This window comes from Castanea sativa, chromosome 11 (assembly GCF_040712315.1).
Source record: "Castanea sativa cultivar Marrone di Chiusa Pesio chromosome 11, ASM4071231v1".
NCBI lineage: Eukaryota > Viridiplantae > Streptophyta > Magnoliopsida > Fagales > Fagaceae > Castanea > Castanea sativa.
The window spans coordinates 51,062,967-51,135,055 of record NC_134023.1 but is presented as its reverse complement, the minus strand read 5'-3'; the positions used below and the strand labels follow the sequence as shown (position 1 = coordinate 51,135,055).

The 72,089-nt window shown below is 34.4% G+C and overlaps 4 protein-coding genes across 5 annotated transcripts; 2 read left to right on the top strand and 2 right to left on the bottom strand.

The window, feature by feature from the left end:
- The first annotated feature begins 14,894 nt into the window (after window positions 1–14,894).
- Window positions 14,895–19,231, top strand: LOC142617105 (cationic amino acid transporter 9, chloroplastic). Its single transcript, XM_075789801.1, has 8 exons — window positions 14,895–15,299; window positions 16,310–16,716; window positions 16,806–16,982; window positions 17,121–17,345; window positions 17,435–17,611; window positions 17,934–18,161; window positions 18,696–18,785; window positions 18,898–19,231. Exons 1-8 carry the CDS (start codon window positions 14,975–14,977, stop codon window positions 19,045–19,047), a joined length of 1,779 nt encoding a protein of 592 aa, XP_075645916.1. The 5' UTR covers window positions 14,895–14,974; the 3' UTR covers window positions 19,048–19,231.
- Window positions 19,232–20,235: 1,004 nt separating this feature from the next.
- LOC142617107 (peptidyl-prolyl cis-trans isomerase FKBP20-2, chloroplastic) lies at window positions 20,236–24,054 on the bottom strand. Of its 2 annotated transcripts, none has more exons than XM_075789802.1 (7): window positions 23,856–24,054; window positions 22,510–22,606; window positions 22,186–22,394; window positions 21,759–21,868; window positions 21,372–21,480; window positions 21,164–21,240; window positions 20,236–20,602 (listed from the first exon to the last, which is right to left on the bottom strand). In XM_075789802.1, exons 1-7 carry the CDS (start codon window positions 23,908–23,910, stop codon window positions 20,483–20,485), a joined length of 777 nt encoding a protein of 258 aa, XP_075645917.1. In that variant the 5' UTR covers window positions 23,911–24,054; the 3' UTR covers window positions 20,236–20,482. The 2 variants fall into 2 exon arrangements, with proteins under 2 accessions (XP_075645917.1, XP_075645918.1); XM_075789803.1 differs by having other exon boundaries at window positions 22,510–22,591; window positions 23,856–24,043.
- Window positions 24,055–39,595: 15,541 nt separating this feature from the next.
- On the top strand, window positions 39,596–42,936 carry LOC142614998 (actin-related protein 2/3 complex subunit 5A). Its single transcript, XM_075787647.1, has 4 exons — window positions 39,596–39,800; window positions 39,934–40,006; window positions 40,273–40,373; window positions 42,561–42,936. The coding sequence occupies exons 1-4, from the start codon at window positions 39,703–39,705 to the stop codon at window positions 42,694–42,696; spliced, it is 408 nt and encodes a 135-aa protein (XP_075643762.1). The 5' UTR covers window positions 39,596–39,702; the 3' UTR covers window positions 42,697–42,936.
- Window positions 42,937–47,838: 4,902 nt separating this feature from the next.
- LOC142615281 (homeobox-leucine zipper protein HAT3) lies at window positions 47,839–50,907 on the bottom strand. Its single transcript, XM_075788016.1, has 4 exons — window positions 50,488–50,907; window positions 49,739–50,061; window positions 49,374–49,453; window positions 47,839–48,491 (listed from the first exon to the last, which is right to left on the bottom strand). The coding sequence occupies exons 1-4, from the start codon at window positions 50,705–50,707 to the stop codon at window positions 48,149–48,151; spliced, it is 966 nt and encodes a 321-aa protein (XP_075644131.1). The 5' UTR covers window positions 50,708–50,907; the 3' UTR covers window positions 47,839–48,148.
- Window positions 50,908–72,089: the final 21,182 nt, after the last annotated feature.

The following is a 72,089-nucleotide window of genomic DNA, read 5'->3' as shown; positions in this document are numbered from 1 at the left end:
AGCTCAAGATCTTGGCCCCTAGTATACTACTGCGAACGATCTTGCGCTGATAAGGGACGCCTCCGCTGAAATTGTATCTCAGAATTGCAAAAGACACGTGCCCGTTGGAGAACCCGAGGCCCCCGCCCTAGTAGCCGAGCCAGAAGCAGTTGAGCCGATTAGTCCCTTGGGTGCCGAGGCCAACCAAGCAGAGAAGATGGTAAAGAAGAAAGTGATGACCCTTGATCGGTTTTTGCCTAACACCAGGCCCATGCTTAACTTCAACTCTCCCGAGGAAAGGGTCAGGTTCCTCCTGTTGGTGAGGCTAAGAAAAGGAAGCACACCACCAAGAAAACCACTCTCGTCCCGGGCAACACTCCCTCGAAGACCCCGCCCTGTGCAACAAGCGGGCCCACGATCCAGGAGCCGATTGGTGTTTCTCAACTAGCAGTCCAGGTCAGGACTAATGTGGCATCCTCTTCTCAGCCCAAGGCGGGTTGGCAGACTGTCTTTAAATTGGGCGATAGGCCTTTGCCGGCTATTGCCAGTGTACGGTTGTGGGCACAAGGCGAAGGGGGGCGAGTCACCCAAAGCCTAGCAAAGGGTCTCCTTTTGCTCGAAGATGCTTATTTCTTCTCGGAGGGTGACAACGAGTCACTAGCTAGGCGGCTGCAGTGGCACACCATTGCGGTAATTTACTATCTTTTCTTCTTTCATGTGTTGCAATATAGAGGTATCTTTCTTGTCTTTACTTATCATTTTATCCTTGTCATGTCATCAGGCCACGCAGCTGACTTGCATCATTGATGAGAGATTGAAAGAGGCTGTCGAGGTCATTAATCGGGAAAGGGTGTTGAAAGACGTTGCTGAGGCCACGACCAAGGAGAAGGGCAAAGATGCTGAGATTTCTGAGAGGAAGGCACAAGCTGCCGAGAAAGCCCGATTGGCAGCAGAGAGCAAGTTGAAGGACATGAGGGCTAAACTGGGGGAGACTGTGCTCAAACTAGCGATGGCAGATAGCCTAAATTTGGCCCAAGCTGATCAGATTGCTGACCTGAATACAGCCCTTGAGGCCTGCGAGGATAAATGGTATAATGCAAGTTTCACGAAAGCTGAAAAATCTGTGGAGCCTATCGTCCACCAAGCCCAGCATCATGGGTTCGGGGAAGGGTGGTTGGCCGCCCTTCAAGCAATGGGAGTGGCCGAGGATTCGCCACTGAGGAATCCCGAGTAGATCCCCTATCCAGCCCCCCCCAGTTCAGAGTCAAGCTAGCGTCGCGGATGAGGAGGATACTCCCATGTGGAGATGGTTGATTTGGAGGTCAGCAACAATCGTACCGAAGCCGAAAACATCCAAGCTCAGACGCCCCCTACAGCTCAGGCAGCCGAGGGTGCATCCAGGCAACCCGCTACCCAGCCACAACCTACCGATCCTGCAGCATGAAGATTAATGCTTTGTTTATGTTATTTTACTTGTTATGTACTTGGTTTGCCTAGGTCGCCGGGTTGTGGCGACGAGATAATTTATTTAACCTTTGAATTATTTTAATTAATCTTGTTAAGATGGAAGCTGGGAGTTTTTCTCCTTTCTCCTCCCCCTCTTTTTTAAACATATCCATACTTGTAGGTAATTACTGAGTTTACACATGATTGTGGTTAATTTGCTCATCATACCTTACTTTCTCACTCATGGTGGCAGGGAACTCATATTGGGGTTTACTCTGTTTTAATTCATAGTTGCCAACCGCTCAGTAATAAAGATCGAACTAGGAGCAGGTTTCAGCCCTTAGATATAGTTTCAAGCTTAGGTTTTCACATGCCCAGCGAGGGAGATCGAACCGAGGAGAGATTTCCGTCCTTAGGATATTTTAGTGTAGGGTTTTCGCCTACTCAATGATGAAGATCGAACCGATGACAGGTTTCTATCCTTAGAATATCTTAGTGTAAGGCTTCCACTCGCTCGGTGATGAAGATCGAACCGAAGACAGGGTTCTGTCCTTAGAATATTTTAGTGTAAGGTTTTCACCTGCTAGGTGATGAAGATCAAACCGAGGACAGGTTTCTGTCCTTAGAATATCTTAAGGCTACCACCCACTCGGTGATGAAGATCGAACCGATGATAGGTTTCTGTCCTTAGAATATTTTAGTGTAAGGTTTTCATCTACTCAGTGATGAAGATCGAACTGAGGACAAGTTTCTGTCCTTAGAATATCTTAGTGTAAGGTTTCCACCTGCTCGATGATGAAGATCGAATCGAGGACAGATTTTTGTCCTTAGAATATTTTAGTGTAAGGTTTCCACCTGCTCAATGATGAAGATCGAACCGAGGATGGGTTTTTGCCTTTAGAATATTTTAGTGTAAGGTTTCCATTCACTCAGTGATGAAAATCGAACCGAGGACGAGTTTCTGCCCTTAGAATATTTTAGTGTAAGGTTTCCACTCGCTCGGTGATGAAGATCGAATCGAGGACAGATTTTTATCCTTAAAATATTTTAGTGTAAGGTTCCACCTGGTAGGTGATGAAGATAGAACCGAGAATGGGTTTCTGCCCTTAGAATATTTTAGTGTAAGGTTTCCACCTGCTCGGTGATGAAGATCTAACCAAGGAAAGGTTTCTATCCTTAGAATATTTTACCTTTCTCTCTACAAATATTAACCGAGGCAAATGAGTTAAAAATGATGGAATCATAAATACAAATACTCCTGCATGGATAAAAATTGCTTTTATATTGATTAACAATATGTACATATAATGCCACACTCAATAGGTATCCCCGCGTACTGATAATTAATAATAAAATTTCTTTAGATTGTGGGCATTCCATGGCCAGGGAAAAGGTCTTTTGGCCAAATCCTCCAAATAATACGCCCTTGCGCCTGCAATGACGATAATTCTATACGGTCCCTCCCAAGTTGGTGCTAATTTTCCTGCGTTGACCTCTCGTGTATTCCCTACTACCTTCCGAAGTACCAGGTCTCCCGCTTCGAACTCCCTTTTCCTCACGTCCCTATCATATCTCCAGGCAAGTTTTTGTTGATACTCTGCTAACCGTACTATCGCAGATTCCCGGCGTTCCTCCAACAAGTTCAACTGTTTTAACATCACCTCTGAATTCTCGGTGGGGTTGAATCCTGAAACCCGGGCATTGCATAAGTTCACTTCTACCGGAATGACCGCTTCCGCTCCATATGTCAGGGAGAACGGGGTTTCTCCCATGGACCTTCTCGAGGTAGTTTGGTATGCCCATAGAACACTGGGCAACTCCTCTACCCACCTGCCTTTAGCTCCTTCTAACCTCCTTTTCAACTCGTTCATAATGGTCTTGCTGGTGGCTTCAGCTTGGCCGCTGCTCTGTGGATATGCCGGGGTGGAATACTGATTTGTGATACCAAGGCTGCCACAAAACTCGCGGAAAGCTTTGCTATCGAATTGCAACCCGTTATCTAACACTAGGGACTCTGGTACCCCGAATTTCATCACTATATTCCTTCATACGAACTTCTTAACATCCACGTCACGGATGTTCGCCAACGCCTCTGCCTCTGCCTCTGCCCATTTGGTAAAGTAATCCACGACTACGAGGACAAACCTTCGGTTTCCCGTTGCCCGAGGGAATGGACCAACGATATCTAACCCCCATTGCACAAAGGGCCAAGGGCTACTGATGGGATTCAAGTTCCCTACCGGTTGGTGAATCATTGGGGAGTGCTTCTGACAGTGTTCACATTTCCGAGCATATTCGCTAGCATCCTTTTGCATTCGTGGCCACAAAATCCCTGACTCATTGCTTGGTGTGCTAATGAACATCCCCCCACATGGCTGCTGCACACCTCTTTATGCAGCTCGACTGGGAGTTCTTCAATCTTACTGGGGTGTAAACACTGCAAGTAGGGCCCATCAAAAGATCTTCGATACAACATTTGATCGGCTAATAACCAATACCGAGTTGTTGTCTGCTGATTTTTTTCTGCTTCTTTCTCATTGGCAGGCACACGATCTCGGCCAAAAAGTTAATGATTGAATCCATCCAGCATGGCTCAGCTGCTGTCACCTGTGAAGCTCCCATTCTCACATTGATACTTGGTTCCTCTACTAATTCCACTTTTATTAACTGAGGAATTCCCTTGGTTGATGATGACGCCAATGTGGCCAATGAGTCAGCATGTTGGTTCTGCCCCTTTGATACCTGAACCACTTTAACGCTTAAAAAGTGGTCCATAGTTTGTTTCACCAACCGTAAGTACTCTATCATCCGGGGATCCTTCACCTCGAAGCTTCCCTGTACCTAACAGACCACTAACCAAGAATCTGAATATACCTCAATCTCCTTGGCACCCAAATCTGATACAACTCTTAGCCCGACCAGCAGGGCCTCATACTCAGCTTTGTTGTTGGAGGCTTTAAAGCCTAACCGAAAGGAATGTTCCAATTTTATTCCTTCTGGGGTGATGACTACGATCCCAGCACCAGCTCCTAATGCATTGGATGCTCCGTCTACGAATACCTTCCATGAGATTACCTCTACAGGGCAAACCATCTCCTTCCCTCCTCTCAGGGAAAACTCCGCAATGAAATCAGCGAGAATCTATCCCTTTACCGAGCTTCTTGGCCTGTATTTGATATCAAAGGAGCCCAGCCAAGTTCCCCACTTAGCTATTTTTCCTATGAAATAAGATCTCTTCAATAACGACTATAGAGGATACTTGGTCAATACGTAAACAGTGTGAGCCCGAAACTAGTGGGGCAAGTTCCGTGTAGCATGTACTAGTGCCAATACTAACTTCTCCAAGGGTAAATACCTTGTCTCAACATCTACCAGGGTCTTACTGATGTAGTATACTGGTTGTTGCACTCCCTGGTCCTTGAGAAGTACGGTTTTCATGGCACGTTCCGACACCGAAAGATACATGAATAAATCTTCCCCGTGTTCAAGGGTTGTCAACATAGGCGCCCGCACCAAATATTCTTTCAACTCCTAGAAAGCCTTTTCACATTCCTCACTCCACTAGAAATCTTTCCACTTCCTCACTCCACTGCAAATTTGGAGATAAGCTGGTTGAGGGTAGCAGACATGCCAGTCAGTACTTGGACTTCCTTTGGATTGCTCGGTGGTCTAAGATGTTGTACTGCCTGAATTTGATCGGGGTTGACTTCTATTCCTTGGTTACTGATCAAATACCCTAAGAACTTGCCAGCCCCCACTCCGAAAGCACACTTCTTGGCATTGAGTCACAGCTTGTGCTGTCGAAGCACTTTGAACACCCCTTTGAGATCGTCAATGTGCTGCACTTCCCATTTGCTTTTCACCTCCATGTCGTCAATGTACATCTCAACTGTTCTCCCTATCTTCTCTCTAAACATTCTTGTCATCATTCGTTGATATGTAGCCCTGGCGTTCTTTAACCTAAATGGCATCACGGTATAATGATAGTTAGCATCAGGGGTTATAAATGCTATCTTATTCTGGTCGTCGATAGCCAAGGCAATCTGGTGATAACCTTGAAAAGCATCCAGAAAGCTCATCCTTGGATGCCCATATGTGGCATCTACCAGCTGATCAATCTTGGGCATCGAGAATAGATCCTTTGGACATACTCGGTTCAGGCCAGTAAAGTCAACACAGACCCTCCATTTACCCTTTTCCTTTTTTACCCCCACGGTATTCGCAAGCCACTCAGGGAAGAAAATCTCCTTTATAGCCCGAGCTCCTTTCAACCTCTTGACCTCTTGTCTGACAACCTCGACGTGTTCCTTAGCTGATCTCCTCGACTTCTACTTCTTGGGAGGGCATAGGGGATCCACATTGAGCTTGTAAACTATAAACTCAAGGTCCACCCCAGGTACCTCATACGGGCTCCAAGCGAATACGTCTACGTTCTGTACAAGAAACATTAACATCTCTACCCTCTCTTTGTCCTTCACGCTTGCTCCAATAAGAAAACTCCTGCCATCATCTGGCAATATCTTCACTCTCACCAGCTCCTCGACACGGCTGGTCCCTGCTTCCTCCCGAGGTTCCTGTAATTGCTATAAGGGGGTCTCCTCGGTTGACTCCTTTTGTTTGGTTCCTTGGTTAGCCGTGGCCACCAAACACTATCTGGCTACTTGTTGATTGCCCCTTACTACGGAAATTCTGTACTTGGTGCAAAACTTGACCTTTACATACAGGGTGGACGGCACAACCCTCATGGCATGAATCCATGGTCTCCCGAGGATCGCAGTGTACGGGAAGAAAGAAGTGACCACTATGAACGTTACGATCACCTCCTTACCTTCCATATTCACATAAAGTGAAATATGTCCTTTTGGAATTACCATATGGCCATCAAACCCCATCAATGGCGAATCATACTTGGATAGGTCGTCCTTCTTCAAACCAAGCCCCCTGTACAGGTCGGGATACATCACTTCTACACCGCTCCCCTGATCTATCACTACCCTATTTACTATGAAGCCATTTATTTGGGCTGTAACCACCAAAGCATCGTCGTGTGGTTGAATTGTGTCTTCCATATTGTCGTCATTAAAAGCAATGGGCGGCTGAGTGCACTTCAACCTCTTCTCGAAGGGTTGCTCACCCGTGCAACTTTCCATCGATACCACGGCCAATAACCCCCTTCTCCTAGTTGCCTGAGCGTCTCTTGGAGCTGTGTGGATGACTTCTATCTCCCCTAATGGAGGTGGGAGAGGATTTTCGCACAGTTGAGCAGCCTGCTCGGCTTCTTGATTTCTTGGGTCCGCCACAAACTGTTTCAGATACCCTGCTTTCACTAATTGCTCTAAATGATCCTTCAACACCCTACACTACTCGGTGGTATGCCCCTTGTCTTTATGGTAAGTACAGTACAAGTTTTGATTTCTCCTAGACGGGTCTCCCCCCATCTTATTCGGCCACCTAAAATACGACTCGTTCTTGATTTGATCAACAATCCTGTGCACCGGTTCCTTGAAGTCTACATTCACCTCTCCCATCTGCGGCCCTTGCTCTTGAATCCTTAAATCCTTCCAGGGTCTGGATTAAAAGCCGATATGTTGAGGATGATTTATGACCGGGGCCTTGCCCTTGCTCTGTAACCGATCATCTTCCAACCGTTTATATTCCTTGATACGCCTCATCAACTGTCTCATGTCCTCGGGAGGTCTCCTCGTTAATGATTCCCGCAATCCGGAATCCTCGGGCAGTCCCATTCGAAAAGTACTCGTCGCGATTTTTTCATTACCTCCACCAATCTTGTTGTACAATTCCCAGTACCGGTTAGCATAATTGAAAAGGGTCTCCCTAGCCCCCATTTTCATTGATAGCAACGCATCCACGGGCTGTGGAACTCGACTGCAGGTCATGAACCGTACACCAAACTCCTGGATTAGTTCGAAAAAACTGTGAATCGAGCCTTTCCTCAACCCATTGAACCATCTTAAAGCGGTGGGGCCGAGGCTCGAGGGAAACACTTTACACATCAGCGCATCGTTTTGAGCGTGCAAGGACATCATTTGAATATAATGGCTTACATGTTCCACCAGGTCTGTCTTTCCATCGTAGGAATTGAACAGTGGCCGTGTGAATCTGCTCAACATTGGTGCACTTTCAATATCTCTCGAGAATGGTGACCGGGCAGCTTAACGTAACGCCCGGCTCATCGCATCCATGGCCACATTCGGAGGTCACCCTCCTCTGGGAAAATCGAATCCCGGTCTACATATTCCTGTGAGTGATCACGGTGCCGATTAGACCCCGATTGATGGGACCTTGCTCCACGGTGGTCCCCGACACTAGCCGACCTTTCCCTTGGCTCCTTGTGGTCCATTCTCCGATGCTTACCTCTCGCTTCCAACTCCAAATCCCTTACTAGTCTACGTAGACGCTCGAGCTCTTGGTCCTTTTGCTCAAGCTCCTGATCCCTTTTGTCGAAGCGGTTGCGCCTCGAGGCACTGGATATTGTCCGGTGTGTTTGAAACGACCCCTCTCCGAGTTCGGACTACCCTTCTTCCTCATGCTCCCTATCCTTGTGCCTTTTTTGCCTTCTTTCTCGCCATGTGGATCCCCGTGAGAACCTCTCAGAGCCACTTTCAACATAACTTCCTAGTTGACCCCTAGACATTTTCCCGTGCGCGTCTTGACAAAACCACAGCTACGTAGGAGATTCCCACAAACGGCGCCAATTGTGCCTACCCAAAATGTGGTTATTGGGCTCAACTGCTATTTGGGTTCACAATCTATTTATATTGTGGGCTTTGGGTTTCCTACTATGGGTGATTCTGTGCTAGATAACCCCTATACACTTATTCTCTCAATTCCTATCTAGACCTCACAGAATTGATTCCTTCCTCTTTCAGAATGACCACTCTCTTTTCCTAGTATTCTCTTTGAAATTGCCAACCCCCTTTCTTCATTCTCATATCTTATTTATAGCTCAAGACTAGTGGAAGAGTTATGATTATTTTTGTGATGAGTGGGAAAGGAGGTCCAATGTTATCACTCTTAAGTAGGTGTTTAGTTGGGGGTGAGAGGCGGTAAGAGTAGCATTGGGACTGGTTCCCACATTAGAAGATCTGCCCGACAACGATACTTCCTAGGCAATGCCGAGCATCTTAGGACTCACCTTCCCAGGAAATTGCATTCCCCGACTAGGCAGGGTCTCAACTTCACCTTCGGTGTCATAATGGCTAAAAAAAATGATATTTGGGCTTTAGATGTGTGACAAGGCTTACATGGACCAAGTTCACAAGCCCAACAGAACACACATGCATGCATGAGGTCCCAAGACCCGAGGCCTAACAAGTCCAGGGCCTTGTGCACGTGGCATTATTATGATGGGTTTTATGAACAACGGGCTTGAGGGGAAGTAGCATCCCGTACAGGTACTATTCATGAGTCTCACTGTACTATTTCAGCTAACTTTTACCTTTATCTATAGTACTTTCAGCAAAAAGTTTTTAGTTTTAATAAAATAAGCGGATTCCAAAACAAACCCTAAGTGTGCGTTTGGCATCGCTTAATTTTGCCAGCTTATTTTACTATTCAGCTTATTTTTGCTACTATTCATGAGTCCCATTGCACTTTTTGGTACTATTCATAGGTCACACCGTACTATTTCAACTAACTTTTACCTTTATCTACAGTAATTTCAGCAAAAAGTTTTCAATTTTAGCAAAATAAGCGGATTCTAAACAAACCAAAGTGATTCTCAATTTTTTTCATAGGCTCTTTAAGTCCAAGAAATCTCCAACTTTATGTTTCCAACTTAGTGCTATTAGAGATGCCTTATCCTTATCCTAGTGTTTTTGACTTTTTGTTTATTTGTTTTCGATTCAGCAAAAAGTGGAAATGTTATCACCAAAAATTAGGTATTGAATACACCAAATTATATAGAGGACAACAATAACAAACTACTCCAAATTCTTAAAAGATTTTATGGACCAAACCCTAACCACAGTTTGGTAACAATGAACAATATTTAGCAATAAATAAATAAATAATTTCACTATCCATGAAAAGATGATAAAAATGATATTTACTAAGAAAACATATGAAAATAATAATAACAAACTGATATTACCCCTTTGTCCTTTATGGGGAAAATAACTTAAAAGCACTAACCAGTTAAATTGAATCCAAACTCGACCCTTGTCCATTTAAAAAGGCTTAACTCTTAATATTAGAATTGAGCGGGGGTGGGGAGAACTTTTTCTACCACAACTTGTGAATAATTTGATGAAGTGGTTGACTGTGTGTAGTGCACAATCATTAGTATATGGACTGATAACTTTTTTTCCACCACTTACAATTATTGATTCAAAATTGTGACAAATTGTTGTATAAAATTTGTCTATAAATTTTCTAAAAAGAAAAAAAAACCCCCACTAATTTTTACCCATTGTCATTGCTATACAAATCATGAAAGATAAATAGAAAATTCTAGTCTTAATGAAGAGTGTTGTCAAATTTTTTTTATTAACTATGACCAAGAAACATCCCAAATCATAAGACCCACACATTTTGCATGTGATGCTATATGGAACGGAAACACCATATACCTTCTTGTTTTTCTCCCCTACTAGAGTACTAGGTGTGTGTTGAGGACAAAATTTTAACGCCACATGGCTTTATTTTATTGACAACCTGCACCATATCAACATATTATGGATTGGGAAAATATCTTTTATAGTTCAAAATAGGCCATATTTACACAAAACGATGCCAAAGCCCATGGTCCAAAATCCATGGTAATATGATCTCATCAAAGCCTATGGTTCAAGCTCATGGCACATCATCTCATTTTCAACTCATGAGTCTTATCGGGGGAATTTTGGGAGCCATGGTTTGGAGGGCCAAGAAATATGTTCAGCAGTTCAAAGTTGATAAAGGAAACATATTGTTTGGCATGTCTTCCCCAATCCCTTGAACTCTAATGGGTCAGTGTGCAATAACTAACATCTACTAAGCCTCTAATATCACATAAATACTTAAAATGATAAAACTCTCCATTACTCTTTACCTAAGACTTAATGGTCATCATATAATCTAATTACATTATTTCATATAAATTATACTATTATTTTCATCTAAATAAAACTCAAACACATGCCTAAATCTTATTGGCTATCTCTAAATATAAAAAATCTATTTAATATCTCATCTAGCATTAAATGCCCTCCTTACTCTTCAAAATTTGGTTATAATATAAAGAGACCGTAAACTAAACCTCAAAAGCTTCATCAAGTATCAACCAACTAGTTTGTTACATACTAAAATTATATTGTAATAAAACCATGAACTAAACATATAATTTCCCAAAAAATAAAACTTAGCCAAAAGGTACCAGCAACAGCTCCATTAAAAGCTCTAGTAAATGACAAATGTCCAAAATGACATCTTCAGCCCATTAATGCTTAATCCTAGCAGCTTGCTGCCATACTTTTTTTTTAAAAAAATTTTTATACAAGATAGAATTTATAATTTAGTCTAATCTAAGTGTATATGTGTGTGAAGCTCTCTCATAGAGACTTGAACCCTGGTCCTTGCTCCCTACACTCCACAAGTAAGCATTTATTCTTGTGGAGTAACCACTACACCAAAGGTGCGCGGTGGTGCTTGCTGCCATACCTAGAGAAGCAAAGATCACATAAAAAATATCATACAATTTTCAGCCAAACCATGAATTAAATGTTATATATTTTCCTCCAGCATAAGATATCATTCAGCTTACATCATCTAGCAATGTCAGGTAGCTACTACAGCAGCTACCGCTGTATAGCTGTGTCAGTTATGACAGATAACTATACATCTTTTTCAGCAACCTTAGCATTTCAGATTTTCCTCTTTTAGCTTAAAACCAAAAACCAACTAAGGAAATCAATTACTTCTCCAAATACTTATCCTTATTTGCTGATTATTCCTTCAACTAAATCTCATTTAGTTACATACTTGGCTCTATATAAAGAGGAACAAGCCATAACTCTTCCAACACACTAGAACACCACTATCCATCTCTCCCACACTGCCTTATTCCGAAACACAACACACCATTTCTCATCTTATGTTCATTCTCTCATTCTCCATATTTAGAAAATACATCTATCTTGCTGCCCATATCTCTAAACATCTACTTCTCCATTTCTCTTGTAAAAATCTCATAGTAAACAAACGCTACAACTATTTACATCTTACAAATCATTTTTCCCACAAAATATCTATACATACTTCCTATACATATTGCAAACGCTATATCTCACAAAACATATATATTTCTTACCATCTCTATACATTTTAAAAGATATCAAACACTCTTTCAAGAACATGTTACTAAAGCCCTTCTCATGGAAGACATATAATTATAATGCTAAAAACCCTTCTTATGAAAGGCACAAACTTATAATACTAAAAATCATTCTCATAGAAGACAATATCACTTATATTTGACTAAAAACTAAAAGAGTATTACATGAAAAAAATCATTTAAGTGCATAATAAAGGGGATAAACTTAACCAACCTATGCACATGGCTGGACATATTCTCTCTCTCTTCAATTGCACTCATTTTCCCCCTTTAATCATGAAGTCATGAATGGACTCATAATATCATACTGTATTGCCGTACTCATTTTATTATGCTGCTAAAATGTTATTAGTTCACTAATGTTATACAGCTGGAGCCACAAACTATGAAGTGGAATGTTATAAACTCATTGAAGCTATACGGCTGGAATCACAAGCCATATAAAGTGATGCTATAGTTGGAACCACAAACCATATCAAGATAAGTCATTATGTCTCAATCTATAAACTTACATTATTGAGTACATATTGTTTCATTATCACTATACCGCTAAATGCAAGTTACTCTAATAAAATCTTACCATTTAACAAACATGGATTCACTAATATTTCACTAATGAATATAAAAATATTGACAAATTGAATCCATCCCACTACTGGACATATATTACCTAGACATGAACCACCGTGGGACATGTATATTATTTGGATATGAACCACTGCTGGATATTTATTATTTGGACATAAACTACTGTTGGACATATATTATTTGGGCATTAATCATAGCTGGATATAGACTATTTTGGACTCACCCCATTATTGGACATATGACACATAATTAATTATTCTCTAATATTGGATATCACTTAATATACAGAATTATGATATTCAACTTATCAATTAATCAAAGCTATTATGCTAAACATATTATTTATTTATTTCAACCATTATCACGAGTCTTAAACTTTGAGTTTTGTCTACTTTGTAGGCTTAAAAATTGCATTGAAAGCCATTGGTCTATGTGGCTCAATGTTGAGTTCCAAATTGAACTCTCCAAAACAAATCCGGGTCTAGCAAAGTCACCCATTTAGCGTAAAACATGCGGCTGCGTGCAAAACAGCCCCCGATAGTGTGTTTGCTTAAGCAGATTTTATTCATTATTTGATTTTGGCTGAAATTAATTTCTTCCTTCATTTTTTTTTAATTTCCAAAAAAAGCCCCCAAGAAATCAACATCCAAATTATTATGTCCAATGGATCTTTTATATGCTTGCAGAGTATATGATAATGAATAATTGAAGATCTCCACATTCACACGTTTAGCATTATTAGGGGTCTGTTTGGATACCGCTTATTTTGCTGAAATTAGGGGTGTGCATAAAACTGACGAATTGAAAAAACCGGCCGAAACTGACCTAGCCGTTGCAAAAATTTTGGTTTGGTTCGATTCGATTCGGTTTTTAATTTTTAAAAACCGAAGATTTTTGTTTGGTTTCTGGTTTTAATACACCGAACCGACCAAAACCGAACCAAACATATTATAATATATTTTACATATAATATATAATACCTATACGTATTTGGGCTTGCCATTGGCCTTTTCATTTTTTTTTAAAACCATTTGGGCCTTTCTTTTTTCTTTTATATGATCTGGCTCTTTCTTTTTTTTTTTTTTCTTTTTTTGATGGAACCTGGCCCTTTCTTGTTTAATAGGAATCAATGAATTATAGGATTAGATCCGGCCCTTTCCCCTTTTCCATGTATTCATTTTATTTTTAGAATAAGTATAATTAAACTAATTACTAATTAGATATCTAATTAACCTAATTAAACTTAATCTAATTTAACTATAAAAACAAAAGTTAAAAACTCTACCCACAGCCCACTTTCATTCTCAGTTCTCACAGCCTCCTTTGTATTGCATTTGTTGAAGCCACTCATTTCATATTCTTTAAACAAAAAGTTCTCACAGCCTTCACTCTTCAGAGTTTACTATTCAACCCTCCTCTTCTCTCATCGCTCCACATGCTGCCTCCACACGTCGGCCTTCCTACGTCGACCTCCACATGCCAGCCTTCCTATGCTGGCCTCCACACACCGGTTTGTTTATATCAAAGAAAGTTTGGTTATAATTCAGTTTTTTTTTGGTTTCTGTATTGAATATTTAATTGTTAAAAAAGATTGAAGCTTTATTGTTTTTTGAGATTGAATTGGTATGTGGAATCCGATTATGTTTCTGGGTTTTGTTTGTTTTTTAAAAAGATTGGATCTCAGATCAGATCTTTGCATATATGCTTGTTTTTTGGGGGCATTTGGATCAGTTTAGATGATTGTAGAAGCTAAAATAATAGTGGGTTTTGAATTTGTGATTGTCCCATGTGCTTGGTTGTTTCTAGGTTTCTTTATTTTTTTAATTTTCTCTCTTTTTTATATTTTGGGTTTGTTTATTTATTTCTTTGTTTGCTTTCTTAGAAAAAAAATGATAAGGAAACCGAAAAAACCCACCGAAACCGAAATCCAACCGAAACCGATTGATTTCCAATTACTTCGGTTTTGGTTGAGGATTTCACACACCGAAAATTTCGGCTTCGGCTAGCTAGCACTTAGAAAGCCGACCGAAACCAAACCGACACACCCTTAGCTGAAACTGAAAACTTATTACTGAAAGTATTATAAATAAATGTAAAAGTTAGTTGAAATAGTATAGCGAGACTCATAAATTGTACCAAAAAGTACACTGAGACTCATAAATAGTTGCAAAAATAAGTTGAATAGTAAAATAATTTTAATTTTTTATTGGTATCCAAACACACGCGGCACCAAAAAAAAAACTCATACTACAAATTAGCACGTGTAAATATTCCCATGTCCAATAGAAAAAAAAAAAATCCAGACAATACTAGTTAAAAATAAATAAAAATCCAAAAGTGTGAATTACGTTCGAGAACAAGTCCACATACGTGTGCCATGATACTGCAGCTGGTAGCTCCCACCAAAAAAAAAAAAACCGTACTTTCCTTTTTATCTCTTATATTAAATTATGTGGGTAATTACTAAACACACAGTTCCGAACTCAAAACACTTATGACAAATCAGTGTTCCAAAACGATTCAACCATAATTTAAAAACAAACAAAACAAAACACATTTCTTAAAAAACCAAACAACAAAAGTCTTCTCTCTCTCTCTCTCTCTCTCTCTCTCTCTGTTTCTTCAGCCATGGGAGGAGGTAAAGGGAGCAACAGATATTCTAGGATTTCTTCTTATTCTTCTTCTTCATCTTCATCTTCTTCTACTACTACTGCTCCTCCTTATAAAACGACGTCGTCTTCTACGTCTTCGTCTACGTGGTGGTCTAATTTCTGCTCCTCGGCGCTCAGAACAAAGCCGCAGGTTTCTCCGTCGGCAAACTCCGTTCGTGTCGTAGGCGACGGACTCGTCCGGCGACTCGGCTTGCTCGACCTCGTTCTCATCGGCGTCGGAGCTTCCATCGGCGCCGGCATCTTCGTCGTCACCGGCACCGTCGCTCGCGACGTTGGCCCTGGTTCGTCTTTTTTCTATTGCTTCCCATTTTGTTGGGGTTGTTAGCATTTGGATTGGGTTTTACGGGTCTCTGTTTTTAGCTTGAAATTCCAGCTTATTTTTCATCATTAGCTTGTGAGTAATTTTTTGAAGCTTTCACTTTTTTTTTTGTAGGTATAACTGTACTTTTAGTTTTAAAGCTTTCGCTTATTTTGTTGGTATTAACTGTACAATTTATTTCACATGGGACGAATAGGATTTTAAGGACACTATGGTCAAATTACTTGGTATTAAGGAAGAGGCACTATATGTAAGAATGGGGTAGAGTGTGAGGTTGCAATAATTATCTCATGTATTGGTTATATGTATTGTGACTTCGTCACTCTCGTAGCATGTGGGCCCATAGTTATGTCGGATTTGCACGCTACGAGAGGGATGATGTGTATATCTGATGCATGAGACATCTTTTGCTGGGTGAATAGTGTGACTTCGCAATGAAAACAAAAATTATGGAAGAAGCATAGAACATAACATGGTAAGAATAATTCAGAAAGCATATCCTCACCCCCATAATTAAGGGACCGAGTGTGAGGTTCTGATTGCAATTCAAACTTTGTCACTTTTGAAGGAAATTCTTGCATATTATTCCAATATTCAATTGCCTTTGATTTTTGGGAAATATTCTTGATTGAATTGATTATGAACTTTACCATAGTTTGTTTGTTGGGATTCTACTTTAGATTTTGGCTGTCTATACTTTTTCATCAGTTAAAGGTGATTGTAGGATTGAAGATAACCACGAGCCTAATTGTCACATACTTTTTGTTAAGACTATTAAAATGAATCTGTGAACAACATGTAGTGATGAAATGCTGCATCTAAATAAAGAGTACTGTAATTATCTTTTGTACCTTAGAGCATCATATAAAATATTGTTTTACTATGTTTGCTGGCACTTGTACTTTTTGGTGTGTATCTCATGTGATTGGTCTTGGTTGTGACCTTACTCTTTATTTGTTATTAAAAATGCAGGAGTTACAATTAGTTTTGCACTAGCTGGAGCAGTGTGTGTGTTAAATGCGCTCTGTTATGCTGAGTTAGCTTCTCGTTTTCCTGCTCTTGTTGGGGGAGCATACATGTATACCTACACAGCCTTCAATGAACTTACTGCTTTTCTTGTATTTGCACAACTAATGCTTGACTATCATATTGGGGCAGCTAGCATAGCTCGAAGCTTAGCAAGCTATGTAGTTACAATTCTAGAACTTTTTCCCATTTTCAAAGGTATGCCAAACTGGATTGGAAATGGTGAAGAGTTTCTAGGAGGAACTCTATCTATCAACATATTAGCTCCAATTCTGCTAGTGCTTCTTACTCTAATTCTTTGCCGGGGTGTTGGAGAATCCTCTGCTTTGAACTCATTCATGACTGTGCTAAAGGTGCACTTCCCATCCTACCATTCCTTAAAAGCAAGCGAATGTTTATAAACTCAAACAAGAATATTTATTCTACCCCAACTTTGCTGCAGATCATCATTGTTATTATTGTTGTCTTTGTCGGTGCTTTTGAGGTGGATGTTTCAAATTGGTCTCCTTTTGCTCCAAATGGTGTTAAATCAATTCTGACTGGAGCTACTGTAGTATTCTTTGCATATGTTGGATTTGATGCAGTTGCTAATTCAGCTGAAGAATCAAAGAGACCACAGGTCTATCACATTGATATGGATTTGATGCCTTCTGGAATTAGTACTCTAGAAATTTGAATTTCTATTTTTTGATATGTCAGTTTAAAAATTTATAAATTGTTTAACATTTTTCTTTTCCTCTTTACTTTGATACTTCAGCGGGATTTGCCAATAGGCATCATGGGAAGCCTTCTCATATGTATTGCATTATATATTGGTGTCTGTTTAGTGATAACTGGAATGGTACCTTACAAGTTCCTCGGGGAAGATGCTCCTTTGGCAGAAGCTTTTACATCCAAGGGCTTGAAATATGTTTCAGTTCTGATCAGCATAGGTGCCGTCGCTGGACTTACAACAACCCTTCTAGTTGGTCTTTATGTTCAGGTGAGACACTTCAGACGTATGACATAATTGATGTGCCCTCATCCTGTAGTGTGTGGCAATGTAAATGATGAACTTTTTCTCATGATCAGTCTCGGTTATATCTTGGGCTTGGAAGGGACGGCTTACTACCTGCATTATTCGCTAAAGTACACCCAAAGCGCCACACTCCTATTCATTCTCAGGTCTGGGTTGGTATTGTTGCTAGTGTTTTGGCAGGGCTATTTAATGTGCATGTGCTCTCACACATTCTTTCGGTTGGCACGTTGGTAAGTCAGTTTACAATTCTTGTTTGCAATATGTTAAGGTTGTTTATTGATTATATTTTATCTATTTTGGTTTGAGACTAGTTTTTATTTTCCCAAACTAACATGCAGTTCATGCAAGTACTATTTACATCATTGCATTATCCTCAGTTCCTGCATAAGATGGAACTGTTCAAAGTACAATGAGTGACATGCTGTAATGGGTGAATGCAATATTTTTATGAAACTAGATCTCATTATTATGGGGGTTAATATGCTTGCGTATTTTCTGCCATTAGAAAAATTGCTCTATATGCGTCTCACAGTATACATTGGCTCATTTCAGACAGGCTATTCTGTTGTCTCAGCATGCGTTATAACTCTTCGCTGGAATGATAAGACAGCAAGTCAAGTGTTATCTTCATCTTGGCTGGAAGGTGTCATCTGCCTCATCACAGTTGCCTGTTGTGGTTTTGGTGCTGGACTATTGTACCGTGTCAGTGCTTCATTTATCTTTCTGATTGTCGCTGTAGTTGTAGCAAGTATTGCTTCTCTTGCTCTCAATTCTTACCAAGTGAGTATTGATCTTTAATTTAAATTGAATATTCCATTTTATTAATTGCATGGTGCCTGCACTATAATATTTAAATGCTTCCAAAATGGAGAGAAAATGAAATTACAGACTCAAGAAGCATGACAAGGTGAACACAATAAAAATAAAAATAAAAATGGCAACAACATGAAAACTCTATAATTTACAAAATTGTATATCTGTAATTTTGAAAAGTATCATTATCAACCTCATAATCTTTTTTGGTGTTATAACTTATAAGTACATATTAGAGGCAAGGTCTAGGGCATTTATGGTCATATAGATGCAGAAGTAGTTGCTTCACCATCATGAGAGAGAGAGAGAGAGAGAGAGAGAGAGAGGTCTCATAGTTTTCCAGTGATTGATGCTGTCACTACTCACAGCTTATAGGATGGTAGGCTGTCTTCCAGCTTTACTTATTGCTGTTAATTTGATTACATGTAAACGACTCATGTATAAGTTGCATTGAATATGGTTGTCTCTGTCTAAACCCTTTCTATTTGTTCTTCTTCTCAGGATTATGCAGATCCACCAGGGTTTTCTTGTCCTTGGGTTCCTACTTTACCAGCTCTTTGCATCTTCTTGAACATGTTTTTATTTGCTCAGGTATGCTCATAAATGACATCTTTACAAACTGTGCTAGGGAAGATATCAATGAAGGAAATGAAAGTCGGATCTTTAATATCAAATTTATATCTGTTTTCTTTTCTTTGGGCAGTTACACTATGAAGGATGGGTGAGATTCGTCATCCTTAGCATTATTACAATTGGTGTTTATGCATTTTATGGGCAGTATCACGCTGATCCGAGGACAGAAGAGACATTTGTCTATCAAAGGGCCCCTTTAGAACCTATAGAAGAGGCTTGATTATTATTTCTTTAGGAAATTTTTGTGCATCTTGTATGAGTTGTCATCTGTTGTAGCACTGGTTGTCTTGTATTAAGTGTGTATTTGAGTAGGTTGTAGCCAAATGTATCATAATAGACATTTGATAGAACAATCTATTGGAAATCACGATATTCATCTATATAGCGATCGTTCATAGTGGAAACATGTCTAATGGATTGATTCTTAAAAAAAAAAATGGTCCATGGATTGTTATCGTGAGAACATCATGTTAATTATCTGGCTACAAACTGCAAAAATTGTGTTAGATCAAGGGGCACGCCTTTCCATATTCCATGCAAAGTGATTGCTCAGTTAAGCTTTACTTTGGATATGTCTGGTTTTTTGAGCAGTAGGAATGGTTCTCTTCTTTGTTGATATTTAGGATTCAAGAAACAGCATGTTCTAGCAATGAAGTCAATCACTGGTAAACAAGGACATGACTAGGTATAATCAAGTAGTGTGACTTTCCTAAGATCAATTTTCCAAATAAATTTCTGTATATTCCCTAGAGTAAGTGGCTATTGAATTCCTCCGCAATTCTCATGTCTCTTCTTTTGTGGGGGTATAGCAGCATGAGCAAGATGTTTTTTTTTTTTTTTTTGGTAAACATGAGCAACATGTTAGTGTCTTTGTATTTCCTCTGTAATGGTACTTTTCTGTCTTATGAGCAACGAATTTAGCCAATTTTCCTAGAATTGCTTAGTGCCTGCGTTTAGATATGGGCGTGAACGAGTAGGCTTTTTGGTTCAAAGGTTTCACCACCTATGTTAGGTGGCAGCCTTTTGGTTCAAAGGTTTCACCACCTATGTTAGGTGGCAGCCTTTTGGTTCAAAGGTTTCACAGCCTATGTTGGGTGCCTCTTTTGAAGCTATTTTTTTTTTCTTTGAAAAGCATTAGTAAGTTATTCCATAGCAAACTGCTAACCAAACACCGCCATTATATGGGCTTGGTTGCCCACCACTTGACAAGGACAACAAATTTGTTATAGTTGGCAGCTATCATCAACACAGTGCCATTGAGCCACTGTTGTTCCACTGGTGTAGCAGCCACATTTGCCAAGCTTGACACTATTTTCTTTGAATGGTCATATTTCAGATGTTAAAGAAGTAGTAGCATACCTTTTAATATTTTGTAGAATCAAATGTATAAAAATAAGTGGAGCTCATCTTCATTCAATTTTCTACGTTAGTGCAACTTATCTTCATTCAATTTTCAACATAATATTTCAGTTTACAAAAAGAAGTTTCTGATTTCGTTGCCATTTATATACCAATTACCAAATGAGAACTTAAGGATTTACCTGCACGTGTTGCAGATGACATTTCTTCATTCAAAAACTTATCAATTACACAAAAAACAAAAAAAAAATGGTGAGATATGCAGGACTCAAATGGGCACAATATAGCTTCATCACTTAATTGCACACAAAATCAGAGTAAAAAGCTATGGTCCTCCTTTGACAGGTCTGAATGCTAAGCAGTTCAACATCAAAAACTTCAAACTGTTTTGCGCTGAAAAAGGTGGAAGGTCCAACCTGAGAAAACAAGATATTCTTATAAACCAAGTTACTTTGTTATAATATAGTTGGAAAAAATTGCACATGATATCATAATTCATAAACTCACTAGTTTGGCATTCATTCCTTAAAAATTCAGTACCAAAACAAGTAATATGACACTGCAATTCCAACAAAAAAAGAGTGGTATGCATTAATTTTATCTACAGAGGATCCTAATCTGGAGGGGGTGGAAAAAATCTTGGAGGAACATTCCATCAAAATTTTAGTTACAAGGCTGTGCATGAAGAAAGCTTAAGAAATCAATTCTTGATCAGGCAATACGATTATCTTATGCCCCAACTGCCTCCCAGGTTGGACCCCTAACACCAACAATCATATTTTGTCCAAACCTCCATAATTGTCCAGGGTTTCTTAAAAATTGAGTCAAAGGATTTGATTCTTCTTTGTTTATATATATATAACTCATAGATAAACATAAGAGTAGCAAGTTGGAATTGTTGAGGCAACTGCTAATTCCACCCGAACAAGGCCAATTTACACAAAAGAGAACAGAAATCAGAGATTTGAGAAACTGACCGGTGGTCCAAGCTCGGGTGGAATGATTATTCTTCTTTTCCCCCCAGGTCTCATGTCTCGAATACCTTCCTCAAATCCTGCATAAACTTCTGTAGCTTAGCTACTTCCACATTTTTTTAAACCTTGGGGTAAAGGAGATGCCTAAACATATGGTTACAAAGAATTCAGACAAGACTATCATGTTGTCCAGAATTATTTCTTTCCACACCTGGTACCAATGCATTATTGCCCAAGCGGATTTTGGCAGGGGAGCCCTGTAGGTATGTGCTGTCAATACGGCGGCCTGACTCATTATAGCCGACATAGTGAAAAGTCACCTGCAAAGTACCTCACATCAGGTTTGAGGTTAGGATTGGAAGAGAGAAAATTTTCAAACCATATATGAATCCCCAAACTCATAGATTGCAGGGAAATTTTCTTCTTCCCTTATATCAGCACATTACTTATTTTATTCAGTTCTACAGCTTAATGAATGCAAATTAATTCTAGTGCTTAACATCATATAACAAATTTTGGAATGTTTCTTCTACGAAAATATCAAAATCTAAAGTTCAGGAAACTAAACCATAGCCATCAAAGACAATGAAAGTAAAACCTGCTGACCATCCTTTGGGCAATCACCTTTACCAACTTCAAAGTCCCGATATATAAGCCCAGAATCACATTTTATGTAGTTTTCTGGTGTTACTACATTAACTTGAAAACCTGAAAATTTTATTCAAACATGAATCTTTATTAAAGAGAATTGTTGAGGCAATAAATCACAAAGATATTACATAGCAAGCAGAGAGAGAGAAACAAGTGTAATTGCACTTTTAATATGATCATGATCGCAAGATCAGAGTCAGAGGACACAATATTTAGCCTGAAAAGGTAGTTTTTTTACTAGATGAATTACTGGTCACACCATAGCTTATATTCAAAGTAATGCCTTTGCATCATAGACATCTTGGATTCAAATTCCTACACCCCCAATGAAAGAAAGAAGAGTAATGCCTTTGCAACAACAGCATGACACAAACCTTCTCTGACAAAACTTGGAAAGTCTTCAGGTGCATTGTTTTCTTTCTGTATCCGCTTATTTTGTTCTAGCAAGCGTTTTTCATCGTATGGATTCTTACTCTTTGTCTTTCCAGAAGAAGATAGAGTTGGAAACAAGGCTGTCGTGACCAAACCAAATAAAAGCCTCCGCCTTATTTTTTCATCAACATGTGATATGTAACCCCTCTCTCTGAAAATAAATTTTTTTCATAAGCAACAATTTTCTATTTAAAAAAAAAAAAAAAAAAAAACCTCAGCAATTAATAACTGCATAAAATCCATCAACCAATTCATCAAAATCTAACCTTTCATCTTTCAAGTTCAGAATTGGGCAGCTATGCGTTATTTGCTTTTTCTGAGTATAGAAAGTTCCTAGCATGGTACATACTGAAACAATTCTGTCTGTCATAGAGTGTAGATAAGATATATAGATAAAGGAAGAAATTAGAATTATTTCCCTTCATTTTGAAGATAATGATTGTGGAAGATGGAAATTATGATTATACTCATGCTCCTTTTTGTGACTGAGAAAAAAAAAAGGAAATTTTAGAATCTCACAACCACAGTAACCCCAAAAAGTTGTAAGAATCCAATAATTTCTTATCAAAGGTTATAGTGTGTATTGATTCTGCAAAGAGAGAACAGGTATATGGTGACCTCTGGTTGTCATATAATTCAAGAATAAAGTAGGTAAAATATGTGATGATCCTTGTTGAGAAATATCAGAGAGGAATTACTGTGGTCACTAAGAGAACTATATAAGCTGGGAGGTCAGTACCTTGCTGGACCTTTTTTGTTCAAATCAACCATTAACAAAAAAGATTTATTTGAATTCAAACAAAATTGCTTGTTATTGAAACAACAACAACCATAATAGACTATTTTCAGCAATCCTCTTGCTTTATAAGTAAAAACTTTTCATAAAAGAACAATAATTACCAAATTAAGAATTTTTGTAAGAGTTCAGTCATTAAAAGTTATAGAATTTTCTTTCATTTTAAGACTGATAATTTTCTCACCCTATCCCAATTTCAGTTGGAAGATCTAAGCAAGATAACTGATGAAAAATGCTCATTATTCAAGTTCTCATCATTCTTTTTGTGTCAAGAAAGTATTGAGAAATTGAATTGGAGAAGACAAAACCTTTGCGATCTCCATCACTTAATGCCCAGTTAATATATCCTTATCATAAATATTATACAACTCATGAAATCAAATGGTGAGGCAGTCACTGTAAAACACTGCATGTTCTGGTAGAAATTTAACCTTAGAAAGTATTGTTGCTATATGACCGTGCATCATTTGAATGCAAATGACAGTGATGCATATATATTCTTTAATAAGTATCTTAAGCTCAGTGAACAGATGCTTTTTGTTTAAGTGGCTCATTTGACAAGAAGGGAAAGACCCTAAGACACCATTTCCCTTCATTTGCAAAAATAAGAAAAAATTGCTCTTAGCAAAAAGACATAATTTTTTAAAGCTGCAAACAACATAGTGGAGGCAATTTTTCAAAACACACTAAAAGCCGCAATACCCACAAAATGCTGAGAAGTTCCACACCCCAAATTCTGATATCATTTTAGACAGTAAATGAGTGTGTTTCTACAGGGTGTGTGTGTGTGTGTGTATGAGAGAGAGAGAGACTTACAAGGAAAAGGTGGGTTGGATATGAAAGAGGGAGCTGATGAGTAAGTCAGCAACATGGTTTCTTTGGGAATTTGAGGTTTGCAGCATATGTTACTGTGTTTACCAGAAAAAGAAGGAAGAAGAGAGACCCAACACGGTTAGCCGTTCCTGTTTACTGTGTCATGTTATCCTCAGTTTGCTGGAAATGGGAAAATATCATAAGGGTGGTCTCTTGTATTACCCTTTATGCCCCTTTGTTTTATAAAATATTTCTATCATCACGGGAGGGAGATTGAATTCTCTCTCTCTCTCTCTCTCTCTCCAATTTACTCCTTTTCTTATATGGTTGGATGAAAAAAATTTACCGTCAGTAAAATATGTTTCAAGTAAAAATATTTTCGAAAATAAATTATTTTCAAGTATTTGGTTATGTTCTTAATAATACTCTAAAAAGTATTTCCAATATTTGGTTGTGTTCCTAATAATATCATGAAAAACGTGTTTTTTTAACTACTTTCTCACATTTTCTCATCTCCCAAGTACATGTATAATAGTAATAATAAAGAATAAAAATTTTAGATTAAAATATTGCGATTGAGGATCAACCGTGGCAACGGCCACTGGCCACCGGCAATCGTGGTTGGCCATTCGAGACCAGAGATGTTAGTGGGGGTGGTTGTTGGGTGGCAGATAGAGGAGGGGGGTGGGGGAGAGTGGAAGTTCGGTTGATAAGTTCTGGGTGAGATGGAAGATGGTTTACGAGAAATGAAAGCATAAACCAATTTTTGCCACAAGTGCCTCTATTTTACGTTCAACTAAAAAACAATTTTCAATTGGTCATCATTTTCTGTCGCTCAAAACACCAGTAAATGTGAAAAATATTTTTCAAAAATCAATTTTTGTTGAACCAAACATAGCCTAAAAATTGAAGATTTTATTGAGTTTGTTGAATAACTCCAAATAAAGTGTTTGATCATAACTATTCACAGTTAGATAATTAGTTCAAATTTTTAACAACACATGGACAAACTCAATTTCACAAGTTGATGTGATAAATCACTCACTATTTTCAACAATACTATGGACACATACATTTTGGCTAGGCGTAAATGCACTTTTACCACATTTTCATTTTATAGAGTTTGGCTGACGTGGCTGATGACACAATAAAATAATAATTAAAAAAAATCTATTTTTGCATTAAAAAATTGCCACGTCAACATCTAAATTAAAAAAAAAATTAATTTATTAATTTTAACTAAATGAAAAAAAAAATTTAAAAACAAAAAATCAAGCCCACCCGATACAGATCAAAACACCACAATCCCAGATCACAACTCTTTGAAACTCTTCTATCTCAACTCTCTGCTTGCTCGATGCTTGTGGGTTTTGTGGATTTTCCTTTGATTTTTTTTTTGTGGGTTTCTGTGCATATGGTGTTTCCGACTTGCCGTGGTGAGGTGGAGAGCGTGGGTTTGTGGGGATCGGCGTGGTGGAGGTCTAAGTTTGTGGATCGGGGTGGTGGAGGGTGTGGGTTTGTGGTGATCGGTGTCTATGGTGGAGTTTTGGTGATGGCACAAATCAGAGTTTGGGTCGGTCGGTGATGGGTTGCATGATTTTTCGGTGGCTGGATCAGTAATGGTTGGTGGCTGGATTGAAGTTTGGTGGTGGGTTTGATTGGATCTGGGTTTAGAGAAAGAGATGGCTTCTCCGCTTCTCTCACGCAAAGCGAAGCTGATACGATCGGCAAAAACCCCTCAATCCTCACCATGTTTGAGGAGCGCCATCGCGAGCTTTACACCACTCGGTCTCCTCAATTTCTTGGCCTCAGGAAGTTTCTGGTCTGATTCCGATTACGGCTCTGATGTCATTATCGGTCTTCTCGATACCGGTATCTGGCCAGAGCGGCGTAGCTTTTTAGATAGGAATCTCGGTCTGGTTCCATCTCGGTGGAAGGGAGCTTGTTGGTGGGTGTTGGGTTCGTTGGTTGGGATTGCAGGGTTTGTTGTTGTTGTTGGTCTGATTGGTGTGGGTTTGTTGTTGTTGGTTTGGGTGTGGTTTCGTGTGGGTTTTACTGTGTTTGCTCTTGTTCATGCTCTTTGATTTGGTGATGTTCATTTTTTTTCCTGTAGGTTTGATGTTCATGTTCTTTGATTCTGGGTTTGCTCTTTGATTCTGGGTTTGATGTCGTTGCTTGGTTTATTTCTTGATTTAAGAAGAACACTGAAGAACAAATTCTTATGTTCTTAGATCTCAATTCATGTAATTTTTTGTTTTTAATTTTATTTATTTAATTAAAATTAATTTAGATGCTGATGTGGTAATTTTTTAATGCCAAAATAGATTTTTTAATTATTATTTTATTGTACTGTCAGCCACGTCAGCATTTTCTGTTAGTTTGGGAACAGTAAAAACTTAAATGTCACGCGTTAATTGGTTTAGAGACTAAAAGTGGCAAAATGAAAATGTATGGACCAAAATAGAAAAATGTGCAAAATGTAGGGACTAAAAGTGCATTTACGCATTTTGACTACTTTAATCGACTAAAAGTAGGGGTCCATTTAAACAAGAGTAAGTAGAAAATGTTTATAATATGACAAAGATTAGGGGTGTTCACCAAACCGCATAAACCACACAAAACGCAAAAATCGCAACAAAACCGTCCCCAAAATGGCATAACCGCATTACACCGCAAGTAATAGTGCACCACACCGCATGGTGCAGTGCGGTTTGCAATTTTACAATATGAAAACCGCATCGCACCGCACTGTACCCTCTCTATATATTAATATAGTTAATTATTTTTAATATTAAATATATTATTAATAGTTTAATAACCCTAGTTTTCAAAAAAAAAAAAAATTTGATCACCCTAGCAAGTGTTGAGTAGGAAAATCAGCCCAAAATAAAGAAAAACTAGCTTAATAGTTTAAAACTTAGACCAAAACAAAGGAAAAAATTAGTTTTGGGCTAGGTAAAAAAAACCCAAAATATGGAAAATATACCAACTTCAAATCATTCAAACCTCATCTTATACACCGCACTGCATATGTAACTGCAAAAATGAGGTACGGTGCGGTTATAGTTTTGGCTAAACTTTAAACCGCATCGCATATGTGACCGCAAAAATAAGGTATGGTGCAGATATGATTTTAGATAAACCGCACCGCAAAGTGCGGTGCTAAAAATAGCCAAAAATCGCACCACACCGCGAATACCCCTAACAAAATATTAAATTAATACTAAAATTAAACTACTCAATGTTTATTTAAATATCAATTATAAAAATAAAAAAAATTTATTTTAGTGATTGAAGTCTTCATGGCTCTCTACTGTCTAGCACTTGTTATCCGGGATTCACGCCTAGTTTTTTTTTTTTTTGTGTGGCTAAACCCGGGATTCACGCCTAGTGTTAGAACATCTTGTGACTTTTTGATCAAGCCAAAAAAGATTGCAGAAAAAATGCTCTACCCCACCATGCTTTAACCCTTTAAACTTATCTTAAGAAGAAAGAAATTGGGGGTATGAAGCGTGGGAAACAATGCAAGAAGCAAAGCATTCATTGACAATATAATATATATATATTATAAAACTTTATGGTGTTATGTTAGGAACTGATTGGTAAGAGGATTTTGGTTTTTGTTTTCAAAATAATATAAAAACAGTTTTAAAAAATTTAATTTAAAATTAGTTTTCAGATAATAATTTTTATATTTTACGTGTTTGACTCCCACTTTTAAGAACAATTTTTAAAATACTAAAACAAAAATAACTGTTTGGGAGACCATTTCTATTTTTGAGATATAAAAAAAAATATTTACAAAAAGTAAATTATAATTTGTAGATTACTTATTTTTTGTGGATAGTGATAAAGGAATATAATTTGTAGTAACATAATTATTTTAATCTAGAGAGCACGAGATTGCTATTTTGAATGTAAAATGAGTTTTTATTATCACTATCACCCTTTTGTAGGTTTTAGTTAGCTTACTTAGTAAAGTTTCTAATGGTTGAATAAAAGATTTGAGGTTCAATCCTTGTCTCCATAAAAAACCGATTAGTGTCTTGGTTTGATGATGAAGAGCACAATCATCAAAAGCGGCCTTAGGTTGAAACTCTATAAAAAATAAAAATAAAAATCACTTTGGTATTATATATATTAGAATACTAAGTATTTTAACATACACACACTTTGGTATTTGAGTGAGGTGTTATTGGACTTTGAATTTGAACATATTATTAATGAAATGCTGACATGGCAGAATCTATACCATTAAATCATTAAAGAGTGGTTAGGATTTAATGAACTCTACTTGGTAGAGTACCCTAGGAACTCTAGAGGATCTGAATCCGAACAATTAATCTAGTGGACATTCGCTTGTAACAAATCAAAGCTTAAGGGAGTTAATTGCATGTGCGCACACACATTTCAAAATTATTCATGATGTGTTATATGCATGTCACATAATTAAATTCATTAAACTTTAACTAAAAACATTGACAAAAGTTTTGATTTGATACAAACTTAACATCCATGAAGTTAACTGTTCAAATCCAAAGTCCAATGACCAAGTAGACACTAATGTCAATGTCAAAAGGTGAGATTTGAAAAATTCCTTATGAAAAGTCCTATCTTTCAAAAACAATTTCCTTTAAGAACGCTTCTACTAATGAGACAGTACTTAGCGAGTTAAAGTTAAAACTAGAATGTGTGCGGCCGTGCACAACTGCACATGTGTGCGTGTAGAAAACTTTGATAAGGCAATTGCCAATCAAAATTGATGAAGCCATATACTTTATTTATATAATAAGGAAATTTTATTGCATTTTACCATCAACATCTCTTATATGCAAAATAATTGAGTGGAAACCATAAATTTAATAGTTATTTATACTAGAAAATAAAGATTTTGTTCAATAAAAGTATAGATATATTCAAGCAGAAATGGAAAATTATATACCTTCATCTTTTATAAATTTTTATAAAAGATTTAAATCTATAAATGATATGATTATTTCTACATAAAAAGATAATAACTGTATCAACTTTTTATGAGGTTTCATCTTGATTTATATCTTTGAATCAATAAAATTATCAGCCTCTTTATTCCTGTAATTCTTGCCAGGCAGTCAATTTCAACCGTGACTCACATAAGGTTATTTGTTACTACAATATCTTCTCAACAAAGGAGAAGTTGTGCCTACTATAAATTTTACTGTATAAACTTTATAAATTGATGTCAACTTTAAAAGTAACCCAGAGAATTATTTATCATGTTGTTGATGTGATACTAATTACATTCATTATCATGTTTAGCAAGCCTTTTATAGTAAAATTAATAATAGCTTCAACATTTTCCCATTAGCAATGATCCAGGTGAAATTTTGAGTAAGGTCTCCTTTGGTAAAAAAATTGGATATTTGAATAACAGATCTAAAAGACAAAGCAATCTCAATGCTTGTCTTGAATGTAAGAATCACGGTAGGGACTAGCAGGAGCTTGACAACTCGATTGTTGATTGGTAATAGTGTTGGTGTATCTGCTACTCACCAACTTAGAGACAGAGAGAGCAAATTGAAATCTTTTTTATGGAACAACTCCATAATTGATCCTTGTACACATACAATCTTAGTGAGAACAATTCACGTTACATTTGGACTCAACACTGAACACACATTTCCTCCACCTCCCCAACCAGTAAAGAAAAACACTTTCATAATATTCACTTGTCCTGTAGAAAGGAACTATGCTAACATGTAAAACTAATGTTGGCATTTCAATAAATAACCTGAACCGAACACCAAAAATCCCAAATTGAGCTTCTAACCTTCCTCAATGATGTTTTGCTACACCTAAACCACAGGCATGACAGCTTAATAATAGCTGCCTGACTACCAAAATAAATCCTACAAGTCACCCACCCTCAAATGTATTCTGGCCATTTTAACCACAACATACAAGGATTCTAGTAAGCAAACAAAAAAAGAGATGGACCATGAAGTTCTTGACATTGCTTCACATCCTATTTATGAATCAAATAAATATATAGATGTGGAAAATGATCAAATTATTCAGTAAGGAACTACAAGTAATGATGGGAGTTTCAAGGAGCCGCATTTGCCTTCATTCTCATGGTCAATATCTTATCTTCTCCTAATGCATTTGCCATGAAAAAAGACTCAATGTATCCTCACCCTGCATGTGGAAGTTTCACGCAACCTCAACAAAGAGGGAACTCTGTGCAACTGCGCTAAATTGGTTAGGCAAGAGAAACAAATATGGTAAGGGGCATCCCCACCCCATGGTTCCACCAAAGGGTACTTATTATGCAATTCTAAGGTTTCAAATCCATTTGATGATCCTCAGAGGGCCTTTAAAAGTCATTCTCAAAAACAGAAACAAAAACAAAAAATGACCAGATCTGTGCAGGACAAATATGCAATACCTTGTATCAAGGATCCCAAAATTAAACATTTGGCCAGCATTTGGCAGCTTAAGATTATGACATTCACCACTAGTAAAGCATGTAGAAGCAAAAATCAGTTCTATAAGATAGTCATCAAAGGAGATTAGATATAATCAACTGGAAAACATTAAGCACAACCTCTTTTACAGTACAAACAACTCATTTTAGAGACTTTGCCATACAATTTAAGATGCTACATAAAATAAATGCTTCAATTTATTTAGGCTCCCCATTTTCAAGAACATGATAAGGTATCCAATATAATCTCATAGATATAATTTTTGAGCTAGTTCTCAATAATGTTTTCATGCAAGTATAACGTTCCAAAGGAAGTTACTGCAAAAGGCGAACAAAATTCAGTGCAGCATGATTTAAAGGCATGAAAATTCTATTACGAAAATGATGAAATTACAACAATTCATCGCATGAAAAGTTTCTGGATTTCAGGATATTGAACCTCCATTACATAATTAAATTGTAAATTCATGAATACCCAAGTGTAATCCAACAAAAAAGCAAATATTATTACCCAAAGACCAGGATCAAAGAAGATTAGATGAAGAATCATCAACTTTATATGATCGTGACCATCTTGTTAGAAATATATATATATATATATATATATATATATATATATATATATATATATATATATATATAACAGCATAAGCTTATATATCATCTAAAATGGTTTCCACCCATGCCCACCCGTCTTTCCAATCGAAGCCATCTTCTGAAGCCTAATCTGCTCCCTAAACTTAGCTATAAACTCACCAGCTTTCTTATCTACCTCATCAGAGTATGGTCCTGCATCATCGACAGAGCCAGGCACAGCATCTTCTTCAGAGCTTACTTGAAAGCTTTCAGCCTCACTCTCTGAGTCTTGTTCAGAGCCTACAGCAGAATTCTCAGAAAGTTCCCCCTTCTTGAGATACTTTGCATTTGTTCCATTTGGCATAGGGTAGGGATTATCAAGATTTTGCATACTAGTGCCAATCATCAGACTTTCAACTGCAACTTTTGCTTTATCTTTCCTCATATATGCTTCCTCCAAATTTTCACGTCTCTTTCCATCCTTATGGTCAATTTGATTTCGATAAATCTCTCCATTTTTCATTGCCCCTGCAGGCAGTCCACTAGCCCTAATTGTTCTAACTGATTTTCCCCTTGAGGAAGCTTTTGTGAGGCTTGTTGGGCTCATGTTCAATTTCGAAGAATCCGGACTGGACTCTTTGCTATCCCGTGGATCCTCTCTTCTACTCCTACTCCATTCCTTTAACTCATCTTTAGAGTTTCTTGAAATATCTCTGTCAGATTCAGAACTGATGCTATCCCGTGGATCCTCTCTTCTACTCCTACTCCATTCCTTTAACTCATCTTTAGAGCTTCTCAAAACATCTCTGTCAGATGCAGAACCAATGCTATCCCGTGGATCCTCTCTTCTACTCCTACTCCATTCCTTTAACTCATCTTTAGAGCCTCTCAAAACATCCCTGTCAGATGCAGAACCAATGCTATCCCGTGGATCGTCTCTTCTACTCCTACTCCATTCCTTCAACTCATCTTCAGAGCTTCTTGAAACATCTCTTCCAGATGCAGAACCAATACTATAATGCCGGGAATGCAATACATTAAATGAACCCTTGTCATTTTTTGGTATTCTTGGTGATAGTGAAGCCTCCGAAAAAGCCCCTTGACTACTCTTCTGTTTTCCCAAAGCTTCTGTACTCGAGTTTTGTGACTCTGAGGAAATAGACTGTGAGGAAGAGACTGAACTAGCATGGGATGAGAAAGATGCTGTTGACGTGAAAGACTGTAATTTGAGTGACTCAAATTGAGTTTCATCAACTGAATGAGGCCTAAAATGCGCAGAGCGATTACCATTCCCCACTCTATTTCTCATTTCATTCCTCATAGATCTCGAGCGCCACGGAATTGAGGAAGCCACGGCAGCAGCAGCTGCTGCTGCAGCTTCATCAAACTCCTGCTCCAATTTCATAGGACCCAAATCCCCAAAATTCCCTCCTCTTCTTCTACTATCAGAACTCCTAGATGTAGATGAACCCATTGAACCTGAGCTAGATTCACTCCCACTAGTAAACTCAGCACCATCCCTCTTTCTCACCTTAGACTTTAAACTCCTAACTGGTAATCCCAGAGGCTTATAATCGATAAACGATCCGGGTTTACCACATTCATCAAGACCATAGCTTGGCTGAGCCACTACAACCACAGATTCACCTTGAAAATACTGAGAATTCCAAGCTTGTACCACATTGTTCTGATCACACCCATATGGATTTTCAAATCCATTCTTATACATTGCAAAATGGGGTTCACACTGTTCCTCAACAACAGTGCTACCATTAGAGCACACAGGCAAACCCATATGCTCACTATCAAAAATCACTCTTTTCTCATCAGACCCACATGGATTTTCGAACCCATCTTCGAAAACCGATGTGACATTCAACATCCTAGACACATAAGACAGTGAATTGTCAAAATTTGAGTGAGTTTCTTCCATGCCCATTGGGGCATTTCTTCTACTGAACAAACCATAGGACACAGCAATGCCTATAAAGAGGAGGTGAATAAGCTCCCAGAACTTGGTGAGAATGGTTTGGTTGATAAATTCAGGAGCTTGTGAAGGGAAAAGTGGAAGAACAAGAAGTAAGGTTGCAAAGAATAGAGCTTTGAAGAAAAAACTTGTAAAGGACTTACCTTTGCAATTGGGGTTTGTTGTGTTAAGCTCTGAAAATGGGAAATGGGTCTTGGTGTAAGGACTTGAATCCGCCATTGGTGAAACAGGTGAGGTTCCTGTGCAGAAGTTAGATTTAGGTGAGAAAAGAGAAAATGTTCATGAGGGGGTGGTGGTGAAGAAAGGAAGACTTTGTGGCCAAGGAAAAGTGTACATTGCAGACAGAGAGAGAGAGAGAGAAGAGGAAAAAAGTGTGTGAGGAGGGAGCTAGATTTCAAAAAGTGTCATTATTGTTATGACCGTTCTATTTCAATGACAGAATTGACCTTGGTTATTGTACTTGTAATTTGCAATTTCGGCCGGGGTTTTAAGGTAATTATACCGGATTATATAATAAGTTACACCAGAATTTTACTTCTTCTTGCATGAGCAGGTACCCCACAGAAAAAAAAAAGCTACTTTAAATTAAAGCATCAAAAACGATTAACAATATTTATTATTTATTATAATGGTATTGGTTAACATTTTTTTTTTAAATAATCAAATATTTATATCATTTCTCACTGTACGGTGCTAGTGTTAGAATTGCACTATAGTTTGTGTCAATTATTTTGACATTTCACACATCTTATGTAGGTGGTTTTCTAATATTTGGTGTGTTAAATGCTTAAAATTTAGCATTTTATATACTTGATGCTAGTGCTATAATATTATTCTCTAGCTATATTTGCTTAATAATGTTATTTTAAAAATTATTTTTAATTAAAATTTTCAATGATGAAATTTTCTGAAATAAATTTTAAATATTTTTATTCTGTTAAGTATTTGTCTTAAAAAATATTATTTAGAGAAAATGACTTTATTCTTTGGGATTGCAATTATTTAAAAAGAAAAAAATAAAAGAGAACAATGATTTGCAATTGAATAAAAAAAAATATAGCTAATATATAAAGGCTTTTAATGAGTAAAAACATAGTAGTTGTCTGTTGGAGACATTTTTTTTATTAATATAATTTTTTATAATAGAATATAGATTTAATAAATTAGATATTTCATTACATAGTATTTTTATAAAGGCTTCTAAAGAAGTTTATTATATATTGCTTTGTGAAATTGGATGCAATGAGTTAAAGAAAAAAAAAAGTTTCAATTTTTATTTAATAGGAATAAAAATTTTGAAGTGTCAAGTGAAAGTTTTGTTTAAGTGGTTAGTAACTTAGTATCAACTACTGCTAAGAAGTGATTGAGAACTTCTCTATGTACAACGAGATTGTTCTCATTGAAATGATCCTTGCTTTAAGCAAAAGCAATAGAGCATTGATTGTTATTTGTATTCATTCCAAATCCAAAATCATGAAATTTATAATGCATGAAAATCTCCTTAAAGTGAGAGATCAGAAGGCTTAACATCTTTTAATGAGTAATATTCTGCCAAAGATGTTTGTTGTATAATGATAGAAGTAGTGGCATCTAAGAGGAATTGTAATTCTATGGCTAACTCTCATGATAAGCCAATCTAAGTAGTAATGATTATGAATTTATGATTGTGACTTGTAAGTCCAATAAACTTATCAATCATGAGGTAGCAAATTAGGAATAGCATCCAAAGTTCAAGTTTTCTAACCTCTTGGGGGCAAAAAAGACTAATTTAGGGTACACCATACAAAAGGGTAGTTGCATCATGAGTCTCATACAATATTAAAAATAAAAATGTCTAATTGCCATGACATCATACCCAGCGCAATTTGTGATCAAAAGTTATGACAGTGACACTACAAACAAAAAAAAAACAAAAACAAAAAGAAAAGAAGAAGAAAAAGAAAACAAAACAAAAATGAAAGAAAGAGGCTATGACACTATAAATGAACTGGTCAGAAAATATACAACTCTTGTATGCAGCATTCAAGGTTTTGTTTCTCATATAACAAGACATGTCCCACAAACAATTATTGCTCTAAACACAGACAAATACAGTGGAAGAGATATTCCAAATAATACACAGAATCTTGTTACATAGGATATTTGGCATTGCTTTACAGTTGTTATAAGCTATTGTACAAATTCTTGATTTGTCTAACTACAGCTTCCTCTGATGGAATATTGCTGCTGATACATGCTCTAGTATCTAATATATTGCAGCAACCCACATTTGCTTCTTTCAGTGTGTAACATATTGCAGCAACCCACGTTTTCAGTTGAAGCAAATCGTCAATAGCTTCTAAGGTCCCATTAGAGATATTCTGACCAAGAGGAACCAATCTGATGAATGTCACACAATGCCAGCAACTGAGACCAGATCCTACTAGTAAAAGGACAACAAAAAAACAGGTGGTCTCGAGTCTCAATTGTGCTTCTACGAAACACACACAACACATCACCAACAAAACCACATTTCGAGAGTCTTTCCCGACTTGATAGCCTATTTAAAATGGAAAATGCTATGTCTAATACATTTTCACAATAAATCTTAAGTGACATGTTGTTATTGACTGTTACAGGTAGACAAAAAAGTAATTTAAGTTGTTGATTTAAATTAGAACTAATAACAACTTACCACTTATAATTTGTTGTGAAAGTGTTGTAAACGTAATATTCTCATTTAAAATAGCTAACCAAAAATGAATGCATGCTCGGGAATGGAAGAGTTATGCCAGGCTAATTTCCACCAAGGTGCTTCTTCATGTTTAACTCTAATCTCATTCCAAGCAGAATAACAAATATAGGCACCCAATTTGAAAATTACCTACCGCACAGAATCAGTTTCAACCAACTATATCCTTGATAAATTTGCTTGGGAAAGCACCATTTCTTTGGATCTAGCAGGAGGACACGTCCACTAATTTTTGTCACCCAGGCTAATTTGCACCAAGGTGCTTATTAACACCCAACTTTATGTCACTATTTTATTAGTTTTATAGGCTTTAGGGTCAACTTTATACAATTTCTCCCATTTATTCCATTTTTTTGTTAAGTGAGACCCACATTATTTTAATCTTAACAAGTACCACACGGTGCACGTTCTTGTTAGTTGCTTTGACATGTTTCTAAAAATAAAATAAAAAGTTTCTTTGACAACAATTGACACAAAAGTTTTCAAAAAATGACTATCTATGAATTCACTCAAATGAATCTTAAGTATTTAGATTTCCTAATTTCTTTAAGCGACATGTACTATATATATATATATATGGAACCAATATTGTAGTATTTATGCTATGTAATTAAAAAAATTACAAATAGGATAAATACTTTTAATATTTATTATTTTAATTAGTGCATTAATTATTTAAGTATAATGAAATTTCTAAGATTTTATATGAAAAACAATTGATTTTGTTAGGTTCTAAGACTTTAGGGACTAATGTATTAGAACTTCAATATGTATTGTGTTGGCAAACCTTGATCAAAATATAGAGTCTAGGTTTAGGTTTGCTCAAAGTGTGTTTAATTGTAAAATTGGAATCGAGTGATTGTAAGATTTATTGGACAAAATCTGCAAGGCTCGATCAATCGAAAATTAGACTCAATCAATCGAACCACGTGCAAATCTACTTTTCTGCAGAATTTCCAATTCAGCCCATTGGAGGGAGTGTGTTTTGGTAGTGAGGAGTGTTTGATTTGTTTTAGGTTATGTTTTTTTATGAGTTTATGTGTTAGAGTAACGTTTGCACTGGAGGTGGGTAACAGAGTAGTAACGGAGGGAATTACAGGTGGGTAAAGTGTCAAAAATGAAACCACGGGTAGGTAAGTCAAATTAGAGGCAAACCACAAGTGAATAAAGTGTAATTGTCCCTAAAATAAAATAAAAACTCAAAAGTAAAAATGGTCTCTCAAACATCATTTTTTTTCATTATTTTGAAAATTATTCTTAAAAGAGAGAGCCAAACACATATAATGTAAAAATTATTATCTAAAAACCAATTTCAAGTTCAACTATTTGAAAATTGTTTTTATAAACAGAAATCTTCCGACCAAACATGCTCTTACACCTTAAAAAGTACATATGAACCTAAAGCAACCCATTATGGACCAGCCTAGGTGAAAAAGTTCCAAAATTTTAAAATAACAGCAGTTTAGTCTCTCCAGGCCCAAGCCCTCTTCTGACTCTGGAGAGCATACTTTGTCCCAAGTCATCTTACCAGTAGCCTCACTTTAACTGCCTAATCACCTTTATTGGTAGAATGAACACATTAGACCAAAAGTCCTATATGCCATAATAGATGGATTCGATTGAAGTCTACCAGCAAATGACAATTTGTGGCAAACCTTTTGGTGAAGATCTTGTATGTTGATGGTTTTCAGTCATGGCTTGAAAGCTTACGATATCAGTGAGAAGCCTATATATCAAGTAGTTGCCCTTCTATAAACTCTAATACACAAAAGACTTGAGCTTCTATATCTGCTAAAAGCTTAAAACCCAAAAAAGACTACTCTTGCTGCAGTTAGCTTGTAGAGTTAGAGCTTCTATTTTTGCTAAAACCTTTACAAAAAAGACTCGACTCTTGCAGCAATTGCTTGTAGAGTTGATAGGGCCTTAAATTCCTCTAGTACACTCTTGACAATCTTGATGGAAGCTAAGCCAGCATTTGTAAACACCATAAGATCATTAGCAAAGCATAAATGATTCAATTTAAGCTTCTCAAGATTCGAGTGGAATTTAAAGCCATGCTCCTTGTTAGTTGTCGCAATCTTAAGTCTAGAGAATGCCTCTGTTGCAAAGACAAAGAGGTAGGATGACAATCTGCCTCAATTCAAGCCTTTGCATCTGCTAAAATAGCCTACAAGACTACCATTAAATACAACAAATTCTTAGGTGAAGTTATGCATAACTCCACCCAATTTAAAAACTTATTAGGATTACTACAAGTTGCCAAACATTTGGTTATAAAACTCCAATCAATTGAGTCATATGCTTTCATTTAATCAATGTTAATAGTACACCAAGTCATCCTCCTCGTGATAATCCTTCACCATTTTTTGAGTCAATAATAAATTCTCAGCTATGTTCCTCCCCAGAATAAAAGTTGCTTGAGTAGGACCAATCACATCAACGAGACACAACTTTGAACTATTGGCTAGGATTTTGGTGATACACTTGTTAACAATGTTATAATATGAAATGGGTCTAAAATCACCCTTTTTAGAGGGATTTCGCACTTTTGGGATAAGAACAATGATTGTAGATCTCACTTTGCTTAATTGTTTATCTAAAGTGAAAAAGTAATCTATAGCCCTCAAGAGTCAAGACATCATCTCACTCTTAAATCCAATATTTTTTGAAGAAATAAGTTGTGTGTCCGTTTGGCATGATTAATTTTTTCAACTTATTTTTGCTACTATTTATAGTTCCACTGCACTTTTTGATATTATTTATGAGTCTTATTGTACTATTTCAACTAATTTTACCTTTATCTACAATACTTTCAGCAAAAAGTTTTCAGTTTTAGCAAAATAAGTGGATCCTAAACAGACCTTAAATATCATTTGATCCATGAGTTTTATCCCCTTTCCTAGAAAACTCTTTTATCTCCTATATTGTCACCTCACATTGAGGCAATTTTTTTTCTTTTGGGTACCTTAGGAGAATATCTGATTCCATAAGCTTATCCAATCTATTGAAATTTTCACATCAATAGTAGTCAACAAACCAGACAACTTCTTATAGAACCCAATTGTCATTTCCTTCAGCTGTTTGAGATTCTCAACTTTCCTTCTTTTAGTCTTCAAACAGACAACTGATCTGGTTGTTTTTTATACTAACTTTGACAAACCTAGGGAAGAAAGCAGCTCTTATCACAATGTTTAGCCTATTGTTCTTAGATTTCTGCTTCATTTAGGCCCTCTTCAGCATACCTCAAAGCCATAAAGCAATGAATTTTTGTGGTTCCCTACACTTTGTCAATCGACTATATATGCAATGAGCTAATCACCAAAATATATATTCTGAGTTTTTAGTTTCTCTTTTAAGGAAAAAAAAAATTATGAGTAAGGTAAACAGATACGCTAATTATTATTGTACACAATTAGATACACAGAATCTGTGAAATCATGTTTTGAAAACACAATTTCAGTCATAAATTATAATATGAAATGGTCAGCAGTGTATTCCATACACACAATGTGCAACTATCGGATTCAGATCCTCTAGAGTTCTTAGGGTACTCTACCAATAGAGTTCATTAAATCCTAACCACTCTTTAATGATTTAATGGTTTAGATTCTGTCATGTCAGCATTTCATTAATAATATTCTTGAAATAATAAAATAATGTTGTAAACAAAACAATTAAGATGATTGTTAATGAAATGCTGACATGGCAAAATCTAGACCATTAAATCATTAAAGAGTGGTTAGGATTTAATGAACTCTACTTGGTAGAGTACCCTAGGAACTCTAGAGGATCTGAATCCTATATCACTACTCAAACAAATAATTCAGGGACAAATTGTGTGTTTTTTTTTTTGTTGCCTTATTTGAACAATAAGAAATTTTGTACTTACATAACATTTTATAAAAGGAGGGAAATATGAGCCAGAAGGCCCAGAACCCTTTAGGCTTTATTCAAGCCCATCCCGCAAAAGGTGAACTTATTTTCCTAATCATCAAAGCGACACCGTTTTGGAAACCAATATGAGAATGAATCACTTTCTCGGGAAAATATTTTCCCAGAGGTGAGAAAATCCCGTAGAGAGAGAGAAAGAATGGCATCAACGGAGGGATTTGTGGAAGCAGACAATGCGGAGGCGATAATCACGAGAATCGAGCACAAATCTCGAAAGATCGAAAGCCTACTCAAACAGTAATCATTTTCCATCAAAATTTTCTTTGTCTAAAATTCTCAGTAAAAACCCTCTTTGTTTCTTTGAATTTTTTACACTGTGAATTGCGAAATCCCAAAAAAGTAAAGAACTTTGATTTCTGATCCATGGCAGGTCTAAACCAGTCGAAGCTCTGAAAACTGCTCTCGAAGGCTCGCCTCCCAAGACCCGAGACGAACGTTGCAAGGTTGTCACTCTCTCTCTTTCTCTCTAGAAATTATTTTCTTTATTTTTTCTTATACCGTGTTTGGTTCCTGAGAAAATTGCGGAAAGAAAACTCAACAGTAACTTAAAACAGTGTTGTTAGGGTCAATTCAATGTGTGAAAAAAAGTTTCTCAATTCTTCTATTGAGCTGAGTTCAGTGTTGAATTGGAAATATATAAGCCTCTAATTTTTTGGGTGTGTGTAGTGAAAATGAAGAGAGATTGATGTGATTTTCGGGGGTTTTGCAGTCGGCGAATTGGATAGTAGTGCATAGAGCTCTAATGGCAATAAAGGATGTGGAAGGATTGCTCTCTTCTTTGGATGCTGAGTACTATGATATCCTCATGAAGTGAGTGCTCACTCAAATACTAATTTTACTTCATTTTTCGATGATAACATGTAAACTTGTTTTACATTCATCTTGATTTTTTTTTTTTATTGATAATGTTGCTGCTCAAATCTTCTACTTTTCTTCTTTTTTTTTATTTACTTGATTGTATGGATTTCAGATCTTAATTTTGGATCCATGATTGCCCTTGAATCGGGAACTCTACAGTCTCCCTAGATATGTAACCTACCATAATTTGAAAAGAGCTAAAGAATTGGCCTCAAGAGCCAATTGAATGACCCTGACATAATCTAACATGAATGGTGGATTTGCACAATTGTTAGTGAGGAGTGGTATCAGCTGGGGAAACATGTGTTTGACTCGAGCATCCTAATTTTTTCCCCTAGTTTAAGGGAATTCTTTGTAAGTTTAGAAGCAAAATTAGGCCGCTGCATTGCATTCCATACAGTATTGGTAAAACCGCGCCTTAAGCGCGAAGCACCAAAGCTCCTGTGCTTTTTGCCTCTAAAGTGATGCGCATTCAAAGAAGTGCGCTTTTTTATAATTTTTTTTTTTAAAAAAAAAGCTAAAACTGAATTGTAGTCATAGGGTCTTAACACTATTGATATAAAACATTGATTTGGTATTTATAAAATTCAATGTTATGGTGTGCTGCTATACACTTCTATAAGACCCATTTGGGACCACAATCAATCCACAATCCATCATTGATCTTATGTTGACTAATTCTTATAGACTTAAACTTAATAAATTATTAACTAATATTAGTAAATAGTCATGGTGCATTATGGCTACCGGATATTCAAGAAAGGTTATTGACAGAAGAACTCATATCTAGCTGATCCAAAAAAATAAAAATGACTTGAAAAATTGCATAATGAGGGGCTTATATAAATATATGAATTTTATGTACTCTTTTATTTCAACTTATATGATTTCTTGATTACTTGATTGTTGTATTGCCAATTAATAATTATTTTCAAATTGATCAATGTTTTTTAGAAAAAATGTGCGGTTCACTTCAATCAGGTGCACACTTGTGCTTTGTGCTTGGTGCCTAGGCTCCAGGAGACTTTTGCATTTAAGTGTGCCTGGCACTTTTACCAACACTGATTCCATGACCTAGACATTGTTGTGATTGTTATGCAACAGGAAATGGAGACCCTGAACAATCACCATTACCTCGCCTAAGAGGAAACGGATGCATTAAATTATGTTAAAGTTCCTTGAACAACTAATGTTGGAAAACGTAGAAATGAGATTGACATTGTCATCTGCAGAATGGACGGTGATGAGTTTCAGTGTAAATATGTAATAGCCAGTGTCACCCTGATGTTACATTTGGATCTTCAGTAATCAAGATAGACAAGAATTGAGTTTGAGCATCTTTGTTGGTACCAGGGCTAGTAATCATAAGTATCGAGCAATAGACAAAGTATCACGTGCATTCAGATACATTATCATCATGTGAAGAATTTTGCCTTCACATCATAGTTGATGTGACATGTGATGCACTTTGTGTTCTAGTATTCATTCTGTCATTTGCATTTCACACCATGCTTATGGGATCGGTATCTGCTGTGACAAAAACACTTGCATGTTTGGCTGATTAAGTATTGGCTTGTTAGAATTATATTGGTGATATTAGAAGATAGTGCAGGCCGCAAAAGTTAACATTGTTTGTAGCAGTTCTTGTACTAGTTGTATATATTTAGTATTAGTAATATAATTGGATATGCAGAAATTCATCCTACCCTTGGCTATATGTGCAACGTGAGCTTTTTGTCCCTTACTGATATTTTTAGAAGATTTATAATGAATAATAGTAATAGGTTCATTGATTGTAGATAAAATATCAAATGGGGAGAAAAAGAATGTTGCACAATTGCTTGAAGAAATGGAAACTTTATTTCAGTCTAACCCAATTTGAAGACTACTTTAAATTCTTTTATCTATGGATTCACCCATACACTTTTCTTTCACTATATGTGGCTAATTTTTGCCATAAATTGAAAAGAATATATCAAGTTAGTTTTGTTAGTACTCATTTCAATATTTACTTTATCCTTGCCATTATTTCTCTCCCCCTACCACCACCACCACCACCAAGAATGGTCATCCATTGTAGCCTGGTATATAACATGTTTGGCAATTTTAACAATTTGAGATTTTTGGTATCACTTTCAGGTACTTGTATAGAGGGTTGTCTACTGGAGATCGTCCCACATGCGACCAATGCCTTCGGATCCATGAAAAACTAACAGAGAGAGCTGGTTTGGGATGTATACTACGTTGCCTTGCTGACACTGTGAATACAGTTTAATTTTCCCACACCTTACATCAATAAAGTTAATGCTGTGAAGAATTTGTCTGTTCTCATTTGTTCTTATCCTCTCACACATGTATGCCAAACTGCAGCTTACGATGCTATGTTACACTGATAGTTATGCTGTCAAAGTATAAATCTTTGGACTTTAATTGTTAGAGTTTATGGAAAATCATGCAGAATCAATTCTATCTCTGGCGTAAAATATATACCTGTTTCAAAGGTTCCGTGACAAAAGTTTATCATTTGATTTATTTTGTTGTGTTCTTACTTTTTTTGATTCCTCCTGTCTTTTTGTTTCTCTTATTTCTTGGCTGCTTCGGTTTCTAGCTTTTCACGGTTGCTTCAGTTTCCCAAAACTGCATAATATTGATATGAGAGAGAATGATAAAGACTTAACTTTCAAATTTACTTCCAACTTTTAAGCTTTTTTGGCTTTTAACTTGAGGGAACGCTATTTTTTGGACTCCATGTCATAGAACCTAAGTGCATGTAGTCAGTCATCAAAATTGTGTTCAGAAGTTTATTTACTTATAATAACAAATTGTGTACAGAAGTTCTCGGGGTGTTTGTGGTTTTTCTAGTGAAGACGTCCATGATTCAAATCTTTTATCCTCCATTGTAACTATAGAATTATATATATATATATATATATATATATATATATATATATATATATATATATATATTTTTTTTTTTTTTTTTTAGATAGAATTTTAACCTATGACGTCCGCTTTTGATGATAGCTCTTTATCATTAAACCAAGACACCAATCAGTTTTTTGTGTAGGCGGAGATTGAATCACAGATCTCTTATTCAACCATTAAAGACTTTACTAGTTGAGCTAACTGGAACCCATTACTTGAAATTTATTTACTTGAAATAGGTTGAAACTTTGGAAGTTTAAAAATGTTTAACGTAGCATATACATATTATTTGGTGGAAAGCAATAAATAAAGAGAGAAAGAATGATAATATTAATTAGGTAATAAGATAAAAAGCAATAACATTTAATGGTGTCTTTTTTAACTGTTAGATCTTTTAGAAATCTACGATGTAAAAAAGGTGTAACTTGAACTCATCTCTCTCTCTCTCTCTCTTTATATATATATATATATGAAAAAATGTGCAAAAGTTCAATGTAGCTTTAAAAGGTATAATGGCAAATTTTTTCTAGAGTTTGTGTTATGATAACTATTGATACAATTAAATTGTTATTCTAGATGCATGAAGAAAATGTGAGTAATAAGTCAGATGAAGAAAATGTAAGTGATAAGTCTAGATAACAAATGCTCTATAAGTTTAATGTCTGGGGGGAGAGGGGGCATGGCCCTCCAAATTTTTTTTATTTATTTTTAATTTACACATGTATGTGTGCTGATTTTTTTAATACATATATACATACACACATGTGTGTTTAAAAATAATTTTTTGTTTATATAAAATAGATGACTTTTGGATCTCATGGTCATGTTACCCCAAATTACCTCTTTAAGACTTCTTCTATAATGGTAGAATCAACATGGGTTATAGGCTTCTTGTGATCGAAGCAATATTACTTTTAATTGGGTTCACCACTAACACTATTTTTATTATTTACCAGTCATAATAACCCATGTTAGAGTTGTGAAAAATTTTGTATCTCAAGATTTATTGTTTCCAAGATTTCCTTGAAATCTGCCACTTTGAATGTTCTGAAATATTTGTCTATGAACTATGAAAATGTAATTTGCATTGTAGCCATTGGGATATCCATAAGCAGGTCGCAGCTGGAGAAGTTGAGAAAAAATATATAAAAAATAGTAATTGTGGACCACATGAAGGTTTCGGTTTTGGACCACATTAAAATTCCCTAAACCACCAAAATCAGAGTCTAAATGTTTCTAAATTAATATGCATGGCCCCTATGAACGACATCATGCGACAAGGGCCAAAAATACTAGAATAAACCAAATCTCCCCTTGGATTCTTTTAGAAGTGATTATTTGCTTGAGAGTATCAAGCCCAAGACTCCAATATTTAGTGAATAAAGGCTAATGGTGCTTTAATAAGAGATAAATCAAAAAGCCAAAAACAAAAATGTAGATAAATGCATAAAAATACAACAAGTTCGAAATTTCAACCCACAGTCAGCGAGAAAAGGATATTGAGAGAGGTCGTGAAAAAGAAAAAAAGGGTTCCTCTATACTCATATTTCCACTCCTAAACTTCAGAACTATGAGAATGTTAATTGGCTGAATAAGATTTTGCTCTAAAGTTTCAGTTATGTGGGTAAAACACGATTGACCTGTTTTTGAGTTGAATATAGAGTTTTATATTGAATTTGGGGTGTTACTAATAACTGATTGTTGGGTAGTAGAAGAGACTTTTATCCCTTATGACACTAATTTGATGTCTTAGCTTGGATTGCTTTTGTTCAGGGAAGAGTTTGACATGCTTTTAGCATAATCTGGGAAATAAAGTGATCCTTACTCAAGGGCTAGTGTTTCCCAAATTCTTGGCAGCTGCATTTGGTGGCTAGCTATAATAGGCTATGCTAATTAGTTTTTAGAGTCAACTATGCTTTTGTGTGAAAAATGGAGCTGGGTCAAAAATTAAGGGCACAGTCAGCCAGGTACAAAACCTCGTCCATGATCTTGAGGTACTGCTAGTGTCCTTTGCCCACTTGGTAGCACGCATGAGTTGGGCTCATGCAAAATGTCCAAAAGGAACCGATCCATATCTTTCAAACTGCACTCCCTCAATATCTCCAGCATGATGCATGAGCTTGAATCTTGGATCTTGCTTAAAAAAATAAAAAATAATATAATACATAAATTTGACCCACAAGGAGGTTTGGCTTGTAGAAAATATGTTGTGAAAATTGATATCAACACCCCCTTAATCAGAGGATTTTCCTGAGAAGGAAAGACTTGCTCCATAAATATATATATATTCAATATTAGTCATTATATAAAGCCATTTATCACCCAAAAAAATGATTTTTTTTTTAAAATTAAATATAAAAGTTAGAATAACTTGTACGCAATTGATTTCAACTTTATCCTTAAGTTAATTTAATTCTCTTACATAGATAGAACCTCTGTTTTTTAATATAAATTTTGATATGTAATATATTTTGTAATTGTCATTCCCAATTTCCCATAGGCCATAAGTAATGATTAAGAATCGAGAGCCACTTATTTTCAATAAAACAGATAACCCTTTATATCATTATTACTCTTGATAAAATATTTATGGTCAAGATGGAAATGTCTTTTTTAAAAATAGATATATCATATATAGTATGATCTGTTATACTAGGATACCTATAATTTTTCCCCACGATAGATAAATTGGATTTAGACAGGTAATAATTTGACACTCTTGGTAAGATTCACGATGAACTAAAAAGTAGCCACTGATAGTGGATGTCGAAATTCGTTGGTTAGTAATTCATGGATCAAGGAACCAATTCCCATATTATAATGTTGACAAAGGAAACCCGGGAATCTAATCCACCATAATTGACAACCATTTGCCAATTTGCCACAAAATGCCATCCATCAATTTAAGGTCAACAAAATCACCTTGTTTGACATCACAATTTCTTTCTTAATTTGAAACTTTTAATATTGTTCTCTTTCCCCCTTTACCACACAATTCCAAGTTTCTAATCATACCAAGATAACATTATTAATAGTAGGACAATGTTTTGCTAGCACCAAGGTTGTAGCTTTTTTTTTTTTTTTTTCTTTTTTTAAGAAAGTTTTAACTTTTGGTGTTCGTTTCTTTATCATTAGATCAAGATACCAATCGATTTTTTGTATAGGTGGGGATTGAATCACAAATTTCTTATTTAACCATTAGAAACTTTACCAGCTGAGCTAAATAGAACCCACCACCAAGGTTGTAGCCTAATGCTACAACTTCCATTAAAAAAAAATTTAGAGTGATTACATTCCCCTCCCTTGAGATTTAGGAAAATGATACTTCACTCCAAACTTGAAGGAAAAAAACATTTTCCTCCAATTAACATCCGATTAACCAACTTTTTTAAAATTAATATTTAAAATGTTGTGTATTAACATGCTTTATACTTAAGGGCAGATTTTCAAAATTATATTATTTCATAATTAAAATTCATCATTATAAATTTTTAATTATTAAAGTGTAATTTAAAATATTAAGTGCGAAATTTGCTTAGTATTTTTTTTAATGGATTATGGAGAGATTTGTCATTGCAAATATTTTTGGTACTTGATAAATTTTGCATTTTTATTCTAAATTTATTAGTTTTTTTTTTTTTACTGACTATTGTTAAAATTTGTAAAGAGATTCTTATACAAATTTAAAATATTTCATTACTAATATAAACAAACAAGTGGAGTGTTAATTTCTTCAAACCTCAAAAGAGAGGAGTGTTTTTTCCAAAGTTATCAAAATCGGGATCCTACGTAGGATCGTGAGAGGTAAGTGAGATCGTAGATCGTGGATTGTAAGATCCTACATTAATTGAGAAAAAACAAAAAATACACATTGGTATGTTAAATAATCACAAATTATACATTTATTGATATAATTACTATACATCACTATATCCATTTGTAAGCATCATTTAAAGAGACCAAAAATCTCAAAACATAATACTCTATTGGAATTTTTTTTATTCAGATCCAACTGACACACTCTCTACATTAGAGTGAAAAAACTTGGTCTATTAAGATTTTATTTTTCATTTAAGTCCAACTGAACTTTCTGTCAAGTTTAAAAACATTACAAGAAATAAAGGTCGTTTGGGATCGTCAGAATCGTGTGATCCTACCGATCCTGAACGATCGCAAAGATTCTTGAAAGATTCGAATCCTATTAAGTAGGTGAGATCGTAAAATCGTAGAATCCAGATCAGGATTTTGACAACCATAGTTTTTTCCCTTCAGATTTAGGGTGGACTATCATTCCCCCAAATCTCAAGGGATAGGAGTATAATTATCCCTTATTAATATGGTTACATATTTTGAAAATCTAACTATTAAATTGCATTTTATTTATATTCTTAACACACATATCAAATTTCCACTCAATCGAACATTATTCACTGTTCAATTCATAAACTTGTTTTTTTGCATAATTTTACATTATCCTTAATAATAATAATAATAATAAAAAGAGATTCAGATTCTCTTTGTTATATCATTCAAGTCATCCTAGTCGCCACATATATGAGCACAAAAAAAGTTCTTCTTTTCTTGTCTAATATCCACCCTTTACAACCTCTTTCTCTATCAAGACTGAACTTTCAAAATAAAATTAGATATGCTCAAGGCTTTGACTTGATGAAATCATATCCTAACAACCCTTAACATGAATTATCATGTCCTCTTAAATCTTCAACAATTCTCTTCACTTGCGTACACATTATACCCCATTTCCTTCTAATGACCACAATGCCCTTACTCGAGCAAACAAATTACGATCGCGACGCGGGGGCATCCAACGGTCGATGATGGATGGGTAATGTTGCCCATGGGTTAATGGGTATGGGCCTTTGGACATTAGGGCCCTGCGGGTGACGGGTAGGGCCTGTTGGAGCAACCATAGAGGATGAGGAGGAAGATGAGACATTCACACGCTCACATGAAGGGCACATGGTGAGGGTGGTTGGAGGGTTCATGTGCATGTAAAGCTGTGGAGACAGTTTCAATGCTCTAAGCTCTTGCACCTCCTTCTGCAACCGCCGATTCTCATCCGTTAGATTCTCACAACACCTCTTCAAGTACTCGCAATCCACCTCGGTTTGCTTCAACTTGGTCCTGCATCCATCAATTTAACAATAAGCATTTAGTTTGCACACCTTTCATTCATAGTACATGTGATATTCATGTTATACATGAATAGATGACATTACATATGGATGTTGAAATCATAAAACCTAACTTTGAAATGAATGTGACATCTCAACAAACAAGTACTCAAGTATTTATTTACATACACGGGTTTTGAATGTTAAAATCTCAACAAATGATAGTCATCATATACGAGCACTAAATTCTACGTATTGATTTTGTCAAAACTAGACCCCAAATGCCAAACCATATGTAATAAAGAAAGTTGTGTTTTGTCCAAATGATTTTAATCTGACAACAATGGCTTAAGTATCTCAAGCATCCGATATGTGCAGCATTCCTTTCATGCATAGTTTGTGGTGTGGGGACCTGACTCACAACATAAAAGAATATGTGAATACATTCAATACATGATATACTTCCTCACTTGTGAGTTTGCCTACTATAAAAGGAAAAATACATATTTCAGAAGCGTGAAATATCTTAGTAAAATGACAAATACATTATTAATTTTGTGGGATCTACAAAAAGATGCATATAATGCATGAGATAACTTCTCAGATATTCAAATTAATTCTGTGGGAGTTGTTGCTAGTTATATTCATTACCATTACTACTACCAAGTTACCAACAGTTAAAAAAGAATACCATTGATGAAAACAACCCAAAACTTTTGACTCATCTCATTGAATGCTCACACATGAAAATTGTGAAGGCAAAGAGAAAAAAATATATGTTACAATTTACAAACACTCCTTTTTAGGTAACATTAGTGATACAGACAATTCCACCCCTACCCCAAGAGATTAATACCAATAATACCCCTAAATCATTAGAGAAATGTCTCACCTTGCCCTCCTGTTCTGAAACCACACCTCCACTTGTCTTGGGCTGAGATTCAGCTGCTTTGCCAGTGCCAGCTTTTGCTTCTGATAATAAAAAATAAAAACCTCCACATTCAGAACTCACCCTTATTTTAAAATTTTAAAGAAAAAAATTACAAATTTGTAAAAATAACCCTAACATTTAACAACAATTAACGAATAAAACTTAATTGAATAAACTTAAAAACAGTTTCAAGAACTGAAATTAACAAAAAGGAAAAAAACTGAAATTAACGAAAACGAAATTGAAGGACTTGAAATAGATTTTGCATTTTGGCTTTTAAAAAAACACCCTTTACCCAGAAAAAGAATAACGAAAATGCCACTGACCGGGTTGAGAGTATTGTGCTCTTTGAAAGTCTCTTCCAACAGCATAGACTGTTCCTTTGACAGCCTGAGCTTCTTCCTAGAAGTGTCACCGCCACCTCCATCTTCATCATCGCTTCCACGAGAGCAAGAAGCTCTCTCTGCATCGTTTTCATCTCCATTGTTAGCCTCTCTCTCACTCCTCTTCCCGCTTATGCTCGATGATATTGTGCTATTCGGTGAAGAAACCCCATTTTCATCTTCACAATTGTAATCCACTGTTGATGATGCTGGTAACCTGTTCACATCGATTCCTCGCAAAAACGACCTTGTATCCTGGTTTCTCTCTGTTAACAAGCATGTTTTTTCATGTCAAAATCTTTTAAACCATGTCTGTAAAATTTACGTGAAATGGCACTTCTGTGATTAAGGACATGATAATGGTCATTTTCGAAAATGGGTTTAAAAGTTTTAGGATTAATTTGCACACAAAAAAAAAAAAAAAAAACCCAGAAATTTAATTCAGCTATAAGCCTATAAGTGAAAAGTTTTGAACAAGCTTCAAAGGAAAAAGAATGGCTATAATCATGGATCTGTATTGTAACTTTTTTTTTTTGATATGCAATTTGCATCTAAAAGGAAAATGTGATAGTTAATATTCATATAATCATAGAGTAATAAAGGCCAAAATCAATCTTGAAATCTTTTGGATTCTTAACTTCAAAATAGAGACAAAAATAGAAAAAAAAAAAATCAAAATTTCCAAAACTTACCAGCTGGGAACTGAAACATTTCATTCCAAGGAGTTTTCTGATTATGATTTTGCACCAACTGTGGAGGAGGCTTGTGCATGAGATTCATCTTAGAAGAAGGCTGATTATGACTGTCGTTGTTATTAATAATATTATTATTGTTACTACTATTATTACCTCCAAATCCTAAGCTCAAACTCAACCCCAAACCCAACTCCAAGCTAGAACCTTTCTCACCCATTTTCTCTCTCTCTCTATCTCCAACAAAAACCCACCAAGGTTCTCACTTTTCTCTCCTAAAATGGGATTTGATTTGATTTTTTTTTTTGGTTTTTTGAGATGCCCAGCGTTTGGATTCTGAGAAAGCAAAATGGAAAAATAGAAAGGAAGACAGAAGAAATGACTGAATTTGGCAGGTGTGGGTGGTGTGTCACAGCCTTTTTGTTATTGCAGTACAGTATAGAAGGATGGGATGGGACTATATATAGATACAGATAGAAAAGAAAGAAATAAAAAGAGGGTGTGTGTGGGGGGTTATAGATTTAATGATGACTTGTGTCAGATAGGCTATTGGCTCAATGATGATATAATTGGCTTTTCCATAGCTTTAGCTTGCTGGCTTTGGTTAAATAAAAAATAAAATAAAATAAAATTTTAACCGTGGTTAAAATTAGACACACAACACAACACAACACACATGTAGAGACTAGAGACAGAGAGAGGAACAAGTAATTATATGTTGATCTTTTTCTTTTTCTTTTGTGTGTAACTGAGAGTTTCTTTTATTGTCAATGGCTTTTTTGTAACCATAGGTTAAAAAGTCTCTTTGTCTTTAAAGGGAGTTTTTTATTACCGTCTGTTAAAGAAAGCGGCTTTCTCGCTAGTTGACCGTTGACTAAAGACAGCCCAAAATGCAAAATAGACTCCCACACGCGCGTGTGCTCACTCGCTACAAATCATCATAATAATAATCTATGGCTCAAATTTTATTAGAGAGAAATACCAGCCATACACTATTTTTCACAAAAAAATTTTAAGTGGTTTACCGGGTATGACTAGTGGACAAGAAAGTAAATTTTAGTGACAGATTCAAGTTAAAAAATTGTAACAATCTATCAAATATGATTTGTTGTGAAAGTTTTATAAACGTAATAATTCTTATTTCATTGACATACCTGATATTTGTGCTAGTATATTCAAGAATTTTCAAAACTGTTAAGACAGTTTAGAAAACACAATCGACTTTAAGAATTTAATCAATCAGTTTAAAATAAATCTTGAACTTAGTTGATATGAACCCAAATATCAATATATATTAGTGAAATTTAATTTTAATCTAATCATTTTAATATTATGATGGTGATAATGATGATAAGGGAAGAGATTGAGAGATTCATGTCATTCAAGTGCAACCATGTTTTCCAAGAGGGTCATGTGGGACCCACTTGCATGGTGGGGAGCCTTTTTTGACCAGAAAAGCCAGCATCAAATCACGAAGCAAACGAGTGTCATTCAAAAAAAAGTGGGACCCGCGCGTGTGTTTTGGAGGGGGAAAAAATGTTTTTACTTTTTATGTTTTTTGTTGTTTTTGTTGTTTCAGAGAGAAAATTGATTATATTATTACTATTATTTATTGTTATGTTGAAAGGAAATGATAGTAGTAGGTTACACTGTTTGGTCAAGTAGGTGTTTGGGGAAACTGAATTGGAGTTACACCTGTAAAGGGAACACGCAAATGGTACTTGCATTTTTTTTCGACTTTAATGCACATCAAAACACCATTTAATTTTTTCTCTGTTTTCCTAGACTTTAAAGTTAATTAAAACTAAAGAAACTTCAAAGACTTATTAAATATTTTTCTTTTTCTTTTTCTTTTTCTTTTTCTTTTTTTGAGATAAAGACTTATTAAATTTAAAATTAACGTTTAGTGGGGTAATATAACATATCATTAATGCTCATGTATTTCCTTCTTTAATTGCAATGCCAACTGCAAAATTCTGACTTTATAATTAAATAATAATGATCCAAGGAGAAAATATTAATTGCTAGTAGTTATAATTTCTTGGCGTTGTAGTTGTATCACATTACTTTTGATGTCAAAATTTAGCTGACATGGTGACATATACTTTGAATTCAATCAGAAATTGATTTTCATTCCCAACATTTTTAAGGTTAAAGTTGTTTCTAAAAATCATTATAAAAAAAAAAGTGTCAATTTCTCTCTCTATTTATAAGCATTTACAATAATTACCCATTTTGTAGGCAAATGATTAATGTTAATAATGACAAAAATGTCAATCCGCTCAACCCACCATTCCCCTACTTTGCTATATGCAAGTTTTTCCACCCCTAAAAATAGGATGAGGTGAGGAGGAGTTTTGTTCATACTATAGTGTTTCATTTTGCATCCCCAAATGTGTGTGTATACATATAGTTTTAAATTAATTGTATACAAAATTTAATTTTTTTTATACGTTATACTTATAATATAATTTTTATACATATTCTATTACCACCTTTAAACATAATTGTCTCTCTCAACTCTTTTCGTTGCAATTTCTTATACTCTCTCACTAATGTTGGAGTCACCTTATTAGGGAGTAATTCTTAGGTACTCCTGGAGCACGGAGAATGATGCTATTTTCTCTCATATTTATGGTGGGGTCCGCTCATTAAATTCATGGTGGGGTCTACTATGAATGTGAGAGGAGGGAGCACCATTTCACTATACTTCGAGACTATCTAAGAATTTTCCCTTATTAGGGATGAAAAAATGTATCCACCATGCTTAATCCCAACTTGTCCCACTCTCAGTCCAAATAGGTTTTCCCAACTCCGAACAAGGGTATGGATGTGGTATCTATATCCAAACTTGGCATGCCTTGTAATCACACCCAATTGATGTATCACGTTAAATATTTGAGATAATCTAGTCTACATTTAACAAAAGTGAACTAAAATTAGCACTTTTTAGTCATTTAAAATTTTTATGGATGGAAATCAAACTTGAACCAATTATTAAGACAAAAATATATTTTAACATTTTTTTTATCAATGCATTTATCTTTTAACTTTTTTATAGTTTATTTGCACTGTTTTATAATTACAAAAATAAGAGAATAATTTTAGAAGGATAATTTAGATTTGACTCTTTTCCTTGGCAACTTAGGCAACTGCCTAAGGCATGAACCCCCCCTAAACTAAGTCTCCATAATTTTGGTATTATAATACAATGCTATGCTTGTATAGCAATCTAAAGTAAAAAAATATCATATAACCATTTTTTTTCTTTTTGGGAAAGCGTCCATGTCTAGTTAAAAATAAATAAACAAAGAAGAAATCCATATACTTTTTTTTCTCTCTCTATTTAACTTAAAAATCATTAATCATCTATCAAAAGTAAGAAGGTCCTTACATCTTCCCATCAAACGTCTCTTCCCCTCTTTATCTAATAACTCTCGCAATGTGTTACCATCTCTCTCTCTCTCTCTCTCTCTCTCAAAATTTATTGATACCCAATCACCATCGAACCACTCTTTTTTTGCCTTTACACCCAATACTTAGTCCTTTTAAGTCACATTTAAGCTAAATAATTTTATTTTATTTTTATAAATTACACTCTATGTATTATCAATGTGAAAAAAAAAATTCAATTATTAATTTGATTTGAATGAATTCATTCTTGCTTGTTGAGGTTGAGACTACGAATGATTCTATTGTTGAGTTGAATTTATTCATCAAATAAGGTTCTATTGTTTTATGATCTAAAATTTATCACCATCTCACACCCTTGGTGTGATAGTTACTCCACAAATATAAGTGCTTGTTGGGTGTAGGGACAAGGGCCGGGGTTCAAGTCTCCAGGAAGGAGCTTCACACACATTTACACTTAGATTAACTTAGAGTATAAATTCTATCATGTATAAAAAAAAAAAAGATCTAAAATTTATCTTCTTATATTATAATTTTATATTGTAGAAAGGTTTATTTATTTATTTATTTATTATTATTATTATTATTATATTGATGGTTTAGATTTATTTTAAGAACTCAAAGTTTTAAAATAACTTTTTCAAATAAAAAAGTTCAAATGGGGAACTAATTTATATAAAAAAATTTAATGATGTAATTTCTTTTGATAAAATCAATAAAATTATACCTAAAATCATTATGCCACAAAAGATTAAGTATTAATCGTATTATCATTTGAAAATGAGAAGTTAGCAAAACCTGAATAAAAAAAACTTAATTAATAATTTTTGCGTAAAAATGGGAGGACAATTTTTTTATAAGAAAAATATAACATATAAGGATCATAAATATTATTTGTTAATTTAACATCTAATTATACAAAAATATCTAGCTTAAAGTTATCATCTTAGGTCTCAAATCTTATTAAGTCGAATTTGATGCAATGGCAAATCAATTCAAACTTCACAATACTTTGAGAGTGAGAGGTGAAGTTCTAGTCACAAACATCAAGCACTACAAAGGGTATCTATAGCATTAGGCTATTACTTAAACCCTTAAAACATACCTACTTATATTATAATTTTATATTGTAGATTTTTTTTTCCATTTTTTGGTATTTATTCCACCTACAACCAACTATATCATATTAAGAGGATTAATCATATTTTCAATTAAAAATGAGATTTTAGAACAAATTGAACACAAAAATGTAATTAGTAATTTTAGGTAGAATAATGGATGTTTCTTTTTAAATTTTATAATATTTTTAAATATTTAGTTAATATCTAAATATACAACAATATCTCTCTTAAAATCATTGTCTCGTGTCTTAAATCTTCACGTCGGCCATGATCTTGTGGTAGCCTTCACAAAGAGAATATTTAATTTTCTTAACCTTATCATAACTGAAGGAAGAGAAATTTAAACCAATATTTTTCTCTATGAGATAATCAGATAATGTCACCGAGATACAAAGATCCTTCCAAAAAAATTATAACCAATGAAAAGAAAGTCATGTTTGGGATATTGGTACCCCACCCAAGGTTCCTACTAAAAAAAAGTGAAAAAGATAGCCATATATTTGATTGATTTAAAGGAATGGCATGAAGCCCTTTCAAGTTTGAACAAATAATATCCCCCAAAATACTAAAAAGTAGAAGAAAACTCACCACATGAAATGCCATACATAATATTATGAAAGGGAAGTGTCACTGCCAGCAGAAACAATTAATGTTTGAAGACACGAGACATGACATACATCCATGTACTACCTAACCTTTCTCCACAGAAATGTTATTGGCACATTAATGTTATTTGCAACTAATTAAGCAACAGGAACTGATCAATCTGACTGGGGACCGAATTATGTTACTGGTATATTAATTAAGACACAAATTTAAAGCACATACAAATATAAAAAAAATTATTTATTTATTTATTGTTAATCCTTTTAATTTTCATTTTCATTTAGCGATTTTAAGTAATTGTGTGATGGATTATGAATGTATAAACTTGTTCGTTAAACCATTATACCCTAAATGACTGATTATTGGACTAAATGTGATGCGTATTTAACACCTTCCACTTTATAATTTAGCATTGAAGACATATTTTGTCTTCTTTTTTTTTCTTTTTTTTTTTTTCCTTTTTTTTTCATTAGTTATAATCTTTTTGAAGTGTTTCTTTATTGCACTAATTGTATGTTAAACTAAGTGATGAATCTAATATTAGTCTTTTAAATTAGGATGATATATCCATAATTGAATTTTCACCTTGAGTTTCGTTATCAAAGATATTATAAATCTAACTTATTTGGATATATATGTGTGTGTATGTGTGTGGTTACAGACGCTTGATACACACACACACGCAAACATATAACAAAGGTAAAAAATTATCATTAAACCAATATATCAATTGGTTTTTGATATAGGCAACGCTAAAAAATTCAAATATTTTATTCGACAATTTTTTTTTTAATAAATGAGCTAATTGGAATCCATATTGAGTATTTATATTATTAATAAATTACAAATAATAATTTGATATTATATAAACTTATTTTCAAACTTACATAACCTAATTTCAAATCTATATTGTTCAAAATTAACTTAACTGACACATTCTAGTGTTTCAATATAAAACACCCAAGGTTAAAATTCTCCCTCATGAAACTATCAATTTTTATTTATTTATTTTAATCCTCAAATTGGTGTTGAAGAACTCGTTCGTGAAAATACTATTGTATCTAAGGGCATGTTTGATATATATGTTTAAACACATGTTTTCAATTTTTTAAACAATATTACATATATTTTCACACATTTTGAGGGTGTTTAGTACATGCAATTAAAAACATGTGTTTTGTTGTTTGAAAACATGTGTACAAATACGTGTGAGTGAAAAAATGTAAAAATACGTATAATACTGTTTAAAAACATGTTTTTTTTTAAAATAGTGTACCAAACAGGGCCAAATAGGCCCTAAATCATTCTCATTTTAAAATAAATTTAAACTTACAAGCTAAGCTTATTTATGAAATAAACAAATTGATCTTTTGAATTACCATATGAGAGTGTGGTTTGATGGTAAAAATTCTTATTCTAACACTTAAAGAAGAACAATTCGAATGATAATTCTAGTAAGACTCGTATAATACAAATGATATTACTTATTACCGTTACTTAGTTGGGTAAAAGCTCACAGGATCCCTGTTTATTTATTAAAAAAAGAAAAAAATTTTTTGAATTGATGATCGAATTGTTCATAGATCGCATGGTTGAAATGTGTGTAAAATCTATGTTATCATTCACATCAAGTTGATTGATTGGACGGCACAAATTGGGAACTTTACCAAGACATCAACGGGGTGTTCTTTTTCACCCACCAAATCTTTTCATAAATCTCTTTAGCGTGATCATCACGTGGTTCCCCTCCGCACTTTTTGGACAAGAAAGTCCCACCTAGTAATCATTGACTCATTAACTCTCTCTGCAACCCATGGTGAACCTACAACCCTACATGTTATATTTTTACAGGAATGGTTGATGTATGGATAGTTATCTATCTACCAATTCTGCTATTGATGATCAACATTGTCCTTTTTCTTTATTTTAATCATTCACATTGTGTGTTTTTGATAAATATTCAGACCATGTGTCTATGTTAAAAATTACAATTATTCATTAGAGATAAATAATTGTAAATAGTTAAATTTTAGATATGACTCATTGCTTATTGTATTTTAGAAAATATTATTCAATAAAATGTGCTTTAAGAAAAATATATATATATATATGACGATTTTAAAATATGTATTTTGAAAACACAATTTTATTTTTTATAAAAAAAAATCACAATTAAAAGTTTGATTTGGTTTTTTGGACTAATTTGTATATTTTTGAGTAATTTTTGAGAAGTGATATGTCCACAACATTTTAACAACACTTTCACAACAAATTCTAAATGGTAAATTGTTATTAGTTCTAATTTGAATATATTATTGAAATTATATTTTTGTCGATTAGTAACAGCCAATAATAACCTGTGACTTACGATTTATTTGTGAAAGTGTTGTGAAAATATTGTGAATATAGTATTTTTCACAATTTTTTGGTTTAATTTTCAATGGACCAAAATTTTGGAAATTTCAATGGACCAAAATTTTGGAAATTTCAAATTTTATTTTAATAGGCTCAAATTTTTATTTAGGGTATTCAAGTTTTTTTTAGGGTGGTCAATAATTTTTTCTAAGGTGGTCAACAACATATATTGATTTAAAATTTAATTTTTTTAAGGTATATATATAAAAAAAATTTAAAATCAGGATGATCATGTGATCACCCCAATTAACAAGTAAAGCCGTCCCTGAATAATATTAAGAACAACAATAGAGTAAGTCACTTTTAAAGCAATCCACAATTGCAAACTCTTTTATTATGAACTAAGATATAGAATACTAGTCAAAAATTTTGAAATGTTTTGTCTCCAACTTTATTATATATTGTCAGCCCACTAGATTTGTAAGTGATCTTCAAAATAACCTTGTTATATCAATCCAATAAAATTTATTAAAATTACTTCCGATTGGTGAAAAGAGTGTTGAAAGTATATTTAATAAAGACTAATTAAATCTGATTTTCTCTACTTAGTTTAGTTTTATTAGATGGCAGATCGCAATTATTCTCTTCTAGTTGGTCATGATCTATTTTAGTTGTCATGATCTAACTTCTTGTGGAACCTCTTAACCTCCTATATATGTAACCATGCAAGTATTTTTTTTTTATGTCTCAAACCAAAGACACATGTCTTTCATTCTCCAAAAGAATGGAAAGTGACAAAATTTCCTTGTTAAAAATTTGCACGTCATTTTGGTTGCTTACCTAGAATAAATCATTGATCACGTAGACTTTGAAGACCTACCTGATATACATATAATATTATATGGTATCATACAAAATCTACAATCATAAATCCCACGTATTAACATGATACATAATTTGACGAAAAGGAAGTAATGTAATTGGAGAGTGATAGGTAATTGACCTAGAAATATTGTTTCTCTTTGGCTAGAATCAAAAAGAAAAAATTACAAATTATACCGCTAAAATTTGAAGGTATTTAGATTTTACATTACATTCTAAAATTCTAAAATATTGAATTTTATTCTTTGAAATTTAGAGGTATTTGAATTTTACTAATTTTACATTACATTTTAAAATTTCAGAATTTAGATTTTATACTTCCAAAATTTAAAGAGTAAAATCTAAATTCTAAAACGTAAGAATGTAAAATTCAAATATCTCAAAATTTTTAGAAATTAAAATTAAAAATTAATAATTTCATGATGTAAAATTTAAATGCTTCGAAATTTTAAGTGTATAATTTGTAATTTATTAAAAAAATGACGGTCATAATAATATGAAATCACACATGAAATCAATGTGTGATGTGCGTTGTTGTTTGGGTTTGTGACTCTTGGAGCCGAGAGAGAGAGAGAGAAATATTTGATTTGGAATTGGAATTTGGAGGAGATTTGATTTGAGGGGACAAGGAAGAGTGTGGAGTCACGTGGGGAACATGCAGGGGTTCACGTGCGATAACATGTAATGCTAGGACACGTGGAAACACGTGGTCCCATGATTGCACTCGTGCGTGTCACATTGTCTCTGCCTAACCGGACACGCATTTCTCTACAATCATTGGATACTCTCTTTCTCTCTCTCTCTCTTTTCTTTCTGCTTTCTGGGATTCCATACTTAAAGCCTTGAAAGCTGATGTTTCCTACTTTTCACGCGCAACAACTCCACCTTGAAATACACGCTCCTCGTTATGTTCTAATTTGGTACCTCGTAATTTTCGTTAGCGGGTTAACTTATTTGTTAAATGTGAGATAAAAAGATAATTTAAAAAAAATAATAATAATTTAACATTTTTTCTTTTTAGAAAAATGCTACACACTGAGAAAGACTTTTTGCAATGTTGGTTTTAGGGGTGTGCATAGTTCAGTTGGTTTGGTTTTTGTACTAAAATTTTCACTAAATTGATGGGTCAGTTCTTCCAAACTTAGAACCATTGCACATCACTTAAGTTTGGTTTTTGACCTATAACAATGTGATTTTTCTCCCTCGATGTGGTGTAGGGTAGGGAAATTGATTTCAAAACCTATAAATCTCAAAAACTCAAACCCATGTATCAAAGGTTCACTCAACCAACTCACAAATCAAAGCCTCAAACCTATATATAAAAAGACCATCAGATCCACAAATTCAAATCCACTGATCAAAGATCATCAAACACAAATAAAATCAAACCCACAAAAACATATCAAAATGCCAAAAAAAGCGCCTAAGATCAGAGCTTATGAGTACAGTGGCATCAAGGACCATATCTTGAGGAGGAAAGAGGAGAGCTTGTGAGTGTAAGGTGGTGTTGTCGCTATTGTGTTTGAGAGAGGAGAGTGAGATTTTGAGAGATCGTCGATTAAAACCGAGAGAGAGAGAGAGAGAGAGAGAGAGAGAGAGAGAGAGAGAGAGAGAGAGAGAGAGAGAGAGAGAATTATGAACTTCATAAAAAGAGGGTTTGAGGTGTTTGTGACAATTTATATATAGAGCTCAGAATGAGCTTTCACCTCCTATTGCCAAATTCAATTTAGTTAGTTGGCTTGTTGAGCAATGTGGCTCCATCGGTTGCGAGGTGGAGCTACGGTGCAATTGGTTTCTGCACACCCGTAGCTTGCTCAACATAGTTTGGGACTTAAGGTGGTAGATTGAAGTATAGTCTTTCACATTAAATAAATATATATCTTATTAACCAAAATCAAGGTTAATTTGATGAATTAATACTAAAAAAACTAAATTTAATTTCATATAGAGAATCAAATATCATGGCTTAAGCATAAAATTTAACCAATTTTTTTAAATGATGTTTACTTTATCTTGGACAAGCGTTGCATTGTTATTATTGAGAAAAGTTGTAATTTGATGGTGTTAGGAAAAATACAGAGATTATTTGATGTTTGGTCATGTGGAAAATTAGGTGGCTAATATTAATAATCTATTGTGTAGGATATTGGTTTACAAAAATTAAAACCTCAAAAAATTCTTTTGCCCATACTATCTATGGTTTCTATTGGGTTGAGTTTCTATTGATCTAATATTTTGAAGATTTTTTTGGAGGTAAGAAAAATAGTGCACAACCCTTTTTTGTTTTATAAACCACTTAGTATCACATAATTTTGAAAAATGCTAAATATCCTACTGATTTTATTACATATTTCATACCAATAGATGCATAATTTAATTGTTTTTTTGGTGATTGGTGACTTCTATCATCTATGTAGTAAAATTTGTAGTAACCCTAACATTAATCTATAATTTTGGGCTTTATTATAATGGAATGGGGGCCCTTGTATAAATGATAAAATTAATTTGTTTATTGGGGGCCTTAGGCTTAGGCCTTGAGTTGCCACTAATTATTCGTTGACGATTGTTTTTATGCACTCATGAAAGAGGCTTCAAAAGGACTTCTTTTTACATTGGAAAATAACAAAAACTAATTAAAATATAAGCTTTTAAATTGAACTTGACTCGAGTATCTATAAAAAGTCAATTGACTCGTTATAAAATTTTATTTCAAAGCACTTATTAAAATGACCCATTGACAAGTTTTTTTTTTTTTTTTGAGAAGGGACCCATTGACAATTTTAGTGTGAGATTGTCATCTTGTATTTTTACTAGTTTATAGGCTAAAAGTGAGATGAAAAGTGGTATAAAACCATGAAGTTTGTTTTTTTATAATGAATGTTTAGGGTCATGTTAACGGATGTCTGTAGGACAATTGTTAATAAACCATAATAGGAAAGTTGTAATACCACTTTATTCGAAAATATAAAAAGCTGTCAACAACATTTATTATTTCATTATTCTCCTAATAAAATGTTCCTAAAAATAGTTTTTAAACCAAAGCCCTAAGGGCATTGGTTAACATTTCCCTTTTATAATAAAAAAATTATTTTTTATTTACTAAAATACGAGACAAGAAATGGATTTAATTAAATAATCTGAATGGAAGTCAAACACACCTTCAGTAGTATATTTACAATTTGGTAGTTTAAAATGAATCAATTTTATTTTTCTTTTTATATTAAAAAAATATGGATTTAGATTCTCTAGATTTCTTAGGGTACTTTACCAAATAGATTTTCTTAAATCTGAACCATTCTTTAATGATTTAATAGTCTAAATTTTGTCATGTCAGTATTCTACTAACAATAATCTTAATTGTTTTGTTTGCAATATTATTTTCTTATTTTAAGAATATTGTTAGTGGAATATTGACACGGCAGGATCTATACCATTAAATTATTAAAGAGTGGTTAGGATTTAAGGAAATTTATTGGTAGAGTACCCTAGGAAATCTAGAGGATTTGAATCCAAAAAATATAGATGTTCAAAACGTTTATGTTGTTAAGAAATAATTAATGTAATTATTTAACTATTTTTCAACATTCATTTTCAAGTGTACGTAGGTTGAAACTCCTATTTAATTAATAAGTTGAATCCATGTGGAGATCAAGCTTTAACTTAGATCAATTGCGTTGATACTATAATTAATTATGACTTGATCCAAAAAAGAATTTTAACATGATACAATATACAGAGGCTAACATACCACATTAAATATTTAACATATCAAATAAGAAAAAAAAATCAATGCAATCCAAATAAATTCAACAATAAATCCACCAAAAAAAAAAGAATAACAAGATTGATAATTCTTATATTTTTATTTTTTATGAACAAAGCATATATTTCAATGAAGCAATGACGTTGGTATTGTTTGTTTGTTTGGCCCAAAAAAAAAAAAGAAAAAAGAAAAAAAGAGAGCTCATCATGCATGTATAATTTGGGTCTAAAAGAAATATTATTTTATTGCTTGTAAAAAAAAAAAAAAAAAATCATGATGATGTTATGAACTTTATATTTTCATTTGATAAAAAATATTACGTTGGTCGGAAGTATCAGTGAAAACGTTATCATGTTGCTCATTACCTGTTGGTCGGAGCCTTTTGTTTTTTTTAAATGAATTATTATTATTGGTAAGTGTACAACATGAAAATGTGAGAAAGATTTATGCTTATGGCCTTTAATACCCAAAAAAAAAAAAAAAAAATCATTTCAATATGCTTACACACTTGGATTAAATTATGATAAAGTTGGTAGCATGATGCAAGTAGTTTAGAATTGAAATTTTTTATAATGAATCTAATAATGAAACTAGCGTGCAAGTCCCTATACGATGCTGAGTGCACTAAATCTGAATATAAGGCTGTGTTTGTTTCGGCAGTAAATAGTTTCCGGGTGTAAAATGATTTCAGCTGAAAACATTTTCGGGAAAAGAAAATATTTTTAGGTGTTTGGTAACATTTGAAAAAATACTTTGAAATTTTTTTTCAAGTGTTTGGTTGTCATCTTGAAAATATTATAGAAAATGCATTTTGTATTTGTTGCTCACATTTTCTCACATTTTTTTAGCTTCCAATCAATATATAAAAATCTTTTCTCAGATAAAAACAGAACAAACAAAGCCAAAAAAAAAAAAAAATCATCAAATTTGGGAGAGAAGAAGGAAGAGAGAGAGAGGAGAGATCGTGCAATCGAAGGATTCAATCGCGCGGCGGAGGCTTCGATCGCGCGATGGACGGCGGAGGCTTTGATCGCGCGATCGATGGCGAAGGCGAGACACGTGGCGGAGGTTCGATCGCGGGATGGACGGCGAAGGCGAGATCGCGCGGTGGAGGCTTTGATCTTTGCTTGATCGCGCGGTGGGGATCGATCTTTGCTTGATCGTGCGGCGTTGGATCGATCTTTGCTTGATCAGCGGTGCGAGGCACGGCTCGGACGGCGAGATTGCGCGGCGTTTGGGCTGGCCGGAGCTTGGCTGGGCTGGCCGAAGTTTGGCTGAGGTGAGCTTGGAGATGAGTTTTGGACTGTGTGAGAGTGTGCTGAGCTCTCTCTTCAGGTGTGATTTTCGGAAATGGTTTGAAGGTAAAATCAAAGTGGAAATGATTTTTCGTTGGAAAGGGCTGATTTTCCGGTCAAACTGTAAATGATTTTCCGTTGACCGAATTTTCCGTGGCTGCCAAACATCCGTAAACGCGTAAAATGATTTCTTGAAAGTGTTTTCAGTCCAAACAAACGCAGCATAAGGCTCAAATATGAAGTGTTTGACAAAAAATTCATGCACTATTTAGTATTCTTTTATTTGACAAAGTTAATTGGTAATCTATTTTATTTTTATTTTTATAATTCGATAATTAATTGGAGATAGATGATTTGAACCTTAAATATTTTTGTTGAAAACAACATCGAAAGGTACCAAGTGAATTACAAGGTTCTCAGTGTCAATTGATTGTTTATTATTCCTTATTTCAATCAAGTTTTCATATTTATGGTTAAAAGTGAGTTACAAGGTTCTCAGTGTCAATTGATTGGTTATTATTCCTTATTTCAATCAAGTTTTTATATTTATGGTTAAATTTTAGCATAAGTTATATATATATATATATATATATATATATATATATATATAGAGAGAGAGAGAGAGAGAGAGAGAGAGAGAGAGAGAGAGAGAGGCATATTTAATCCATGATATTGATGGCTACCAAAAAAAAAAATATATATTATACGTACCCATCCAAGTTTTTATACTATTCTTATATTTAAAAAAAAATAAAGAGGTTGTTATACTATATATTGAGGAAACCAAAAAATAAAAAAATCAACGAGTGCCAAGGTTATTTAGTCATTTGAAAAATTATAGAGTTAGTAACTTATTTAAACAATAATTTATCGTAGTGATTCGCCAACTTGTAAATTTAACTCCCATAAAAAAAACTTGTAAATTAAACTGTTGTTTCTCAAAAAAAAAAAAAAACTTGTAAACTATAGTCATAATATCCGATTCAGTTTAAAAAAAAAGAAAACTCGGTCTCATTGTTGATATAAAAGTTGTGAACATGATATTTGTAAATTTTAACTTAAGTATTATATAAATTATCTTCACAAAAAAGTATATATTATATAAATTTATGTCATATATGATACATAAAATGACATACTATGAATTTATAATGACATCTATAATCGTAAATAACAAAGTATTAACTCGTCATTCTCAAAAAAGGTATTAACTCTTTGGTTTCAAATCGGTCTAAAAATATAAAACTTAAAATATTGATATATGTAAAAAAAAAAAATAGTTATACAAAATCAATATAAAATATAGCATATTATTAAACATTAAGGGGTTAAAAAAAAAAACTAATTTCTTTTAATTTAATAATATAATGAGAGAGTGTATAAAAAAAAAAAAAAAAAAGAGAAAAAAGAATATAATGAGAGAGGGAGTGCAAAGTCAAAGTGGTCATGTTATACCTCCCTTGGCCATTGCTGTTGCCATTGGTTTCAAGCCAAACAACTTGTTCAAGTTGATAAGTTTGTATGGTGGGATAATCTTTACATGGACCACAATTGGATATGAAAACGTAGTATTACTTTAAGAGTTTGCCTACAAACACTCAAATTCTACTGTCATTTACAAATTTCATGTACAAAGGTTTCAGCAACACAAATTTGTAACTTATGCAGGGACATTGATTAAAGTGTGGAGCTTTGCAACACCGCATTAAAAGATTGGACAAAAAATGTTTAGAAAGAAATAATGAAAAAAAAAAATTAAATTCCATCAAGTTAGAATAAGTTTTTTATACATTTTTGAAAAAAAAAAAAAGTATAAAAATCGTATTCTAATTTTTTTAGAAATGGAACTCAAATGATTTACATAAAGGAAAAGGAAGATAAAGATTAATGCTATATTGGTATATATGTGATGCCTTTTCATTTTTTGTTTAGCTAATGTTCTTATAATTACTCATATATATATATTTATATATACAGGAGGAAAATCAAAACCAAAAGTCTAAATCCAAGCACAAGCGACTAAAACGTTTTCTTTTCCACAAAAAATAAGAAAAGAATTATCAACCCCATGAAAATTAAAAAACTTATTGATAGATTGAATGGTTGGCATTCTTATATTTATGGGAAGAGAGATAATATTAATAATCGACTATAATAATAGTCTAATTCTAATTCTAATCTTATTAAAACGAAATAATTAACCCTCATATACTCCAACCATGCATTTTCTATGATATTTTTCTTGTCCATTTCTACCAAATAATATAAAATTCCCAAAGTCTTTAAAACATACCATGTGGCTTATTAATTGGACGCTAACAAAGTGCTATAAACTTTGAAACAAATTTTTTTTTTCCTCATCAATATTCTAAACATCAACATCATCTTTGATCTCATCTACCCAACAACAAAGTCTTTCCCTGCCGCCCCGACTTTAACTAGTGCTATTTTATGGGTATAGCATTAGTTTTTTTTTTTTACTAACATAGTTTACTTATATTCATGCAAAACGATTACTATATCATTATCATATCCATATAGTATATTTGTTTTCCGGTAATATCTATCCTAAATCTCTATTCTAGGATACAATAAAAATTACAAGACACATGTGTGGTCAAACATGAATTTGGTCGCTAGTCAAACTCCAGCTCTAATCATTTGGCTCAATGATTCATCCCAGTTGGCAATTGTCAAATTCCAATGATAGTTTCTAGACTTTGGAGACAGAGAAGATCAATAGAATCTCTCTCTCTCCCTGTCATAATTGAAATATTACTGACCATAAATAGTGGAGGAAAAATGATAAGTCTAATGATAAACAATTCTGCTACATCAGAATTACAGACCGTGAATAATGGAGAAAAATGATAATTTCTTAATGGAGAAAAAAATGATAAGTCTATTATAGAGAAAAAAAAAATGACAATAGCTAGTCAAACTCCAGCTCTAATCATTTGGCTCAATGATTCACCCAGTTGGCAATTGTCAATTCCAATGATAGTTTCTAGAGTTTGGAGACAGAAGATCGATCTCTGTAATTACTAACAGTAAATGGTGGAGAAAAAATGATAAGTTCAATGATAAACAATCTTGTTACGTTAGAACTACATATCATGAATAATGGAGAAAAAATAATAATAATTCCATAATGGAGATAAAATGATAAGTCCAAATAAAAATAATAAACAATCTTGCTACATAAAAGAATGAAAAAAGTTGTATCACAAATTTATTTGTGTAAGAGCATTTGCATCAAATAATGCAAATTAAATAGAAAAATGTATCACCTTAACACATTAAACTCTCATAATCCCTCGTATCAATTAAGTTAAAAAATATGTAAATTTATAAATTTGTATGGATACTATTCACTTTGCGTATAAATAATTTAATGTGAGGTAGTTTAAAAAGTGAGTATGTAAAATAAAAAAATTAATTCTTATACTAAAATAATCATAACTCAAATTTTTTTTTTGCATTATATGCGAATGATATAGAGCATGTTTGGTACGTATGTTTAAATAACAGTTTTTAATTTTTTCAAAAATACATATAAATAAAAAAATATATGAAAATACGTATAATATTGTTTAAAAACTAAATACATGTATTTAACTCGTATACTAAGTGGGCCCATGTCAACAGCCACACATTCCCTGAAGTCCCTACAAGTATCATGTGGGTAGAATTTGAAATCAAAACTTTCACAGACATGCATGTGCATGGGGACGAGAACATACACATATATATATATATATATATTATATATATACCACAATGATATGGGAGTGATTGCACGTGCAGGAGGGGGTGTAAATTTCAAGAATCTAGGCTAGCTAGCTTTTGCTTGGAAACCGTGTGCATGCTGTCCTGCACGTGGGACCCATTTGCTTGGCCATGATTGCACGTGCGGGTTGTTCTCTCACTCCCTCACTCACAGGTTCGTGCGGTGGGGGTGTTGTCCTAAGTAATTAAAAAGTAGTACTAAACTTCTCTTAATAATTAATAATTAGTACCAAATATAACACACACACACGTATATATAGTTTACTGCATTAATGATTATGATTAGTGATTATGAATCTTTGGTTTCCTGTGCAGGGTTATAGTGGGTCCCACGTGGTTGGCCATGTGATGATATCCTCCTCAAACAATCAAAATTTTCAAATCTCTTTGAGCTGGATATTATACAAGGTTTAGAATTAATTTCATTGTTTACGCTAAACTTTCTGACATAAAAAGAATATAATTTGATCAGATCAGTTGTTATTGTGTGTTTTAATTTATTTATAAGAATATAATATTCGTTAAGGACGAAAAGGAACCGACCAATCTCGATTCTTTAGGACCTGGACCCAAGAGGGAAGGGAGAAAATGATAAGGACCCATTTCACTTACAAAAAAAATAGTTCAACTGAGGACAACGTAATGATGCGAAAACAAGGTTGCAATGCAAAAAAATGAATTGAGAACACGTTTGAATTCATCAAGAAATAACAACCAAATCTAGATTGGAGGACAGGGAAGACATATATAGCATCAACAATGCCTCATATTCAAACAGAACACAATTGAGCTTGTAATGAGCAGCCAGGTTTGCTACAATTGGTTTGAATTTATAAGCTCAACTTTTAACTTTTATATACGATTTTTTTAAATCTCATATTTTTTGAGTATATGTATATGTATACTTTAATATAATTTCAGCAAAAATTTTTAGCGAAAAAGCTAGATAAATTGTCACCAAAAGTGCAGCAGAGGTAGATCTGTTCGGCCAAAAAGCAACATCAAAATTTACTTTAAACCATCCTAGCTGTGGAGGAGTCCAAGTCGTGGGAACAATAGAGTTTGAGCTTAGGGTGCGTTTGTTTCAACAGTAAAACAATTCTGGAAAATGTTTTCAGGAAAAGAAAATATTTTCGGAAAAAGAAAATATTTTTAGGTGTTTGGTAACATTTTAAAAAATATTTTGAAAAATATTTTCTGGTGTTTGGTTGTCATCTTGAAAATATTATAGAAAATGCATTTTGTATTTGTTGCTCACATTTTCTCACATTTTCTCGGCTTCCAAACAAATATCATGAACAAGAAAACCCAAAAAAAAAAAAAAAACTCATCAAATTTTCTTAATACAGCTCAACAAAACCCAAAAATAAAAAAATCTCATCATCAATTTTTCTCTAACAAATCAACAAAACCCAAATCGGTCAGAGAAGAACGAAGACAGAGAGAGAGAGAGGCGACTGGCGATGGCGAAGGGGAGATTGTGCTGGCGCGGCGCGGCGCGGCGAAGGCGAAGGCGAAGGCGAGATTGTGATCGGCGATGGCGACTGGGTTCGACGAAGAGAGAGGCGAATGCGCGATCTCGCCGGGACTGGGTTCGACGAAGAGAGAAGTGAAGACGCGACTCGTCGGCGCTGGTTGGGGCGTGACTCGCTCTCTCTACTCTCTCTTCGTGCTCTCTCTCTCTCTCTCTCTTCGTGCTCTGTCTCTCAATTTTCTGGAAAATTCCTATTTGAAGGTAAATACAAATGGAAAAGAATTTCCGGGTCAGAGGCCTAAGTTTTACAGTCAACTGTTCTTATTTTCCGTTTGACCATATTTTCAGCACCTGCCAAACACCCGAAAACGTGGAAAACCATTTCCTGAAACCGTTTACCGTCGAAACAAACGCAGCCTTAGTTACAGCTTATTTGCTATCAACTTATTTATTTAGATGTGTGATAAAAAGGAAACCAAGCACTTTTAAGCAAATAAACTAATACTTAATAAACTAGTCAAAGGCACACTTCATCTGTGTTTGGTTTAGTAATTTTTAATGATTTTTCTAACTTATTTGTTTACGTTTAACTTTTTAAAGTCACATTTTTTTAAGGTGCAAGTCTACTTATACTTATTTTTACTAAATGAGTAGCAAAACAAGAGCTATTTAATTCATTCACTTATATTTTATAGACAGATTTTTAACGTCTAGTTTTTTTGGGATAAGACTCCTTTTTATTGAATTTTCCAATTTCCTTCTATTTTTTTTATTTATATGTAAAACAATATTTGGGCTAAAATTTGGAAGTTCCATTTATCAAATAAGATTAAAGTGATCCGTTGTAGGGCTTGCAAAGATGTGTTACCTACTTGGGTGAATTTAATGAGATGAAGAGTTATTGAGGATTACTTGTGTGAGACATGTAAGAGTTTTCCTGAAACTTCTATTCATGCATTATGGGAATGTGAGGCAACACAGGATGTATGGGCTGGTAGTTCTATTTGGCTGTAGAAAGGAGCTCAAGGTCAAGCTGATATGTTGCACTTAATGGGCGATGTGATGACCCTTTTGCAAACAGAGGAGCTTGAACTATTGTTTTGTCCAGGCATGATTGATTTGGCTTCAACGAAATTCTGTGGCTAATGGTGGAAAACATATCAAGTATCAGGGCCGGCCCAAGGCCTAGGCAACTTAGGCCTAGGCCTAAGGCCCCACCACAGAAAATTTTTTAGCCCTAAGGAAAAACGCCCCCTCTCCCATTGTCAAAGGTCCAAAATTTTATAAAATCATATATTATTTTTTAATTAATGATGCTTAGAATACCACAAATTTTGGATAATTAAGGATACAAAGCAAGATATATGTTACAACAAATTTGTGTTATGGATTAATATTGTTCCACAATTGGAAGGATTCAGATTCTCTAGATTTCCTAAGGTAATCCACCAAATAGATTTCTTTAAATCTTAACCATTCTTTGATGATTTAATGGTCTAGATTTTACCATATCAGCATTTCACTAACAATAATCTTAATTGTTTTGCTTGCAACATTATTATTTATTTTAAGAGTATTATTAGTGGAATGCCGACATGGTAAAATCTAGACTCCTAAATCATAAAAGAATAGTTAGAATTTAAGAAAATTTATTGGTAGAGTACTCTAGAAAATCTAGAAGATCTGAATCCCAATGGGCCGGGAAACTTGGACAAAAACTCACGAATCACAAGTTTCTCACAATACATGGAAAATGGACTCTTCTTTATTTACTTTTGTATCTTTTTGTTACAAGGATATCTCTTTTAGAATTTTTGTACTCTCTTTTTAATATATTTTGTGTCTTTTTGTTACAAGGATATCCCTTTTAGAATGTTTATACTCTCTCTTTTTAATATATTTAGTGTCTTCCTTCTCTTTCTTCTCTTTTATATGAGCCATCTCTCTCTTCCTCTTGTTTTGTCCTTGTCCACCTGGATAACTTCTGGTCTTATCTGGCTTTTTATTTTTTATTTTATTTTTATTTTTTTCATCATGAATGAAGTCTTCTAAGGTTTCTTTTTACTGTTCAGGCGTCCACTTGGATAACTTTTGGTCTTATCTGGCTCTTCTTTTCTAGTTATTCATCAAGAACGAAGACTTTTAGGGCCTTTTTTTATTGTTCAGGCTTGTCCTTCTACATTGAATGGATTGGTGTCAGGCAAGTGACCTTCATTAATGTGGAGGTTGTTGTGGAATCATTAAGAAATTTCAGAAAGCTACCTCAGAGAAGTTTACCTTCTCTGAGATTTACCTTAGTAGTTCGGACAAGCCTCGAACATGACCTTGATATTGGGCCTAGAAGCGCATTGGGCCTAACTAATGATCCGAGAACTTATGTTTATTATCAGAATGAGCTAGTCAATGCTGGATTTATTTCCACCATTTGGGCCAATGCTTAAAATAGACCCAATATTTATCCCATTATAATAAGCCCTATATCCATCCCACTACAACTTACAAATTGGCATGTAACTGATCATAGAAAAAGTAATTTAAAATTATTAATTATATTTATGAAATTCATTAATCATAATTATTGTCACATCATATTGTGAATATTTTGTAGTACTTTTAGCGCATTTTTTCTTTTCATTTTTATCATGACTCCTAAAGTACGAGACTAATAGAAACCTTACCCAATTGAAAGCCTAAATTGTTTCAAAAAAAATGTTGCAAATGTGTTAAATCATCAATTATAGATTAATCTCCCTTAATAGTTTGAGATTTTAATTTTTGTAAACCAATATCTTACAAAGTTACACACTAAATAATCCCTCTCTCTCTTAAAAACAAGATATGAAATTAAAAATTAGATTACAACTTTACTTAACTATGCATCGTCTTATATTTGAAATAAAATATCT

Coding starts and splice junctions, on each gene's coding strand:
- LOC142614998 (XM_075787647.1), top strand. CDS start 39,703: ATGGCATCAACGGAGGGATTTGTGGAAGCAGACAATGCGGAGGCGATA. Junction 39,801..39,933: donor ATCGAAAGCCTACTCAAACA/GTAATCATTTTC, acceptor GATCCATGGCAG/GTCTAAACCAGTCGAAGCTC. Junction 40,007..40,272: donor CCCGAGACGAACGTTGCAAG/GTTGTCACTCTC, acceptor GGGGTTTTGCAG/TCGGCGAATTGGATAGTAGT.
- LOC142617107 (XM_075789802.1), bottom strand. CDS start 23,910: ATGTTGCTGACTTACTCATCAGCTCCCTCTTTCATATCCAACCCACCT. Junction 22,607..23,855: donor ATCCAACCCACCTTTTCCTT/GTAAGTCTCTCT, acceptor ACTCTATGACAG/ACAGAATTGTTTCAGTATGT. Junction 21,241..21,371: donor CAATAATGCATTGGTACCAG/GTGTGGAAAGAA, acceptor AAGTTTATGCAG/GATTTGAGGAAGGTATTCGA.
- LOC142615281 (XM_075788016.1), bottom strand. CDS start 50,707: ATGGGTGAGAAAGGTTCTAGCTTGGAGTTGGGTTTGGGGTTGAGTTTG. Junction 50,062..50,487: donor AATGTTTCAGTTCCCAGCTG/GTAAGTTTTGGA, acceptor GCTTGTTAACAG/AGAGAAACCAGGATACAAGG. Junction 49,454..49,738: donor AGCACAATACTCTCAACCCG/GTCAGTGGCATT, acceptor TTTTATTATCAG/AAGCAAAAGCTGGCACTGGC.
- LOC142617105 (XM_075789801.1), top strand. CDS start 14,975: ATGGGAGGAGGTAAAGGGAGCAACAGATATTCTAGGATTTCTTCTTAT. Junction 15,300..16,309: donor CGCTCGCGACGTTGGCCCTG/GTTCGTCTTTTT, acceptor TTAAAAATGCAG/GAGTTACAATTAGTTTTGCA. Junction 18,786..18,897: donor ACATGTTTTTATTTGCTCAG/GTATGCTCATAA, acceptor TTCTTTGGGCAG/TTACACTATGAAGGATGGGT.